General features: G+C 36.8%; 4 protein-coding genes and 2 long non-coding RNA genes across 8 annotated transcripts; 4 read left to right on the top strand and 2 right to left on the bottom strand.

Moving 5' to 3' along the window:
* The first annotated feature begins 5,474 nt into the window (after nucleotides 1–5,474).
* LOC308702409 (uncharacterized protein) lies at nucleotides 5,475–13,345 on the top strand. Its single transcript, XM_081385231.1, has 4 exons — nucleotides 5,475–5,598; nucleotides 7,608–7,940; nucleotides 8,292–8,413; nucleotides 12,982–13,345. The coding sequence occupies exons 1-4, from the start codon at nucleotides 5,547–5,549 to the stop codon at nucleotides 12,994–12,996; spliced, it is 522 nt and encodes a 173-aa protein (XP_081241357.1). The 5' UTR covers nucleotides 5,475–5,546; the 3' UTR covers nucleotides 12,997–13,345.
* Nucleotides 13,346–30,573: 17,228 nt separating this feature from the next.
* LOC308702402 (uncharacterized protein) lies at nucleotides 30,574–62,826 on the top strand. 3 transcript variants are annotated; one of them, XM_081385222.1, is made up of 5 exons: nucleotides 30,574–30,673; nucleotides 56,142–56,468; nucleotides 56,561–56,887; nucleotides 57,292–57,419; nucleotides 61,575–61,725. In XM_081385222.1, the coding sequence occupies exons 1-5, from the start codon at nucleotides 30,622–30,624 to the stop codon at nucleotides 61,590–61,592; spliced, it is 852 nt and encodes a 283-aa protein (XP_081241348.1). In that variant the 5' UTR covers nucleotides 30,574–30,621; the 3' UTR covers nucleotides 61,593–61,725. The 3 variants fall into 3 exon arrangements, with proteins under 3 accessions (XP_081241348.1, XP_081241346.1, XP_081241347.1); XM_081385220.1 differs by lacking the exon at nucleotides 30,574–30,673 and adding an exon at nucleotides 53,635–53,855 and having other exon boundaries at nucleotides 61,578–61,725; XM_081385221.1 differs by lacking the exon at nucleotides 30,574–30,673 and adding an exon at nucleotides 53,739–53,855 and having other exon boundaries at nucleotides 61,575–62,826.
* On the top strand, nucleotides 31,544–34,428 carry LOC308701566 (uncharacterized protein; the record flags this gene model as incomplete). The annotated part of the gene is made up of 4 exons (XM_081383922.1): nucleotides 31,544–31,597; nucleotides 31,744–32,062; nucleotides 32,466–32,590; nucleotides 33,960–34,428. The coding sequence occupies 4 exons, from the start codon at nucleotides 31,544–31,546 to the stop codon at nucleotides 33,975–33,977; spliced, it is 516 nt and encodes a 171-aa protein (XP_081240048.1). The 3' UTR covers nucleotides 33,978–34,428.
* Nucleotides 41,984–44,557, top strand: LOC308702415. Its single transcript, XR_014031596.1, has 3 exons — nucleotides 41,984–42,381; nucleotides 42,519–42,621; nucleotides 43,815–44,557. It is a non-coding gene; the product is annotated as an uncharacterized lncRNA (long non-coding RNA).
* LOC308702404 (SLAM family member 5-like) lies at nucleotides 42,787–47,763 on the bottom strand. The gene is made up of 5 exons (XM_081385224.1): nucleotides 45,984–47,763; nucleotides 45,496–45,777; nucleotides 45,245–45,394; nucleotides 44,556–44,623; nucleotides 42,787–44,021 (listed from the first exon to the last, which is right to left on the bottom strand). The coding sequence occupies exons 1-5, from the start codon at nucleotides 46,270–46,272 to the stop codon at nucleotides 43,968–43,970; spliced, it is 843 nt and encodes a 280-aa protein (XP_081241350.1). The 5' UTR covers nucleotides 46,273–47,763; the 3' UTR covers nucleotides 42,787–43,967.
* LOC308702414 lies at nucleotides 48,492–52,632 on the bottom strand. The gene is made up of 4 exons (XR_014031595.1): nucleotides 52,322–52,632; nucleotides 51,883–52,202; nucleotides 51,560–51,702; nucleotides 48,492–51,441 (listed from the first exon to the last, which is right to left on the bottom strand). It is a non-coding gene; the product is annotated as an uncharacterized lncRNA (long non-coding RNA).
* Nucleotides 62,827–64,206: the final 1,380 nt, after the last annotated feature.

Below are 64,206 nucleotides of genomic sequence, written 5' to 3'. Positions count from 1 at the left end.
AGCATTGGTACAGTGTGGGATACAATAGTGTTTTAAAAAAGCGTCGGAGAAGAATGACGAGTCTTTAAGGCGTAACTTTTTCATCTAGTCTTTCTGACCACGACAAACATGGAAGTCTACTGTAAGGCTCATTTTATACTTTTGCGTCGAGTGTACAGCATAGCCTACGCATGGTCGAGTACCAAAGGCCGTACCCTTCGCCGTACCTCCACAAAAATGGAACTACACTTCACAACAACGCAGACTGCAAGATCTGTGGTTGTTTTTTTTCTGGCTCTATTTAATCTGAGTTTACGGTTGCAGAGGATTCCCTCTTTGTGGAAAACATCATGCCTGGTTCCTGTTCCCAAAAGGAAACATCCGACAGAGCCCAAAGACTACAAACCCATCGCCCTCACCTCTCACATAATGAAGACACTTGAGAAACTGGTACTATCTAACATCATCAGACCTAAAGTGTGCACATTCATTGACCCTCTACAGTTCTCATACCAGCCCAACATCAGTGTAGATGACTGCCTCCTCTACATGCTCCAGAGGGTCTATGCACATCTTGATAACCCTGGTGCAACTGTTAGAATTATGTTTCTTGATTTCTCAAATGCATTCAATAGCATTCAGCCAGAACTGCTGGTCAGAAGATGAGGAGATGCAGGAGGAGCTGGAGCTTGTTTTCTGGGTGACTGACTATTGTAACTGCCAGACCACAGTATGTGCGTTTCCAAAATTGTGTTTTCGGAGACTGTTCTGTGAGGCACAGGTGTCCCACAGGGAAGCGTTCTATCACCTTTCCTGTTTAGTCTTAACACATCCGACTTCCAATGTAACTCTGACACCTGTTTTCTTCAGAAATACTCAGTCAGCTGTCGTGGGCTGCATTAGAGAAGGTTGTGAGGGGGAATAAAGGAGCACAATCACTTTGTGGGCTGGTGTAACAATAACCAACTTAACATCTTAAAAACGAAAGAAATGGTCATTAGACTTTAGAAGGTCGAGGCCCAAACCAGATCCAGTCTCCATTCAGGGAACAGATGTGGATCTTGTCTACAACTATTAGTACCTAGGAGTGCAGCCAACCTCTGTGGTGCACCTTCTATAAGACTGATGTGGCTAGTGCTTTCTTCTTTGGTGTGGTGTGGTGTGCTGGGGAGAGGGCGCACACACATCTGACAGGAAAAGTTTAATAAACAAACTGATTAAAAATGCAAGCTTCATCAATGGCATCTCACAAGATGTACCTGGTGTGTCGGTTAGAACGCGACAGAGAGGGAAGTAATCATTTTTTACTGATTTATTATCAGTTATGCAAATATCAACATCAGAGGGAGGAGTCAGCCTGTACAATTAACTAATAGTAGAAGTTGGAGGACTGCAGTGGACTCTGGAGGGCTTAGGTGTTAGAGTCAGTGAGGCTTCCTTTGCAGCATCCAGAGGGAATGGATCTCCTTGTCTTAGTTTGAGCCTGGAGCGAGCGCAGATCAGCATGCCAGGAGAATGATACGACACATTAACAGGTGAAGCTTATTAGCAAAGAAACCTGAGGTACAGTCAATGAGTCCTGTCTTAATCAGAGAGTGGTTCATAAGGGGTTTGGTTCAAATATTTTGACGCTTGCATCATTTTTTTTATCTCCTCAACATGCTTTTCTACATTTTCCTGCAGATGCAGAAGATCCTGACAGCAGTTACAATCAACAGAAAACCAGCAGCAGCTGCAGAGATCAACACTATCAGAGACACTGTTTTTTATGTCAGGTTCAGTCCATTTATCTCTAGTTGATAATCTCCAGTATGTTCAGTTGTGGTGTTTGTGATGGTCAGAGATCCAGTTTGATCGTCCAGCTTCAGTCTGTCTCTGTTTCTCCCATCAGGAACATCATCATATGTGGAGAAGATTTGCTTCTTTTTCTTTATTTGAGCTATTTGAGACTTTTCAACTCCATATTTCCACAGTATATCATTGCCATCACGTATTGCGGTATCATCGGTGTATTAAGTCACTGAATCTCCCTCCATCACTGACACTGAATCGGCAAACACACCTAAAGAACAAACAGATTTATACAGATTAAGGCTTCTGAGAGTTTTATCTTCGATCCAGAGCACAATGTAAGAAGCTACAAAGATGATTACATAATGAAAAGTTGTAATCACCGTGATAGTTAACATATGTGAAGAATGTAACTAAAATTAAGCAAAAAAAATATATTTACGACTTACCAGTCAGACCTCACCAGCACAGACATAACAAAGCACACACATGAAACATTTCCTGAAAAGTCTGATCTGATGAAACGATCTGCCGAAAGCACTTGAGCTGGTGTGTGAATCCTCCCACGACAGAGTTTTACCCATGTAGACTCTTTACAGGCTCTCTACAAATTATGTATAGTTAAATATAAATTCTTGTCTGGCTCTTATTAAGACTCTTATTTAGTCAAAAAAAAAAAAAAAATCATTCCATTATGTAACATTTTTTCAAAAGTATGGTAAACCTCAACAATAAGTTAATACTATCACCCTTCTCATTGTTTCTCTTGCAGCTCATCTTCTGCAACTGCGGCTTCTGGCTGAATCAACCTGCGGTTTTCTTCAGATGTGGTTTGAGCTGAACGAACATTTTGTGTTGTAGGTGAAGAATTTCTTCCTGTCTTTTTATGAACCTCAAAACAGCTTTACAGTCCAATAAAATACTGTATGCATTAAAAAAAGTCTAATCTGAGTCAAAAAGTTAAATAATACACCAACATTTTCCTGGCTGAAAGCTGTAACCAGTTTGACAGAGAGAGACAATGTTGGTCTTCTGTGTTGAAACATTGCATTAAAATCCATTTTAATGACATTTTCAACAACAGTACTAATAAATAGGTTGAAAATAAATGTATGCTTGAAATGACAATGACAGAATTAATAATAACACACATAAACATGCACAAATGCTTGGTCCAAACTCTTACACAACTATCCCTGGCTGTCATTTCTTCTTCTAAATCAGTTGTCTCTGTTCACTGAAGTACCTCTGTCTGTTTTAGGTCCAATATTTGTGGTCTTCATCTTTCCTGCTGCAGTTGGCATGTCAGATACCAGTGACAGTAAGTTATTTATAAGCTGTAACAGCTTTCATTGCAGAGTATCAGTTCTTGATGCATCATCAAGTGCTTCATCTCCTTACCGGCGTGATAAATCCGATCATCAAGCAGAAGGAACGGGATGAAATGTTCTGAAAGCTACCAATCCACAATCTGACCTGTGATACAGTCTGAATCATAATCATGCAGTGTTCGTTTGCTGGCCAGAAGAGAACTGGACACCTGACCGAAGTTGTCTTTTTCCACGATGGTTTGAGCTGAACAACACCGAAAATGCAGAACTTTCCTTCGAAACGTTGTATAAAGTGTTCTTCTAGACTACTTCTTGGTTGCATACGTTTGAGCATACCTGGTAAAGTGGTCGACTACAACCAGTATGTATTGAAAGACACCTTTACTCCATTCTAAATAAATATATTCTGTCTATAGAAACGAGTTAAAGGGCTAAAGCAGTTATTAAGTTGGCTTGGAAAAGCCAACATACTGATATTGTATTTAAGCTTATTATTATTATTCTTAGCCAAAATTTCTCCACGCTACTCCTCCTAAACTGTTCAAGCTACAACCACTAAACTCAGACTAAACCTTCAAACTGTTCTGACTCGAGTTGCTTGCTCTTTTCAGACTGATCAGACTTACGGTTATCCTAAAATTCCTGATCAAAAATTGGAAAAATCCCATAGGGTTTCATTGCGGAATGTTCAAATTGAGCCAAGACTATTTAAACTTCAACTGTATAAATTCAAATTTTGACAGTTGGAGAGGCTTATTAGACTCCATCAGCTGCCATTCTATGTACAATTTCTAATACATTGAGACTCATTTAAGCTTTCTTTCTTTCTTTCTTTCTTTCTTTCTTTCTTTCTTTCTTTCTTTCTAACCTATCTATCTATCTATCTATCTATCTATCTATCTATCTATCTATCTATCTATCTATCTATCTATCTATCTATCTATCTATCTATCTATCTATCTATCTATATATCTTTATATTTCTTTCTTTCTCTCTTTGTAACTCTAAACCAAATTCAAATTTTGACAGTTGGAGAGGCTCATCAGACTTCATAGCTGCCATCATTCTATGTATTATTTCTAATCCATTGAGACTCATTTTCCATTCTATCTAATATTTCTAATCTATCTATCTCATAACAGCTACCCAGAACACAATGGCAACCACCTAGCAACCACCCAGAACAATTATTTGATAATTTGATCGTTTTTCATGTGACGGCAACAAAATATTTTTAATTGTTAGAAAAGGATCGAGAAAGACAAAATCAAGTAATAATGTAATACTTCAAACTACTTTAAACTTCTTGTCCAAACTTTTCCAAGCCAACTTAAAGTTTGTCTCGACGAACTTTCGCATCTAGTTCTTATTTGATAGGCAGTATAACTAATTTAGTTGATCTGAAAAGTAACAGCACTCTGCCTTGCTCTCTGCCATGTTTGTGTCAGTGAAGGCATATAGTGGACCTTTTTCACATTTCCAGGGTTCTCAGACATCTTCATTTTAGGTAAACTTCTATAGCAGTGAATAGGAGCCAAAAAAAAAAAGAAGAATTTCTGCATTTGCTCCAATAGCAAAAGATTGATTACAGCCGCTAAAAGAGAGAAAGATTCACTGTCAAATTTGCCGTCACCCTTTCAGCCGTTGTATGTGAAACACTCTTGCAACAGCCTTTGCTTTTTGAAGTTAATATAGCAAAAAGTACAGCATTATAAATGTGTATAGCATTTTTTTAAAATGAAAATATTAAAAACTTTACTAGATTTGTGATGTTGATAACTGTGGGAACACAGTTATTAAATGTTTTACTTTATCCCCTGGTTTCACAGACAAGTCTTAAGCTAGTCCCAGACTAAACGGCATGTTAGAGCTGTCTTAACTGAAAATAATTTGTACTGACATATCTTAAAATATATCTGTGCCATTGTTTTGTCTCGAGGTGCACACCAGTAATTTTTTTAAAATTAAAACTGTTTAAATATCCTAGTTTAACTATAAGGCCTAATCCTGGCTTAATCTAAGACCTGTCTATGAAACTGGGCTTAAATGTGATGTATGATTTTTATTTCAACAAGACTGTTCTCACATTACTGTTACATGATATGTAGTCTGAAGTGCACATTTTTGTTGGCCTTGTTGCTATTATTAAAATAATAAACAATGATTTAAAACTTAACAGTAGTCTTTGAATTCGTTAAGGTAATAAACTCCAGACTGGGGTTAATAATAATGTAATATAGGCTAGTCTACTATCACCATACAATTATATTTATACTATAGGCCTATTTTACTCTTTTTTACTATTATACTAAGCCATATGCATATTACGGAATGACGTACATTACGTCATCGTTCCCAGGGGATCACAGTGTAGCCTATACTTTCACTTTCGACATCAAAAGCAGAACAACAACACTTTTTTTTCTGAGGAGAAAAGTGGTGAAAATGAAGCTTTTCTTTAACTTGGTCGCAGGGATTCTGTTTTTACTCCACCACAGTAAGACCCTTTTTTTTGTTAACGTCGATTTTGTGACCTATAGGCCGCATCTTTGGCATTAAGCCTATATGGTAATATTATCCACTTGAATGGAGCGAGTGCTGAATTCCACCCCGATGGTTGTACGGCTGTCATTGTTGACCGCGAAAACAGTTAGGCGGAAAAGAAATCGATGGTCTGCAAAACACTTTATCTATTAAAAAACGACGCTAACGCAGTTGAAACGAGATCGATGAGCTGCGCGATGTGTCGTTTTAAACAATAGTCTAAACATAGTCTTAACAGTAAAAGTTAAAATTTTGTAAGCCTATAGCATGGATGTAATGTGAGTCGCTTTTGTTAAAAGCATCTGCCAAATTCATAAGATTTAGGCATAAATGTCGCCTTACACCCGTTATTTACGTGGGTTGTTTATTAGGACTTAAATATATTTAGGCTTATCCACATTATTCCTACGCCCCATGACGCTTTGCGCGAATTATGGGTGTAGGCTAAATTAAGTTGTAAACAATCAGTAAAATACTGGCTCTGGACGCAATGATATATTTTTAAACTGTGTACAATGACATTACATTATTCTACTCACCCTTCAACCGTTGAACATTTAAAGGACATTAAAGCATCAACAGGGTATTTTTGAACAGACCACGAATAACCCCCAAAGCGTGAATCTTTCCACAACATAATCGGATGGTTTATAGCCTATCACTGGGGTAATCTGTATTATAAATACGCCGTAATAATACAATATATATAGCCTATACACACACACACACACACACACACACACATAGGCCTACTTCAGCATTACGTGATAGACCCTATTTCAAAGTGATTTCAGTCATTTTGACATAATTGTTACCTGTGAAAACAAACCTGGAAAGAGACGTGAGGATTTGGGGAGAAAAAAAAAGAGATTCTTAATTTCAGTGAATTAATTATTAATGGCATATATCGTAAATTAAATCGGGAGAACAGATCACAAATGTGCAGTATATGTTGACCTTTTTCATACTATTACAGCGAAATGCTAAAGGAAAAAAAAAAGAAAATAATCATGAGGAAAAGATGTAGTGACTGAAAAGAGCTCTTGCCATATTCTTGTTATAAAACGTCACGTTAAAATACCAAGTGTTATTCTCATATTCTTAAATAAAATATGAAAGAAAACTGAAGGCTCATTGAGTCAAACTGACGGATCAGCTTTATTTGTAGGGCAACCTGATTTGAAAATGATTCGTTTCAGTCTTTTTGAATGGAAGTTCCCCAAACCGGAAGTGCCACCCATAATTAAAAACGCAGTAAGCTCGTGAGGAATAACGTGGAAAAAATGTAATAAACACGGCACTGTTTTATCTGAGTGTTAATGCGGTGGCAAATAATTCTGGAAACACTTTACAATAAGGTTCATTAGTTAATGTATTACCCAACATGAACTAGCCTAACATCAATCCAGTTGTTACGTATTTGTTATCGTTAGCTAATAAAAATACAGCTGTTCATTATTAGTTCATGTTAGTTCACAGTGCATTAACTTATGTTAACAAGATTTTAATAAAGTCAAGTATTAGTTAAGTATTAGTCAATGTTGAAATTAACATTAAGAAAGATTAATAAATGCTGTAGGCCTGCAGTTCATTATTAGTTAATGATCACTAATGTAGTTAACTAATGTTGACTTACGACATAATTCTCTGAAGTATTTTTTGGGAACTGGTCACCTATGTAATATTTATATTGAGTCTATGAAAATGTTTGATTTAATTGCATTTTCAAATACACTGTATGTGTAGGGAAAGGGGGTGAAAATATGAATCAGGATGTGGATTGTGGGTTGTGTGATAAGATCATTCATGAGACTCGTGTGTGTTTGTCTGATGAGTGAATGTGTGAGTCTGAGTTTTTCTGATGTTTGTTTACATGTTTTAAATGATTAATCCAGACATATTTCTCTACTCACATTTATGATCTGTAGAACAAAAATCACTACACAATTGTGTTTTGCTCAGGTGTGTCTGGTGTTGGATCAGATGGAGTGACAGTGTCAGTGATGGAGGGAGATTCAGTCACTCTACACACTGGTGTTCAAACAAACTTACAAGAAGTTATTAAATGGTATTTTAATGACACTCGAATCGCACAAATCACTGGAGATCAGAGTTCTGTCTGTACAGATGTTCAGTGTAATGAAGGTACTGAGAGATTCAGAGACAGACTGAAGCTGGATCATCAGACTGGATCTCTGACCATCACAAACACCAGAAACACAGACTCTGGAGTTTATAAACTAAAGGTCTTCAGCAGCAGCGACAGTGAAAAGATCTTCAGTGTTATTGTCCAAGGTTAGTAATTTAATAAAGTTTAAATCAACCCAAGAAGTGTTGGGTTGTGAACTGTTTAAAAAAAGTAAGTTTTGAGTCAGTGACACTTTGGCTAATGTTATTAGCATGCCAAATGCATAATATCAGCCAGTTTTCCTGTGAATGCTGCTTTTAGTTTAGTATTTTTTGGGGGGGATATTTTTTTAGCTGCAGTTGCTAAAAACAAAAGTCACATTTATCAGTTAAAACAATATCATACACCTGATGACAAAAGTATAAAGGTGTAATGATCATTCAATGATATTGGTAAATACTGGATGCAGTATAATTCACTTTCTAGTAATAATGTCTTTTTCTCTGTATCTGTTCCAGATTCAGGTTTGTCTTCAGGAGCTGTAGCAGGAATAGTTGTTGGTGTTCTGCTGGTGTTTGCAGCTGTATCTGCTGTGGTTTACTATCGTCACCGCATGAGCCATGCACCAGTACCACAGACTGTAAGTATTACAGATATGAGATTTTCTGTGCACAAAAACATTTTAAAGAACAGTGGTATGAATACATATAACAAACATAGCAATACACAAATACATACACTGCTGTTCAAAAGTTTGTGATTGGTAAGTTTTTAATATTTTTGAAAGAAGTCTCTTATGTTCACCAAGACTGCATTTAAAAATACAACAACAAAAAGAAAAACAGTAAAGTTGTTACATATTATGACAATTTAAAATAACTCTTTGAATACATTTTAAAATGTAATTTAGTGATTTTTATTTTATTGAACATATACAGTGCTATGCATAAGTTTAGACACCCATACTAAAGGTGACTAAAAAGAGGAATAAAAAATCATCTTTTGGAAACTGAACTTAATGCCTTAATTAAAAAAATTAGGAAAAATCCAACCTTTAAGGACAACAATTTTCTTTGTGAATGAATAATGTATCGTAAATGAATAAATGTTCTTCCTTAAAATACAGGGTGCATAAGTCTGGACACCCCTATGTTAAATTCCCATAGAGGCAGGCAGATTTGAATTGTTTTTTTCATATTACTTCATGGATCCTGGATACTATGCATCCTGATAAAGTGCCCTTGGCCTTTGGAATTAAAATAGCCCCACATCATCACATAGCCTTCACCATACCTAGAGATTGGCATGGTTTTATTTCAGTTAGCCTAATAGCTGGTTTGATTTGCATTGAGAGATGATCTTATGGAAAGTACTCCATGCCAATCTCTAGGTATGGTGAAGGCTATGTGATGATGTGGGGCTATTTTAATTCCAAAGGCCAAGGGAACTTTATCAGGATGCATAGTATCCAGGATCCATGAAGTAATATGAAAAAAACAATTCAAATCTGCCTGCCTCTATGGGAATTTAACATAGGGGTGTCCAAACTTATGCACCCTGTATTTTAAGGAAGAACATTTATTTATTTACGATACATTATTCATTCACAAAGAAAATTGGTGTCCTCAAAGGTTGGATTTTTCAAAATTTTTTAAATTAAGGCATTAATTTCAATTTCCAAAAGATGATTTTTTATTCCTCTTTTTAGTCAACTTTAGCATGGGTGTCTAAACTTATGCATAGCACTGTATAACAGCAAATACATAGTTACAACTCAAAACAGAATTAAACAACAACAATAGAATTATAAACAGTAGACAAAAAGCCAGTACAATAAATGACAAAAAAAAAAAAAAAAATATATATATATATATATATATATATATATATACATACATATACATATATATATATATTAAGCCTGGGGGTAAAATATAATTGAAATTAAATTAGAGAGAGAGAGAGAGAGAGAGAGAGAGAGAGAGAGAGAGAGAGAGAGAGTGAGAGATGACAGACAAAAAATGTACACTTGTGTACAAAAAACCTGGCTAGAAAAATAAATAGATTTATAAGATTTAAATTTATAGATTTAAATGCTTGTCTTTTAGATTCTTGTCAGCGTTATACAATTCAAATAAGACATCCTTAAACAACAACAAAATTGACTAATAAAGAAGCGTGTACAAACAGACAAAATTTCTTCCAAAAAGTAGCTACATGAACACAGTCCCAAAAAAGTTGAGGGAGAGACTCGTCCATCTCAGGAAAATTTTTGATATAAAGATTGGCTGGGTAAAATCGATGCAACAACTTGAATGATACCTCTTTAACCTTATTAGTGATTAAATATTTGTTGGATAGAGACCACACTTTCTTCCAAGGAATATCATTAAAACAATTACTCCAATTAAGATATTACAGAAGGGACAGTAATAATATCATTCTGAAAAAGTTGTCTAATCTTTCTATTCCTGAGAGAGGGACTAGGTAAAAAGCAAATCTTCCCTATTGCGGTCCCTTAAGGATGTATCCAAGAGGCAGAAGAGAGTAAAGAATCAGCTGAGTTTTTTAAAAGTGCAACAACTTCACTGGGGATGGCATCCATCACTATGGCAAAGTCCCATGGGGTGACAAGAATACAATATTTATTTAAGAATTCAGAATAAGAAAACAAATGAGCAAGTTGAGAAACCAAAAGAATATTATTATTAAACCAATCTGAAAAGAAAAGTGTTTTATTTTTATATATAGGATATCATGGTTATTCCAAATAAAATACCTGTGGGGACTAAAATTATGTTTGTAAATCAAGTGTCAGGCCAAAAGCACCTGCTTATAGAAAAAAAATGTACAATTTGATGGGGAATTTAGAGATATTATAATTCATACTAACAGAAAGGGGAGACCACCAACTTTATAATATAATTGGGAATAGCTTTCCATATGGAATCAGAATTATTCAAGAACTGCCTCAACCAATTGATCTTAAACGTATTGTATAAAGAAGTAAAATAAAGTTCAAAGCCCCATGTTCAAAGCTATTTATGACAACAGATTTTTTTTATGTAATGTCTCTTGTGTCTCCATAAAAAATCAAAAAGCATTATATCAACCTCTACACAAATGGTCTTGTCCACATGCAAATAAAGAGCAGGGTTGGTCAATCTAGAAACACTCTCCGCTTAGGTGAGGAGAGCCCTTCCTCATAAAGACAAGTCCATTTAACTTTTACTGATTCAAACTTAAATTTTCCTCTCGCACTGACATCTTTACAAATAAATACCCAAATAATTCGCTTGAGACTTAACAGGAATATTGTGCAGGAATGGAGCAGAACGAGGCTTTAAGGGAAGGAGTTCACATTTATCTAAATTCAAAGATAGGCCAGAAGATTTTGAGAACTCTTTAATAAGATCAAGAGCGATAGGGATCTGCAAGTCGTTTTTTAAAAAGAGTGTGGTATCATCAGCTAATTGGGTTATAATAATGTGTTTATTTGCTATATTAAGCCCTTGTAATTGACTATTCAACAGGGAAGTAGTAAGGAGTTGAGCGTCCATCAAGAACAAATATGGTGATATCGGGCAACCCTGGCGAACCCCTCTAAACACATTAACTTGGAGAAGTGCAGATTTCAGATTAATTGAGCAGTTACCATTTTTGTATAACATTCGGACAGTTTTGCAAAAGAAATCACCAAAACCAAATTTATACAGGGATTGCAAAATAAATTCATGTTCAAGGGAATCAAACGCTTTATATATAAAAAAAGATTAAACATTTCATCTCTAATCAGTTCATCACAGTCCAACAATTCTAAAGCAAGGCGTATATTGTTAGCAATGTGCCTCTTTGGGATGAAACCTGGCTGAGTTTTGTCTATTATTGTACCCAGAACACGTTTAAGTCTTTTAACCAGTAACAAAGCTAATATCTTATAATCACAGTTTAACAAACATATTGGACGTTAGTTATCAATCAAAAGAATGTCTTTCTTTGGTTTAGGTATTAAATGCTAACTCTTTTGTACAATTCGGCTGTCAGCCCTTCTGTACCCGGAGACTTCTTGTTCTTTAGAGCTTCAATAGACTCAATTATTTCCTCAATGGATTTATCACTATCACAGTGCTCTTCATCTATCTCTCTTTATCTGTCTTCATTAGATAATGTCCTAACATCTTTCAAAGACTGGAAAAAAGACTAAGCTGAGTCCTTGCAATATTTAGAGTTGAAAAGATTTTGCACAAAATGTGCCGATTTCCTTTGGATCAGAAAAAGAAAAAATCATTATTTTGGAAATGACAGTGTCCTATTCACGTATTTTATGTTTAGCTAGAAGGCTGTCAAAATTAGTTCATTCCTGTGATCAAAGATGAATTTTCAGCATCATTACTCCAGTCTTCAGTGTCACATGATCATTCAGAAATCATTCTAATATGTGATCCTGGATCACAAAACCAGTCTTATGTTGCACGGGTATATTTGTGGCAATAGTCAACAAAACATTGTATGGGTCGAAATTATAGATTTTTCTTTTATGCCAAAAATCATTAGGGTATCAAGTAAAGTTCATGTTCCATGAAGATATTTTGTAAATTTCCCACCTTAAATATATAAAACATTTATTTTTGTGAATGGATGCACCACTGTCGCCAATAGAAATGGACAACTTTAAAGGCGATTTTCTCAATATTTTTCTGTACTCTCAGATTCCAGATTTTCAAATAGTTGTATCTCGGCCAAATATTGTCCTATCCTAACAAACCTTACATCAATGGAAATATTATGTATTCAGCTTTCAGATGATGTATACATCTCAATTAAAAAAAAATTACACATAAGACTGGTTTTGTGGTCCAGGGTCACATATGATCATTTGATGCTCACAAAACATTCATGATTTTTATCAATGTTTAAAATAGTTGTGGATTTTTTTTTTTTTTTTTTTTTCAGATTTCTTTGATGGACAGAAAGTTATGTTTCATTTATTTGCTTTGTTCACATATGATGTCCTCATGTCTCCTGCAGCAGATCTATGGCATCTTCACAGAGTTTTTATTTTTATTTTACAAAATTATCTTTAAAATACAGTGTCCTGAAAAGGGGACATTTATGTTTTACCGTGTTTAGTGTATGTGTGTGTGTAACTAAAACATCAATCCTCCTCATTACTTTTACCTTTTGTGAATTTGTATTTTCTTACAATAGAATGATGACATGTGAAAGCTCGCCGAAAGACATTCCTTTGAGGAAGAAGACATCCTTGAATCAGACCCAGGCCGAGGCTGCCAGTAAAACAATGTCAAATCATTTATAATTTTGGTACTATGATTAAAATGGACACTGAAGAGAATTAGGACATGATGAAGAAAAGCGGATCAGCTGGCACTCTCTTCTCTCTATTGTTGCTGTTACTGGAGAAGTCAATATGTTGCTAATGTTGATGGTTTAACCAGTAACTAAACCTTGAGGCCTGTAGCATGGAACTAACACTTGGGCCACAGTTGTTTAATAAGAGAAAAGTCTGAAAAAAATAAAAATAAATAAACCTCATGACTTGAGCAACAAGCTGAAGTAATCAATACATCCAGATCTGTTTTTACCTAGGAAGGAACAGTGGGGAATTTGGGGAGAAAATTAAAAATATAAATAATATAATATATATATATATATATATATATATATATATATATATATATATATATATATATATATATATATGCTATTGCTGTAAACTATGTAGGGAGCCTTTTCTGAACAAACTCTGGGTTTTCAAAATACTGAAAATTACTTGATGTATTGTTTGTCTGGAAGAATGTTACAGCATAATTTGTGACGTCAGAAACACCAGAGATTTCAAAGCTGTGTTTTGGAGACTGTCTTTGCTTCACTGCAGTTTTAAGCAGGAAATACTCAGCAATGGTGTTGACATGAATTTGCACATGGTTTTTCTTAAAGCACATTAAAAACACCATAGAGACATATAAACAACATTAAAAGCTGGATTTTAATTCAGACTTTAAGTCTTCATACATTTGGTAGATATTTATTTATCTTCCTCAAACAAAACATCTGTGACATTGTATGAGGTGTTGATTATTATTTTTATTTTTTTTGGTTTGCATGTGAAATGGAAGACAAATGACACAATAGGTCTTGATCTCTTTTTTTATTTTTATTTTTTTACAGTTCTGCTGTGTTTGTCAATTGATTTTATATATATATATATATATATATATATATATATATATATATATATATATATATATATATATATATATATATATATATATATAATTGTATTTTGTTGATGTATTTGTTTTGTTGAATATTATATTTAATGGAGACGATTGTCTTGTTTCTTTGTTCCTATTTTTGTATGTCTTTTTCATCTGGTGCTCATTTTTTGTTAACTTTACATCAATCATGGGAAAAATTGCCTTAAAAAGCCCACAACAATATCTTTTCTGAAATTCGAAAGGAATAAACACATGTTTATGTGATAAACATTATTAAAAACATGATCCACTGTTTTATATGCTTTTTCATTTATATCCACAGGATGATATGCTTTTGAAAACCAAATAACCCCAACACTTGGGCCACAGTTGTTTAATAAGAGAAAAGTCTGAAAAAAATAAAATAAAATAAACCTCATGACTTGAGCAACAAGCTGAAGTAATCAATACATCCAGATCTGTTTTTACCTAGGAAGGAACAGTGGGGAATTTGGGGAGAAAATTAAATATATAAATAATATTTATATATATATATATATATATATATATATATATATATATATATATATATTATATATATATATATATGCTATTGCTGTAAACTATGTAGGGAGCCTTTTCTCATTACTGTTATATTAAAGGTTGACAACAGAGCCCAAACTATTAGCCTAAATTCAGTTAGATATAATAATCAACACTCATAACAAACATGTAAGCTGCACATTAGGCAGTTTTTGCATTAACTTATAAATCATATTATAAAATAGTTTTTACTCTAATTCGTTGTTGAAATACAATCATTTACACACTGGCTGTCATTTTCATGGCAGATTTATTTAAACCTACATTAAATAATCAAGATAGTAGAAGATGAAGTTGTACTTCTGATGAAATGACACACTGACACTGTTTTTCATGTTTAATACGGTAAAGCTGATTTTAAGCAATCTATTGTATAAAGTGCAATATAAATAAACGTGACGAGACTTAAGTGGAGTGCTGTAGAGCTTGTGCAAACATATGTTGCTATAATCAGATACTTTTCTTATGTTTAATTACTTGTTTTCTCAATTCAAGAGTTGAGTTGTGTATATTTTGTTATTGAGAGGAAAGCGGGCAGCACATATTTACCTTCCTTTAGTAAGACCCCTTCTCCTTCTAGGGGCTAATCATACACATCTTATCATCCCAACACAACCTGTCAAATTAGGCCCTCCTGGAACCCCTGTAGACTGGGACCCCCTAGCTGGAAGACCCAGCTCAGCTGGACACTACAGGGTCCTTTAAGAGATCTCTAGCTTTCCCTCTACTTGTTCTCACTATATCTCCATTAAATGCCCACCTGATGACATCCACCATAATGTCCAAAAACTGTGGCAGATTGAGAAGCATGAAAGCTGTGGTTCGCTCCAAACAGGATCAAGAGGCAATGCTCCAGCTTGAGACCCAAACCATCAGAACACCTGTTGATGGCACCCTACGATATGCGGCACCTCTCCTCCGTGTAGACCCCTGGCCCCTCTGAGGGCCCCCAAGAAGGCAGTAATGTCCCATCTCTGCAGCTGTAAAAGCGACTCCTTCAAAACCAACAACAGGCAGAGACCATACCAGAGAGATCCAGAAATTAATGCTGGTTGTGTCAAGAAGTTGTCATCCTCTGAAATAGAAGATGCCCCTGAGTCCTGGTTCATACCCCACCACATTGTGTTTGATTGTTCCTTCTACTGAAATCAGTGTCTGAACTCAGTTACTTCCTGAACCAATCCTCGGGCCTTCCCTCCTTGGAGTTCTGCTCTGTTTTAGGCAGCACAAGACTGCAATCAGTGGAGACATTAAATCAGTGTTTCACCAGGTGCACCTATTAGCCCAGGATAAACCTCTCCTGCGATCCCTCTGGCGTGACCGTGAGCTGGACTGTGAAGCTCCTCCAACTGTGTATGAAGGGCAAGTTCTCCCCTTTGGCACAACCTCAAGCCCTTGCTGTGCCATTTACTTCCTCCAGAGGATCATCAAAGATGCTCAGGCAGAAGAGTGCATTCACCATTCCATACACAATAACTTCTACATGGAGAACTGTTTACAATAGTCTCCCCAGAGGACGCCAGAGATCTCCTCTACAGCCTGTGCTCTACCCTCTCCTCTGGTGGCTTCGAAAGCCTTCGACTTGTTCATGACTGTTTCAGGAAGCACGGAAGTGAGGGGGGTGGGGGGACGGGATGAGGAGGAGGGAGGGTCGAGCTAGCCTCCATTTTGTTTGACAATACTTCGAACGTCAACAAGAAGTGACGTCACCCAACATCGCTTAGAGCACTTTAAGATCAAAGCCTGAGGCCCCGTTTACAAGTAGGCTATATGTTGATGTTTCTTGTTTTATTATGTAAGATTGTCTGCCCTTCAGCTTCGACTTACTTTTATTGGGTAGACTGAGTAGAATATTAGAATAGATTTAAGTATATATACGTGGATCGTGATATCGTCTATTTTAGTCATGAAATGTTTTGTCACGTCAGAGTTCAAATTTGCCAAATATAAATCAATAAGAGCTGGGCATAGATGATTTTGTTTCATTACCACTACTTTCCCAGTGTTTTAATAAGCTGTTGATATATGATGTGCATATGATGAGGTTTTATTTTATGATAAAAAAAATGAAAAAAACTTCTGTGCCTTTCCATGAGCAGAATACTTTTAGACATGTATTTTTTTCTTTAACTTTGCATTAGCCCATATAAACTATTTTCTCTCTGGAACAAGCAACAATAACTTGTAAGATATTTATATGTTCATGTGATAAATGACATTAAAAAACACCTGATTCAGTATAACTGGATTCTTTGAATGTTGAATTCCAAGTTAGAACACTAGATGAAGAAAAAATCACAAATTACGATTTTAGAGTAGAATTTTTTGTATGGTTATAGGCATGCTTTATGGTTTAGCATATGATTTTCTTTTCTTTCTTTTTTTCATTACATTAATAATAACCCTATACAGTAATATGATCAATAGTGTGATCAATAAGTTAAGACAACATGTTACACATTACTTTAACTTATCAAAATAATTTAAGCAATTTTCTACTTTTTAAAAAAAGGTTATACAAGACTCAACTCATTATTTTAAGTCAAATAAAAGAAGTTCAAGTTGAAATTATTTAAAAAGCCAAGTTGATTGTACTTATTTACAGTAGCCTAAGACGAGGCCTACTGTATTTGTATTCATTTTTTGTTCCAATACCTTAGAGAAAGTAATTTAAGTATTTTTTTTTAAACAATGTAGGCCTACTAAGACATTCTGGTCCACAATGCATCTCGTTTGCCAACCGCCAATAAACCATAGAAGAAGAAGTGTAAATATGACTCTTGTCCTCTAGTGGTCAAACGTTGTATTAATTTCACTTCCGATGGTGTGTGTGTGTGTGTGTGTGTGTGTGTGTGTGTGTGTGTGTGTGTGTGTGTGTGTGTGTGTGTGTGTGTGTGTGTGTGTGTGTGTGTGTGTGTGTGTGTGTCTGCTTTCGTAGGATGTTTTTGGGTTTACAATCATGTTTACAATACAGAAACATTAGGTGGAGATACATTTGAAACGGGATGTTATTTTCATTGAAGGAAACAGCATTGCAGACCAACACAAAGAAATAATGTAACGTGAGAACCTCGACTCATTTGATACGTTTGATTTAATTGAAATAAGTTTTGTGTGACCGCCATAGACTAAACTAAACTAAACTTTTTTTAAAAAAACTTAAACTTCGCTCGAGTTGTTGAAGTCAACTTATCAGCGTGTAAACTTTAGCAAAAAAGTGACTTTAAGTCATGTGTTTTAGACATAAATGATTCCTCATTCTGTGTTGCCTGGAACTGGAGGAGGAGTGGAGAACTTGAGCCTCATAAATCCTCATATCATTGTGCCTGGACTTTATCACTATCAAGGGAACGTAAGGTGAGACTTTATATCTGATTATGATCTTGATTTCACAACCTTTGTTTCACCAATGGACAGGATCCCTGTTGTGCTATTGAATAAAAAAAAGTTTATTAGCAGCATTTAGTTTCTCCTCAAAGCTGATGAAAACATATTATTAACAACCATCAAACACAAATCAAAAATTGTTGGCTAAGTCATACAGTGCATTTATTCTTAAAATGAGCCAGACACCGTCAGAAAACGGGATATAACCTTTTATAAAAAAAAAAAAAAAAAAAAAAAAAAAAAAAACGGGGATCAAGTAGGCCTATAGTTTTGCATGGAAAGAATTGAAACTCTTGAAACTGCACTCTCAGAAAAAAAGGTATAAGCTGTTACTTGTGCTGTACCTGTTTGACCATTTATGTACTAATATGCAGCCTAAGGGGAAAATAAGCCATGAGGAGGTGTACCTTCTGAAAAGCTACAACACATGACAGCTGTTGTACCTTTATTTCTGAGAGTAACTGCAGGATCATCATTCACACAAAGTAATAATATTAACATTTTTCAAAATCAAATCACAGTTTGATTTTGGACTTTTTTTGTCAAACATCAGCACGAGTGAGTTCAGTATTTTGTAGTAAAGTGGCTTCCCTGTAGAGAAGTCATTAACTGTTTCATGCGTGCATAAATGGAACAATCCTTGCATCAACTTGATGTTAACTCAGACTGACACCTCAGACACACTCGCACCGACACCTGTTGACACCTCAGACACACTGAAGCTTTATTGACACCTCAGACACACAGACGCTTTATTGACACCTCAGACACACAGACGCTTTATTGACACCTCAGACACACAGACGCTTTATTGACACCTCAGACACACAGACACTTTATTGACACCTCAGACACACAGACGCTTTATTGACACCTCAGACACACAGACGCTTTATTGACACCTCAGACACACTGACACTTTATTGACACCTCAGACACACAGACGCTTTATTGACACCTCAGACACACAGACGCTTTATTGACACCTCAGACAAATGCTGACAAACTGACTGAAATGCAAACATCCAGCAGCAGAAGCATTCCCACGCACGAGCTGTTTGTCTACCCAACAGATCAAACCACACTGATATAAATGAATGAGACCACAGCAGAGCTCACTTTGCCACCTTTCCATCACTAGTTTGCATCTATGTTTTGCAAACATAAAAATGCTGCAATGGGCCACATGATTTACATAATTAGCTTAAAGTCCCTGTATTGCAGTTAAGGTACATTCTTTTGAAGTTTTAGGAGAACATTTAAAGGAGAAGTTCACTTTTAAAAAAACTTTTGCTGATAATTTACTCACCCCCATGTCATCCAAGATGTCCATGTCTTTCTTTCTGCAGTCGAAAAGAAATTAAGGTTTTTGATGAAAACATTCCAGGATTTTTCCACATATTATGGATTCCAATGGGACCCAAACGGTTCAAGGTCCAAATGACAGTTTCAGTGCAGCTGCAAAGGGCTTTAAACGATACCAGATGATGAATAAGGGTCTTATCTAGCGAAACGATCGGTCATTTCAAAAATAAATAAAAAAGTTAAAGTTTTATAAGCACAAATGTTCGCCTTGCTCTTTTCTGTAATGCGCATTCGTGACGTCACGTAATACGCAATTACTGTCATTTGGACCTTGAACCGTTTGGGTCCCATTGGAATCCATAATATGGGGAAAAATCCTGGAATGTTTTCATCAAAAACCTTAATTTCTTTTCGACTGAAGAAAGAAAAACATGGACATCTTGGATGACATGGGGGTGAGTAAATTATCCGCAAAAGTTTTTTTAAAAGTGAACTTCTCCTTTAATTAAACTGGTTTTGATTATCATACTTTAAACCCTTTAGGATGATCCTGTATGTCTGCTGTGATTTCCTGATGAAACATGATGATTCTCTCAATCCTAAAACTGGACATAGACTCAGAGTCTGACGTTCAGGAGATTCACAGTGAAATGATCACAATCTGGGTCTTGTACTCAGAACAACATTAAAGTTAGATCATCTTCTGAATGTGATTGGTGCATATTCCACATGAACCTCCTCTTCAACTTTCTGTAAAAAAGTGCATAACACAAGATATAACAATTATGTATTGTAATGTGATATAGTTTTTTAAAGTAACAAATCTTTTATAAACATCCGATGGTGCTGTTGTGTTTGAGATTTACTGCATGTGATAGATTAAATTAGATTATAGTTAAATCATAATTAGGACAAAAGAATAAAAAAAAAAATTGTATGTCATAATATCAACATTTTAAGTCATAATTTGAACTTTTTACCGTGTATATGTGATATTTTAGACTTTTTAATCTCACAATTTTAATTTAGTATGTCATAATATCGTATTTTTGTCATAATTATGAGAAACATATAATTATAAAATATAATCATTTACCAGAGCATGATTTTTTTATTTCTTATCTGGTAGAAACAGGCTTCAATATTATACAGACAAAATCAAAAGCGCACACTGATCTACATCTGAAATTATACAAATACTCAACAAATTAACAATAAATTGTCTCACCGATTTCTGTGTGTTTCTTTTGTCGAATGTCGTCTCGGTGTAAGTGATCTCGACTTCACAAGTCTCTTCTGTTTGAAGTTATAGACGCATTTTAATACAACAAAACTCAATCTTAACTAGATCTGATTCTTCACAATATTTATGTTATTATAATGAATTTCAAAGTTAATACCGAATTAACACTAAAAAGTGTATTAAAAAAACGGCATTAACAAATTTAATTTTCCATTCGGTCTATAACTTTTTCCACACACAACAATTCCTAAAAGAGTGTTTATCATTACATTTAGAGAGACACATTAATGGGATGTTTAACAAAGAAAAGTATTTTACATTCTTTGTGTTTAATCAGCATTTAGATTCAACAAGCACAACCAAAGTTATCATTCATATACACAGATTTTAGAGCACCAGCTCATCCTTACAGATTATATTCATACAAATTAACTTTTCTGTTTTTGCATTTCCAGTGTTGATTCATTTTGAGAAACCTTTTTTTTGTGTGTGTGCGAGATGAGTAAAGAGCGACGCACAGTGTCTTTATAAACAGTTGGCTAAAATATTTAGACCATATTTTCAAATAATTATTTCTTATTTAACTTGTTTAAAAGGAGAAGAGAATACTTGCCATCTTTATCAGTTTTTCTGTGTTTCTTGCAGATCCAGAAGATCCAAAATCCAGCAACAATCATCAGAGATCCAGCAGAGATCAACACTATCAGAGACACTGAGACTGGAGGAACTGAAGGAGAGAGTGTCCCCGGTGCTGTAATGATAAAGAAAGAAGTGAACGCATCAGTCTGATCTCCAACAGAAGACAGAGATCAGGTCAGTAAACACACACATATATGATCAGTGCTGTGGTACCTGCACATGTGTGACAGAGTGTGTTGATGTCCAGATGTGTGGTCTGGTTGCTGATGGGATTGTTCAGCACACAGCTGTAGGTGTTTTTATCCTGATATTCCACCTCCAGAGGTAGAGAGAGACTGATGCTGAGATCACACACACTGATGCTGGACAATACACGGATTCCTGCGTACCAGGAGAGAGTCGCATCACACACATTCAACACTGATGAACACACCAATGAACAATTTGATGATGACAATGACGAACAGTCTCTGGTAATGCTAGGAGTGGGCAGATGAGCTGGAAAACACGAGAGAATCAAGATAAATATGAACTATCAGTCTATTTTAGGTGTTGTGAATTGTGAATCAGTGTAATAAATTCCGTGTTGAGTGTGTGTTTAGTGTGTTGATGGTCACTTGTGTCTGTCATCTATAAAATTATGTAACATCTGAATATGTAAATAGAATATGTGAATGTTTGGACAAATGATCTCGACTCACCATAGACAGAAACACTGAATGATTTTGATGTCAGTTTCTCTCCATGTATCTCTAGTTGATAAACTCCAGTATGTTCAGTTCTGGTGTTTGTGATGGTCAGAGATCCAATTTGATCGTCCAGCTTCAGTCTGTCTCTGAATCTCCCATCAGTGTCGTAATATGTAGATAAAGTTTGATCGTTTTTTTTTATTTTAGCTATCAGAGAGTTTTCAGCTCCATATTTCCACCGTATGTAATCATCTTCATGTATTTCAGTAAGATCAGTGTTTAAAGTAACAGAATCTCCCTCCATCACTGACACTGAATCTCCAAACACACCTGGAGAACAAACAGATTTACACAGATTACGGCCACTGATGGTTTACAAAGCCTGAAATCAGCTGAAGTTTACATGTAAAGTTGAGAATATCCAAAATAAGCACAAACACAAAACAAAATGTAAAATATCATATATAAACCTTATTGATGCAGCACATCCTTACACTTTAATTTATTTTAAAGTTTAGAGAACAATCAGTGTTTAAAGTTTCAAAATGTATTGACAATAAATGTATAGGTACACTTAATTTTGCTGCATATTTTAATAAAATGTTTAAATAAATGAGAGATTTAGATCACTGGATAGTCTGCACTGTAAATTTGCTGCACATTTTGACTAGCGAATTTCCATGACATTTGTAAATTAATAGCCGCAGAAATATTTTTAAAAAGACAAAAAAATGGGCTGATATTTGAAAGCTCAATGGAAAGTTCACACTTTCTGAACATTTACATTCACTGTAGAGATTTCCATTATATCCATTACCATTTCAGACCTGAATATGTCACAGTAAACCTAATCCTAATCCCAAAAGAGACTGCATTCAAAGTTTGTAGATCTTGTATTATGTTCATACAATTTTCATAATTCCTTTGGTACATAAAAGCAGATGAAAATAATTCCAATTTACACTGAAACAGAAAAAAAACAAGCCGTAAAAATGCTTTTATGACTTACCAGTCAGACTCCAACAGCAAAAAAAGAGCAAAACTAACACGTGAAACATGTTCTTCAGTGGTTCAGTGTGTGATCTAACAGCAGAACTGTTCAAGTGTTGTGTGAATCCTCCTATGCAGCGTTTCGCCCTCCTAGTTCACACACTACATTTGCATAGGATATAAGGTTATAGTTCTTCGGGCCCTTAAGATTTTAACTGTTCTTGATGGATAAAAAATATTCTTTATTCTTATCAAAAGGTTTAGGGTTCATATTAGAAGTAGTACCGCCTCAGTGACTGCTTTTCTTCTGAGAGCGTAGTTACCTGGCTGTTTCAAATGGCTAAAAGAAGAAGAATATTAAGTGAATTGTGGATGACCTGCATGTCATGATGAAATGGAACATGACTCTTGACTCATGAAACTTTTTTTTTTAAATACTGAAAGGAAAAACCAGAGTACAAAAGTTAAAAGCGTGTATGATCTCACAGTACTGGCTTTACTGGGGTTTATCTTCTGAGTCAAACTGAAACCTGCTGCGGTTATTGTTCTAAATGTGGTTTGATCCGTTGGGTGGACAAACATGTGTCGGTGACACTGGGCATTCAGTGCATGAGTGTTTAGTTTGTAGGTGAAGAGTTTCTTCCTGTGCTTCTACTATAATCAGCTTTTTTGGCACTTTAATCTACTGGGGAAAAAAACATGAGAAACTGTTTGACACTGAGGGAGAAAAACAATAGTAAAAAATGTATTAGTCACACTTTAGGGTCCAATTTTCACTAACTGCATACCATCCTCAATAACACATGAAATATGCCTAAGATCATAGAGACAGTGGATGATTGGAAGCTTTGTCTGATACGTTGACATTATTTTTTTTAATCTGACTACATTATCCAGATTACATGTTATCAGTTTCTGCCTGCAGCTCGGCATATTATTATAAACATCAGAGACGTGACTGAGAACAGCAGTAACTATAGCGCACCCTATCGTGTGAAAGTAAGATATTCTTAGAGAGATGTGATTTTCTGCTTTGGACACTAGAGAGCGATGATGAGCTGAATTTGCCATTTTTCTCTTTACACAGAGTACAGAGAACATTGAAGGTGGGATCAATATTTAATAAAGTTAATACATTTCCATGCAGGTTAAGCTAAAATTAGAATATACATTTGAGGTTCTGTATGTTCTATATTTTGACTGGCCTACTATTTGTGAACCACTAAATTAAAGTAGAGCAAAGTGACAAAAAAAACAATGTGGCACAAAGAAAGAGAATAGACGAAAGTAAAAGATCCTGGCAGAGAATAAATATGAATTAAAGGTGTAAGTCAGGGCCCATATGAGCTCTCCAGTTAATTCTGTTTTGAACATCATTTTTTGCTTACATTTGCACACACAGGCTCCTCTGATTTCTGTAAAGAAAATCAGCAGGAACTTGCTGATGCAAGAGTTTAATAACCTAATATATATCAGGGTTCAACATTAACACTTGTCTGGGACAAGTGGATTTTTTGAAGGGGCAAATGAAAGTATTTTACATGCCCAATCGGACAAGTATCCTGATTAAAACGTCAATATCTAAAATATATATATTTTTTTAAAAAGAGTGATAGTGACATCTGGTGGTCAGACTTGTTTTCTCCACCATGTCTAACAAATCACCGCTGAGCAGAGAAAGCATGTGACCAAACAAAGCTTCAGAAGTCTGTGACACAGGAGTGGAATCAATCTGGGATCAATACATTTTCTTTCTTTCAGTGGCCGGACAAGCACAGAAAATTCACCCTCCTTCTGCCTCAACTGGTTCACGGGTCATGCGTACCATTTTAGCTTTATTAATTTCAGTAAAAGTAACTGTTTTTCAAAATCAATTGGCTCCAACTCCAACGTGATCCACTCAGTTTCAGCCGCCAAAACTCAAAGTAGCCTAAACTCAATACAGCGTCGAAGAAACTCCACATGTGGAACATAGAAACCCCAGTGACAACTAGTGTTTAGGTGGTGTAATTGCAGAGCAACGCAGACAGAAAGCAGAAGTATAAATGCGATGTATGATGTACATTATGGTGTACACTTGATTCAGAAGTATAAACTGGCCTTTATAACCCGCTATGATTAAGACTCAACTCTCTTTTTTCCTGCAAACACACTTTATAACCCTAACCCAAGCTGTCTGGGTGTAGTGAAGGCTACATTCAAGATGATAAGGGCTGGTTACAGGTGTGTATAGCAGTGTACCAGGTGTGTCGGTTCGAAGACGACAGAGAGGAAAGTAATACATTTTTCTGATTTATTATCAGTTATGCAAATATCATCATCAGAGGGAGGAGTCAGTCTGTACAATTAACAAGTAGAAGAAGTTTGAGAACTGCAGTGGACTCTGGAGGGCTTAGGTGTTAGAGTCAGTGAGGCTTCCTTTGCAGCATCCAGAGGGAATGATTCTCCTTAGCTTAGCTTGAGCCTGGAGCGAGCGCAGATCAGCATGTGAGGATTAATGGGACACATTAACAGGTGAAGCATTTTAGCAAAGAAACCTGAGGTACAGTCAATGAGTCCTGTCTTAATCAGAGAGTGGTTCATAAGGGGTTTGGTTCAAATATTTTGACGCTTGCATAATTTTTTTGATCTCCTCAACATGCTTTTCTACATTTCCTGCAGAAGATCCTGACAGCAGTAACAATCAACAGAAAACCACAATCACCAGCAGCAGCATCAGAGATTGAAGAAGAGTAAACAAGAGACAGTCATTAATATGAGTGAATGTGTCAGTCTGATCTACAACAGAAGACAGAGATCAGGTCAGTAAACACACACATATATCATCAGTGCTGTGGTACCTGCACATGTGTGACAGAGTGTGTTGATGTCCAGATGTGTGGTCTGGTTGCTGATGGGATTGTTCAGCACACAGCTGTAGGTGTTTTTATCCTGATATTCCACCTCCAGAGGTAGAGAGAGACTGATGCTGAGATCACACACACTGATAGAAATATACAGAAATTGAATAAAGTTGTCAAATAGTCTGCACTGCATAAATTATAAATAACTATCATCATTATGCCACAAATGCTGCTGATTGAGCTTTAGTTGTACTGAATATTCAAGAATATTTGAAGGAGAGGACAAATAATCTTTACTCACCATAGACAGAAACACTGAACATTTTTGATGTCAGTTTCAGTCCATTTATCTCTAGTTGATAAACTCCAGTATGTTCAGTTGTGGTGTTTGTGATGGTCAGAGATCCAGTTTGATCGTCCAGCTTCAGTCTGTCTCTGAATCTCCCATCAGGAACATCATCATATGTGGAGAAGATTTGCTTCTTTTTTTTTTTAGCTATTTGAGACTTTTCAGGTCCATATTTTCCACAGTATGTCATTGCCTTCAAATATTTCGGTATCATCAGTGTATAGAGTAACAGAATCTCCCTCCATCACTGACACTGAATCAGCAAACACACACCTGGAGAACAAACAGATTAAAGCTTCTGAGAGCTTTATCTTCGATCCAGAGCACAATGTAAGAAGCTACAAAGATGATTACATTATGAAAAGTTGTAATCACCTTGATTGTTAACATATGTGAAGAATGTAACTGAAATTAAGCCAAAATTTTTATTTACGACTTACCAGTCGGACACCACCAGCACAGACATAACAAAGCAAACACATGAAACATTTCCTGAAAAGTCTGATCTGATGAAACGATCTGCCGAAAGCACTTGAGCTGGTGTGTGAATCCTCCCACGACAGAGTTTTATCCACGTAGACTCTTCACAATGATTTATATTTAAATATAAATTCTTGTCTGGCTCTTATTAAGACTTAATAGTCTAAAAAATGTTTCATTCCATTATTTAACACAGAACGTTTTTCAAAAGTATGGTAAAAAAGGTTAATACTATCACTCATCTCACGTTGTTGCTCTTGCAGCTCATCTTCTGCAACTGCAGCTTCTGTCTGAATCAACCTGTGGTTCTCTTCAGATGTGGTTTGAGCTCAACGAACATCTTGTGTTGTAGGTGAAGAGTTTCTTTTCGTCTTTTTATGAACCTCAAAACAGCTTTACAGTCCAAAAAATATTGTATGCATTAAAAAAAGTCTAATCTGAGTCAAAAAGTTAAATTCACCAGACCTGAACATTTTCCTGACTGATAGCTGTAAGCCGTTACAGACGAGAGAGACAATGTTGGTCTTCTGTGCTGTCTTTTAATGAAACTGCATTCAAATCCAAAGTATTAATAAATATTTTGAAGAAATGCATGCTTATAATGACAATGAAAGAATTAATAACAACAAACATAAACCTACACAAATGTTTGGTCCAAACTCTTGCACAACTATCCCTGGCTGTCATTTCTTCTTCTAAATCAGTTGTCACTGTTCACTGAAGTACCTCTCTGTTCTAGGTCCAATATTTCTGGTCTTCATCTTTCCTATTATCACTGTAAAGTTGCTTCGAAACGTTGTATAAAGTGTTCTTCTAGACTACTTCTTGGTTGAATACGTTTTAGCATACCTGGTAAAGTGGTCGACTACAACCAGTATGTACTGAAAGACACCTTTACTCCATTCTAAGTAAATATAGTCTATCTATAGAAACGAGTTCAAGGGGTAAAGCAGTTGTTATTCTTCTCATTGGAGCCCTTTCATGCTTTTGTCTTTGACTAACAGGACCACAACAGACCAACAACAAACTCTTGACTCCTCTGTCATTTACCAGGGGCCCGTTCTTCGTACGTCGCTAACTCAGTTAGCTGGATTTGATTGTTGGGGATTTGGCATGATCTTGGATTGTTTGGTTCTTCGACGCTCATCCTGGACTTGCTGTCATAGCAACAGGTGCGCAATCTTAAACCTGCTCGGGAGCAGGCTTATTTCATGTTAACAGGATTAGACTGTGCATGGCTTCATAAGCGGAGCTGATACGGGAAGTCCAGCGCAGCGCGATAGTGCACTTTCTGAGATATATATTTTTTTCTCGTGACTCGTGAGATTGTCGTTTACATTATTAATTTGTTGGAAACGCACATTTATTTTCGACTTGTCGGAGTCGGGCTTTAACTACAGCACAAACTGTTTGCATTGCCCTAAGATTATTTGCGAGTGGCTCTTTCCTTTACACTACTGGAGATGCTGAGATGCTAAAATCTTCCATATCACAAATGTGAAAGCAAAATGGCCAGGATCTGTGCATGACTTAAGCATTTTCAGAGATTCGCATTATTTGAAAGTGGTAAGAAAAGTTCCACAATTAAATATCAAGCTCACTGTATTACATACACTTATGCTGATCCTAACAGAACTGCATTTTTTCATAGGTGATTATGACATGTTCCTGCAGACAGGTGTTTTATGACCCCATTCCCTGACCCAAACCAGTTACAATGCAGCTCTAGCCAGGACAAGGGCACACAATGAAATGAACTTTGGCTAACTAAAGGGAAGATGTCAGTGTCTGAAAACTCTTGAGGGTTGCACACCTGACAGGGCCTGTGACATTGTTGCATGTGCCATATCTCACAACATTGCCAAAAAAACACACTTTTCATTAAATGTTTAATAAAATACAAATATGCTTAGTTCCTTGAGTTTTATTTCAGTTGTTCTTTGTAAAGAAAAGCCAGTGGTCAAGTGCCTGCAACAAGAGATAGACACATGCCTCATGCAACAAATAAAAAGGAAAAGTTGGCTATCCACTGCCCACCTGTAGGCCTCTGTCTCCTCTGTCTCTGACTCTTCTGTAGGCCTTTCTGTAGATGTGGAATCCTGCAACTTATATTGCAGCCATAAAGCATACAAGTATAAATTAAGTAAAGTTATTTATGCACTTGCAGCTAGTTCCTCCATATGACAGTTATCTGAGAGGGTTTATTCACTGCCCAGTGCAATGGAAACAAATGGACATTACAAAGTCTTATACTTTATTTATTTTGGAAAGTTAGAAAATGTCCACTTACTGCACATGTTTCAGCCACCACTTTCTTGGGAACAGATACAAGTGTTAATATTTTTACATTAACATAAGTTTATCAGGTTTCACTTTCACAAGTCAAAGCAATTCATCATTACTCAAGATTTAACAGTTGAAATGACTATACAGCCTTAATTTAATGCAGCAAAAATTATTTTACAGTGTAGGCTATTAAGATCTTTTCTTTTCTTTTCTCAGCCTTTTTCTTGGTTGCTTTTATAAACAGACAACCATTTATTTAATAGTGCCTTTTATAAAAGAGACTATATAACAAAAAATTACCATTATGTAGAATATTTTTGTACTTCACTTTTATGTGTTCCCATGTTCTAGTATGGTGACTGACATTACAATGAACAAAGTAATTATGCAATTATTAAAATACAAAAATTTAGGCTAATAAGTGATAAAAACATCTAACATGGCCACTTCTAACGGATTTAAATTGTCTGCTACTTTTTGCCAGCCCTCTCTCCTGGCTTTTGCAGACTTTGAGGTGTTCCCTAGCGTTTAAATTAAACATTAAAATTCCGAATAAACTTCGACTATTAGTTCTTGCTCTGCTGAGGAGAAAAACTGAGCGCGCTCTTTGGCCACGCTGAGCAGCCAATAGCAGCGTTGCTGATCAATGTTTCTACCATCGATACATATCCCCTTTTAACCAGCGCATGAACGCGCAATTATCTCAGATAACTCAATCCAGCGATACTAATCATATCCGGCAAGTGTGTTCGAAGAACCGAGTTAGCCAGATCATGATTCGCACGATGATATCATCTTGGATGTGTCATTTGATCTCGGATGTAATAAGCAACGTACGAAGAACGGGCCCCTGGACCTGTAACATTTCTATTTATTTATTTAGAAGTGATGATATCATATTATCATAACCCTGGTGTAAAAAAATGAAAAATCTTTATTGCAGCCAGAATGTGAAGTTACAAACTTTACTGGTGTTAATAGGATTAGAAAAGATTGTAAATTATATTTTTTGCATTGCCTTTGCCTTCCTGAGCCACAGGGTCAAAGGTCATTAGGCTCAATCAACAGCCTTTGCTTTCTGGATTTACTGCCAAGTTAATATAGCAAAAAGTACAGCATTATAAATTTGTAAAACATAAAAAAAATAAAATAAATTTGATTAGATTTGTGATGTTGATAACATCATCACAGTCTGAGAGGCGTCCATAATGTTTAAATTCAACAATTATTATTGTTCTCCTCGGTTGGATATTAAATGTTTTACTTCATCACCTGGTTTCACAGTCAAGGCTTAAGCTAGTCCCAGACTAAACTGCATTGAAATATCTTAAAATATATCTGTGCCATTGTTTTGTCTCGAGGTGCAGTATTTTTTTAATTACTGAAAGCTGTTTAGATGTCCTAGTTTAACTATAAGGCCTAATCCTGGCTTATTCAAAGACCTGTCTGTGAAACTGGGCCTAAATGTGATGTATGAATAGTATTTCCACAAGAATGTGCTCACATTACAGTTACGTGATATGTAGTCTAAAGATCAAGTGTTTTTGTTTTTGGCCTTGTTGTGTTATTAAAATAATAAACTAATTTAAAACTCGACTAGTTTTAAAATTATTTAAGGTAATAAACTCCAGACGGGTTAGGAATAAGCAATGTAATATACGCTAGTCAATATTGCCATAGGCTACAATTATAAATCTCGTTTGTTGACGAGCTTTATCGAATGACGTCAGGGGATGAAGGGATTCTGTAGGCATCCGGACAGTTTCACTTCAACATTCGGCCATGCATTCGTTTTCTGAGGAGAAAATTGGTCAAAATGAAGCGCTTATTTAACATGCTCGCAGTTATTTTGCTTTTACATTACCACAGTAAGACCTTTTTTTGTTAACGTCGATATCTGTGACCTATAGGCCGCATCTTTGGCACTAGTGATTGCTAGACAAGTTAGGCCTATTGTTGACCGGAAATAGCTAGGCTAAAAAGAGAAACTAACTCGTAGAAATCAATGGTCGGTGAAACGTTAAATAAATGAGATCAGATCAGCTGCGCGATGTGTCGTTTCAAACAATAAACCTCAGTAAAATTTGACATTTTGTGTAAATCTGTACATTTTGTGTAGGCCTAACTTACATATGTAGTGCTAATGCGAGTCGCTTTGGTTAAAAGCTGCCATATTCATAAAATTTAGGCATCATTCATTGTTGCCTTACACACGTTATTTACGTGGGTTGTTTAGGACTTAAATATTTTATATGTTATGTTAATGTGGTGGAAAATAATTCTGTTAACACTTTACAATAAGGTTCATTAGTTAGCATTAGCTAATGTATTAGCCTAACATACGAACTAACCATGAGCAATCCATTTGTTACTGTATTTGTTAACGTTAGTAAATAAAAATACAGCTGTTCATTGTTAGTTCATGTTAATTCAAAGTGCATTAACTATTATTAACAAGATTTGAATGAAGTATTAGTAAATGTTGAAATTAACATTAACAAAGATTAATAAATGATGTAGGCCTATGTGTGCAGTTCATTATTAGTCCATGTTAACTAATGTAGAAGTAATCTTAACTAATAAACCTTATTGTAAAGTGTAGTAGTCTTAATTATCTTTACTATTTTTTGGGGTACTAGTCATCTATTTAATATTTATATTGAGTCTATGAAAATATTTGATTAATTGCATTTTAAATATACTGTAGGCTATGTGTAGGAGGGAAAGGGTGTGAGAATATGAATCAGGATGTGGATTGTGGGTTGTGTGAGAAGATCATTCATAAGACTCCTGTGTGTTTGTCTGATGAGTGAAAGTGTGAGTCAGTGTTTTTCTGATGTTTGTTTGCATGTTTAAAATGATGAATCCAGACATATTTTTCTACTCACATTCATGATCTGTTGGAAAAAATCACTACACTATTGTTTGTTTTGCTCAGGTGTGTCTAGTGTTGGAGGGAGATTCAGTCACTCTAAACACTGGTGTTCAAACAAACCAACAAGAAGATATAAAATGGTATTTTAATGACACTCACATCGCTCAAATTAATGAAGATCTCAATAAGACCTGTACAGATGTTCAGTGTAATAAAGGCACTGAGAGATTCAGAGACAGACTGAAGCTGGATCATCAGACTGGATCTCTGACCATCACAAACATCAGAAACACAGACTCTGGAGAATATAAACTACAGATCAACGTCAACAGCAGCAGCTTCAGCATCACTAGAGTGAAGAGATTCAGTGTTTCTGTCATTGGTGAGTATAATTGAGGTATTCAGTGTATTTTCCTTTGAGGAATCTGAAATTCATTTAAATATTTTAAAGCAACCCAATAAGTGTTAAGTTGTGGACTGTTTAAAAAAGGAAGTTTTGAGTCAGTGACACTTTGACTAATGTTATTAACGTGCAAAATGCATAATATCAGCCAGATTTCCTGTGTATGCTGCTTCCAGTTTAGCTCAAAGTGCTGATGCTTTTGAACTGACTGAATTAAACTGAGTGCTGATGAACAAAAGTCGCATTTATCAGTTAAAACAATGTCATACACCTGATGACAAAGGTAGATCGGTGTAATTATCAGTCAAAGATATTGGTAAATACTGGATGGATTATCATTCACTCTGTCGTAATAATGTCTGTTTCTCTTTATCTGTTCCAGGTTCAGGTTTGTCTTCAGGAGCTGTAGCAGGAATAGTTGTTGCTGTTCTTCTGGTGTTTGCAGCTGTATCTGCTGCTGTGATTTACTATCGTCACCGCATGAGCCATGCAGCAGTGCCACAGAGAGTAAGTATTACAGATATGAGATTTACTGTGCACAAAAACTTTTTAAAGAACAGTGGTATGAATACATATAACAAACATAGCGATACACAAATACATACACTGCTGTTCAAAAGTTTGGCGTTTCTAATGTTCTAACGTGTGCATTTCTCAGCGCGTACATGTGAAGCTCACATGCACTAAAAGCCTGTCTACGAGCGCCTGGATACTGGACTAAGTTATCTTTCGAGTCTTATTGTGCTAATACTGTCAAATACACACAAGGTTTATATAAACAAAGTCGGTTATGTCTAAAGTGAAAGCAAACTAGAGGAAATTGAGAGAAAATCTGCTTGTCAAATGTGTGTATTAGACGCGTCGCGCGCAGCTCTTAAAGAGACAATAGTAATAGTAAACATGCTGCCGCTTGTCCTTAAAGGGATAGTTCACTAATAATTTATAAATTATTACTAATAATAATATAAAAAATATAGTAAGTAATAATATAATAAAGGTATTAATATATAATTGTGTGAAATGTATTATGAAAATTTGCTAGCAATTTCGACAAGCAAATACCAAGAAATAGGTTGCAGCAGTTTGTCTTTCGACCACACTTGCAAAATCCGCGATGGGACTGAGCTCGAACAGCTTCAGCATCAGCGACTTTTTATAGTATGAAATCGCTGTCAATCAAAAGGAGATGCAGTCTTTCGACAGACCCTCCAATCATCACGCAGAAGCCCGGAGTCCAGGCCAGCCCACTCCCCGTTCACCCCCAGAGACGCTGAGCATCCGTGGGCGGGACATAATCACAGCATTTATCCAATGACCGTCTAGTTTCGAAGCGCTGAAAAAACTGTTCAAAGCAGGCCTATTGAAGTCAATGGACGCTGGGCTTCAACAGGGAAATGCACTGTGACGCTACGGGAATGTATGAGAAGGAGATCGAGTCAGCCGACCTGCTGTAACTGATTCTGAACGAACTCGTCTTTGAGATGAACGTTTTCGAATGCATTTTTAGTAGTATACAATAGTAAATTTTTGACCAATCATTTTTTGACAGTATGGGGGAAGCCGAGCTTCCTTTGCAGTCTTAAAGAAATCTCCACAGATATATATATAACAGATCTTACATCACAGACACTGTAGTTTATTGCTTTGTTCACATGCCTCCTGCAGCAGATCTATGGCATCTTCACACAGTTTTTATTTTACAAAATTATCTTTAAAATACAGTATCCTGAAAAAGGGACATTTCTTCTTCTTTTTTTTTACCATTTTTGTGTGTGTGTGTGTGTGTGTGTGTGTGTGTGTGTGTTTGTTTGTGTGTCCGTGAAACATCAATCCTTCTCATTACTTTTATCTTTTGTGAATTTGTATTTTCTTACAGGAGAAGGATGACTTGTGATAGCTTGCCGAAAGACATTCCTTTGATGAAGAAGACGTCCTTGAATCAGACTCAGGCCGAGGCTGCCAGTAAAACAATGTAAAATCATTTATAATGTTGATACTATGATTGAAATGGACACTGAAATAGGGATGGGCAAATGAAGGCTCATGAAGCACTGAGGCTTTCCAGTGAATGTTTCAGGAAAAGATTCGAAGCTTCAAGAGTGTCGAAAACAGCGCCATCTTGTGGCAATCTTTATAGCAGCCATGTTTATGAGCAGCTGAGTGCGCAGCGCCGTTGTTTTATCCATTAAGCACACATAAAAGCCTGACAATGCTAAATGTTTAGTTTTCTGATAATATAATTAACATATTAAAGTGTGCTAATAAAATAAATGTAACAATTATATTAATACTAATTATAAAAGTACCAACAGAGTTGCTTGATGCAAATAAATGTTGGTCTAATTATTTTATGGTTTCTGTGCTGTTTATGTGTCAGAATATGATCATGCAACATAGGCTGTAGGCTTATTTATACATTTAAAAAAAATTTGTAAATGGACTAAAACTTCCAAAAACCTGTTGAGAAGTGGTCTGGGTTCAAACATTGACACGCAAAAGCATTCACATGACTGGAAAGAAAGCGAGGCTTCGTTTTTCATTGATCACGTGTTTCTCTGAAAACGATATGCGCTCCGGCACGGAGCTTCATGAGAAATTGCGCTGCATACTCGATGCAGGCTTTGAAGCTTCAGTGTCAAATGCAACATCACTGAAGAGAATTAGGACATGATGAAGAGAAGCGGATCAGCTGAAACTCTCTTCTCTCTATTGTTGCTGTTACTGCAAAAGTCACTATATTGCTAATGTTGATGGTTTAACCAGTATCACTAACCCTTGAGGCCTGTTGCATGAAACTAGTTGAACAAACTCTGGGTTTTCAAAATATTGGAAATTACTTGATGTATTGTTTGTCTGGGAGAATGTTACAGCATAATTTCTGCATGTATATGTATAGGCTACTTACAATAATAACTAAAAATGTACTGTTTTAAAGTCCCCCTGTAGTCAATAATTGTATATCTTAAAACTCATCTTTCGTCACCAAAATTACATATTTAAAAGCCTCCACTCACTCACTGGTTGACAATCACAGATTGATCTGATTGGTTACAAGGTAGTTTGTGATGTCAGAAACACCAGCGATTTCAAGCTGTGTTTTTGAGACTGTCTTTGCTTCACTTTATGAATTTGCATGTTTTTTTCCTAAAGCACATTAAACACCACATAGACATATAAACAACATTAAAAGGTGGATTTTCACCACAGGGGGACTTTAAGTCTTCATACATTTGGTAGATATTTATTTATCTTCCTCAAAACGTGACCTGGACTGTGAAGCTCCTCCTCTCTCTCTAGGTCGTCCTCAGACGAGCCTTCCATCGTTGCCTCCAGTCATCCCGATTCTCCATGCATCTGGCCAGTTCGTTGGTGCTCTGGGCTCCTGCATCCCTCTTGAGTATGTCCACGTATGTTAGCGTGGGACGTCCTCTTGACCGATGGCCATGTGTTGGTTCCCATAGCACCAGCTTGCTGGCTGGCAGCTCTCGATGCCTTCGGCAATGTCCTGCAAGTCTCATTCTCCTCACAGCAATCTTGTTGCTCACTCTTGGTACTCCCTCATACAGGATTTTGTTGGTTACATGCGCACTCTTGCTGATGTTAAGCACTGCACGCAACATCCTGGTGTAGCACCCGTCCAGGTACTTCTCTAGGGTTGGATTCAGGGTCCAGCATTCACTGCCATAGAGGAGAACGGACTCAACCGTCGCGTAGAAGAAGCTGAGTTTGATTTGGCGGGAAAGGTTGGAGTTCCATACACTGTTCATGCCGTTCAGGGCCCTCCATTCAAGTGCCTTCCTCACTTTTAGATCTTGCTCAGTTGAGTTGACCCATGCGCATCAGCGCATGTATTTGTATTTGTCCCACCCTTCATGTATTTGAAGTCCTCAACTTCTTTCAGCACAGTGTCTCCTGCTGTTATCAGAGGTTGATGTTCTGGTGGAACGTTGTAGGTCATGACCTCAGTTTTCTTCGCATTTACCCTAAGGCCAACCTTGGTGCACTCTAGCTCTACCCTGTGTAGTAGTTCCTGTGCTTGTTCCATGCTGTCGGAGAGCAGACAGATGTCATCCGCATAGTCAAGGTCTGTCAAGACTACTGCCGGGTGTCGACTTGACTTCCTTGGTGTCAGCGTGAAGCCAAGTTCCTGCTCTCGCCCACTGATTGCCTTCTTGAGCGCATAATCAAGGACTATGATGAAGAGGAAGGGGGCTAGTGTATCCCCTTGCATAACTCCAGCCAGGATGTCAAACTCCTCGCTGTTGCCATCTGGGGTCACCACCCTGGCCCTTGTTCCTGAGTACATGGACTCTATTGCCCGGAGTAGGTTCGGAGGAATTCTGTATGCCTTCAGGATCTTCACCATCGTGCCTCGGTGAATCGAATCAAATGCCTTTTTGAAGTCTATGAAACATAGGACTGCAGTCAGGTTGTCCTTCCTCACCTCCTCTATCAATCTCCTGAGTGCCAAGATCTGAGCTGTAGCAGTTCGCTCTTCTCGAAAGCCGTTCTGATTTACTCTCAGGTGAGGGTCGATTGCTTGCCGGACCCTGTTTAGAATCATGCGGTTGTAGATTTTCGCAGTACTACAGGTCAGGCTGATGCCTCGGTAGTTGTCCGGCTTCGAGAGGTCTCCGGTTTTGGGCACTGGCACGATGTTTGATAGAGACCACATATCAGGCAGCCGATTGTGCAGCAGAGCAAGGTTGCAGAACTCTAGAATGATGTCATCAAAATCACAGTTCTTCAGCACCTCTGGGGGTATGCCATCCGGACCAGCGCTTTTTCCCACTCTTACTGTGGCTTTTGCCCTGACGAGCTCACCGAGTGTGAAGGGGCCATCGTTGACGTTCAGGTTTGGGAGGTCTGATGGTATTTCCTCTTCCTCAGCTGCGTCTGCTGTTTCTCCCAGCAGCCTTTTGAAGTGGCTTGACCAGGTCATCACCCTCTCCTCCGGGCTGTGTCCCTTCACCTGTCCCTCCTTGGTCCTCTTCCGCCCCGTCATTTCATTGATGACCCTCCAGGCCTCCCCATACTGCTGTTCCCCTTGCGCCGCCTGCACCCTCCGCACTCTTTCCATCAGTTCTTCCCCTTTGATGGCATCATAGGTTCTGAAAAGAAACTGTTTGGCTTCGTTCAGCTCGCTGCGCCTCTCCGCAGTTGGTTCCCGCTCAAAGTTGAGGCGGGCTTTCTCCACCATCCCACGTGCTGCTATGACCTCTGGGTGTTTTGATCGCAGGGAGGTTCTGACTTTCTCCATCTTAGGCACGCACAGTCTGGTCGCCTCCTTGTTCACATTGACGAATCTCCTGTATTCACCGCTTGCCTCCGCTCCCCTGTCCAGCTGCTGGAATCGTCTCCTCACCTCCTCTGTGTATCTGGTTAGAAGACCAGGGTCACTTGAGAAAGCTTTCCAGTTATACCGGATTTTGGGACTTGGTTTGGGGACCCTGAGGCTCAGGGGAACTCTCATTGAGACCACGCGGTGGTCTGAGCCCACAGAACTAAAAGTGCTGTATGGCTCAGCATTCATGATGGAGTTCCTCCACTTCTTCCTCACTAGGATGTAATCTAGCTGCCGTAGCGTTCCTGAGGCTCGGTCCCGGAAGGTCCACCTCTTTCCTGTTCTCTTCCGGAAGATGGTATTTGCCGCCAGTAACTCGTGCTCCGTGAGGAAGGCAGTGAGGTAGGTGCCGTTGCGGTTGGTAGAGTCGTGGTAGGGGAAGGGTACGTCCTCTGGTCCAAGCCTCGCATTGAAGTCCCCAAGAATTGGCAGGAAGTTGTGCATTGGGACGCCGCGGACCGCTCTTACAAGGTCCTCAAAGAACTTCTCCACCTCGTCAGATGGCGCCACGTTGGTGGGTGAGTACGCGACTATGACTGTTGTTACTGGGTTACCCGAGAACTCTGCGCACATAATCCTGTCGGTGTGGTGGTAAACCCGACGTAGAGCCTTACGTGCCCGTGGGCCCAACATTAACCCTACACCGCCTGTTGCGGCTTGGGCATTGTTCCTCCACGCTGATGCGGAAGTAAACGTGCATCTCTCCACTCCGCGGTACAGAGTGTGTATGAATGGCAAGTTCTCCCCTTTGGCACAACCTCAAGCCCTTGCTGTGCCATTTACATCCTCCAGAGGGTCATCAAAGATGCTCAGGCAGAAGAGTGCATTCACCATTCCATACACAATAACTTCTACGTGGAGAACTGTTTACAATAGTCTCCCCAGAGGACGCCAGAGATCTCCTCTACAGCCTGTGCATTACCCTCTCCTCTGGTGGCTTCGAAAGCCTTCGACTCGTTCATGACTGTTTCAGGAAGCACGGAAGTGAGGGGGGTGGGGGGATGGGATGAGGAGGAGACAATACTTCGAACGTCAACAAGAAGTGACGTCACCCAACATCGCTTAGGGCACCTTTAACCGTTTTGAATTTTATTTCTACAATAACTTTGTTGAAAAAATAAATAAAATCCTGCTGGTACCTGACTTTTCCTAAAAGTGTCTGTATTTTCATTTGTTATTTAAAATGTTTTTAATATAAATTACACATAAGGCAAAAAAAAAAAAAATTAACATATTTACCTATTTCGGCCATATTGACCGCACTGAATTTCGCGGTATTATTATACCAATATACACAACAGTAAAATGTGATGAAAAATACACAAAACATATTCCACAACAAATCATTTAAATGTAATGATATTCAGAACAGAACAAGAATGAAAAAATAACTAAACAAGCCAAAATGAAATACTTTATAAGCGAAAGTGAAAATAAGCGATCGAACAGTGGAAACATGAAAACATAGGCTACTCCGTCATTTTGTTCAGGATATCTACGGATATTATTTATTTATAAATGTATAATTAAACTTGTTTAAATGTACAGTTTGGTGTTGTTTTGTTTTTAAAAGATATCCTATTACAATAAATGCATTAATCTCTCAATTGGGTAATTATCATTAAAGATATAGAGTTTGGAATCTAGCGGTCAAAATGACCGCTTACGGCAGTTCTAGTAGTTATGGAATTCTGGCACTTCTAGTGTCAAGGATGGATCAAAGTCTGAGGCCCCGTTTACAAGTACACATGGTTATTATGACAATCTGAGACATTTCCCTTCATTTGTGCCCTTCGTTTACACGCAAACGGAGAATTCGCCTCTGTAAACGATTCTTTCTAATAACTCCGGAGTGGAGATTTTGGAAAACTTTGTTTGAACTTTTGCATGTAAACTGAGAAAAACAGAGTTTTAGGCAGTCGACGTGTGACAGAACTTGCACCTGCATCAAAAAAGTGACCTAAAATTTGTTGCTGTTGTTGATTTTCGGGGTTCTGATTGGCTAACGTGGGCTTGAGCTTCTCGTTACACTGCCACCTACAGGTTTGGCATGCTCTTGACGGCATATATACCAGGGGGGCAGGGATTTGTATTATTTTGAAGGTACCCCCGGGCGCCGCCATTGGCTAGCGGAACCCCACCTGCTGTTAGCATCCCATTGACTCCCATTCATTTTGGCGTCACTTTGACAGCGAATAACTTTACATCTGAGGCATTTAAAGACTCCATTTGTCCATTATTTATTTCTAAAGAAACACGAAAATGTATAAAAGGCTCCATTACCTTGTAGCTTACGTTATGGCCCTGTAGAAGCAGTTTTTGTAAAAGTAGGCTAACGATTGCGTTACAGCCACGCGACTCTCTGTCGCACAGTAGGAAATTACCGTATGGACAGGAGGAGAAGCTCGCAGGCAATCGGGAGGACGTCGAGGCAAAATGACAAAATAATTAATCAGAACACCTACAAAAAGTTTCTCCTGCTCCAAGATCATGGACAGCTCCTACTCACGCTCTCCGTCTCTGCGAGTTTCGGAAGGTAATGATTCAGATTTCTCTTGGCACAGCTACTAGAAGACAGACGGTTTGCTCACGTCACATCTACGTCGTCGAGCTCAGTTTGTGTCTGCGCAGTACGCTGGACCCCCAGGAAGTAAGAGTTTCGAATTGGCTTCACTTTGTCTCCGTTGAATCCAATGGGGTCGCTGTGTCCATTTCTTTTACTGTCTATGATATATACACGGGTTTGTGTAAACTAACACGAAAACTGACGTGTGCACGTTTGTCTACCTTCATGGTACAGGCCCCAGGCCCGTAGTTGATGTGATGTGATGTAACTTTGTAAAGAAAACACTATCGCCTAGACTGAAGACGTAATGAATTTGTTTTTGTTTTCAGAGATGATAACGGTGTCAAAACTTGTACTCTAAATCCCTTTTTTCAAAATCTTGCATTTTCAGTTCCCCAAAACCCCGCCCAAAATACATAAAAAGTTTTCTATTTTAGTTGAAAATGGTGATGTGTAAATTGCTCCTAAAGCAATAATTACGAAAAAACCCAAACCTTGGGGAGTAAAAGTGTGGTTGAGAAGAGGTACTGTCTTCTTTAATTGTGTACAGAAATGAAGTGTATTCTTGTTGTAAGAAAATACATTTTGAGCCAGTATAGGCAAAACGGGTCCACATTGGTTTCTCCAGATCCTGAACAATATAAAAATGTTCGAGTGTTAGTTTGTCTCTCATGCGGGGATGTTTCTCTTTTCTTAAACTGAACACCGGTTTCGTCTTGCACGTGAATGTGTCAATCTTTTGATCACAAAAGAAGATATTTTGATGAATGTCAGAAGTTTGGATAACCATATGTTGATGTTTCTTGTTTTATCATGTAAGATTGCTTCGACTTACTTTTATTGGGTAGATTGAGTAGAATATTAGAATAGATTTAGGTATAAATACGTGTATCGTGATGTCTATTTTAGTCATGAAATGTTTTGTCACGTCAGAGTTAATATTTGCCAAATATAAATCAATAAGAGCTGGGCATAGATGATTTTGTTTCATTACCACTACTTTTCCAGTGTTTCTCGTGTTTTAATAAGCTGTTAAAAAATATTTAAATGATCTGTGCATATGAAGAGGTTTTATTTTATGAAAAAAAAAAAGAAAATGAAAAAAAAATCCTTTGCCTTTCCATGAGCAGAACACTTTTAGACATGTATTTTTTCTTTAACTTTGCATCAGCCCATATAAACACTATTTTCTTTCTGAAACAAGCAACAATAACTAGTAAGACATTTATGTTCATGTGATAAATGACATTAAAAACACCTGATTCAATATAACTGGATTCTTTGAATGTTGAATTCCTAGTCGAACACTAGATGGCGCTCTAATACAGAATACATGTTTGTAGTTTAAACACTGTGTATTAATGAAATATCAGGAAAATTATAGCAAGGGCACACTGTGTGGGATGCTGTTCTTGAAATAAACAATCCCAATAATTAACAGTAATTTAACAGTATTTTTTACCACAGTAAAACAATGGTAATGTGATATCAGGCACTACTGTCTTAAACAAAGAAATTACATTTATTTCTCCCACATGCATTGAAAGAAAAAATCACAAATGATTTTTTTTTTTTTTTTTTTTTTTTATGGTTATAGGCATTCTTTATGGTTTAGCATATGATTTTCTTTCTTTTTTTTCCCTTTTTTTTCAGTGGTGAACATTATTAATAACCCTATTATATGAGCAATAGTATGATCAATAAGTTAAGATAACATGTTACACATTACTTTAACAGTGTGATTTAAAAGATTTTCCAAGAAAGGAGTCAAAAGATAGGTGTTATAATTTATTGTTTCAATACCTTAGAGAAAGCAATTTAAGGTTGGTGTTTTTTTAAACAATGTAGGCCTACTGTATATAGTCCACATTCTTCTGGTCCACACTCCACACCAGTTGGTGGCGGAAATGCACTGGTTGTTTGCCAACCGCCAATAAACCATAGAAGAAGAAGTGTAAATATGACTCTTGTCCTCTAGTGGTCAAACGTTGTATTAATTTCACTTTCGATGGTGTGTGTGTGTATGTATGTCTGCTTTCGTAGGATGTTTTGGGTTTACAATCATGTTTACAATACAGAAACATTAGGTGGAGATACATTTGAAACGGGATGTTATTTACATTAAAGGAAACAGCATTGCAGACCAACACAAAGAAATAATGTAACGTGAGAACCTCGACTCATTTGATACGTTTGATTTAATTGAAAGAAGTTTTGTGTGACCGCCATAGACTAAAAATGTTTTCTTTGTGTGACGTCATAAACTTCGCTCGAGTTGTTGAAGTCAACTTATCAGCGTGTAAACTTTACCAAAAAAGTTACTTTAAGTCCTGTGCTTCAGACATTAATGATTCCTCATTCTGTGTTGCCGAGGAGAGGTAGCATTAGGTACTAAAATCTTCCAGAACACGCACTAACCACATATTTGCTAATGCTTCTTTCTACTAAAGTTAAAATCATTTAGTCTTTATCATTTGTTAACACTCCTTCACCCCATCACTCGTGTTGTGTTCCCTGACCCTCAGGTGGAGGTTACAGTGCTGGAACTGGAGCAGGAGTGGAGAACTTGAGCCTCATATATCCTCATATAATTGTGCCTGGACTTTATCACTATCAAGGGAACGTAAGGTGAGATTTTATATCTGATTATGATCTTGATTTCACAACCTTTGTTTCACCAATGGACAGGATCCCTGTTGTGCTATACAAAAAAATCAAGTTTGTTAGCAGCATTTAGTTTCTCCTCAAAGCTGATGAAAACATATTATTAACAACCATCAAACACAAATCAAAAATTGTACATCATACAATGCATTTATTCTTAAAATGAGCCAGACACCGGCAGAAAACAGGATTTATAAGAAAAAACGGGGATCAGTATACTTCACGGGGATCAAGTATAGTTCTGTTGGAAAGAATTGAAACTCTTGAAACTGCACTCTCAGAAAAAAAAGGTATAAGTTGTCACTTGAGCTGTACCTGTTCAACCATTTAGGTACTAATATGCACCCTAAGGGGAAAATAAGGTACAAAGGTGTAGCTTTTGAAAAGCCATTACACATGACAGCTGTTGTACCTTTATTTCTGAGAGTAGCACTGCTTAACTTAGGCTACATCACATTTATGCATTTGGCAGACTCTGTTATCCAAAGCGACTTACATTGCATTTCAAGGTACACATTTACATTCTTATCAGTTCTTGCAGGATCATCATGCACACAAAGTATATAACATTTTGAATTTTTCAAAGTCAAATCACAGTTTGATTTTTGACCTTTTTTTGTCAAACATCAGCACGAGTGAGTTTAGTATTTTGTAGTAAAGTGGCTTCCCTGTAGAGAAGTCATTAACTGTTTCATGCGTGCATAAATGGAACAATCCTTGCAACGACTTGATGTTAACTCAGACTGACACCTCAAACACACTCGCACTGACACCTGTTGACACCTCAGACACACTGAAGCTTTATTGACACCTCAGACACACAGACGCTTTATTGACACCTCAGACATTGCAGACAAACTGACATGAAATGCAAACATCCAGCAGCAGAAACATGCTCATGCACAAGCTGTTTGTCTACCCAACAGATCAAACCACATTGATATAAATGATGGAGACCACAGCAGAGCTCACTTCGTCACCTTTCCATCACTAGTTTGCATCTATGTTTTGCAAACATAAAAATGCTGCAATGGGCCACATGATTTACATAATTAGCTTACATAAGTCCCTGTATTGCAGTTAAGGTCAATTCTTTTGAAGTTTTAGGAGAACATTTAATTAATCTGGTTTTAATTATCATACTTTAAACCCTTTAGGATGATCCTGTATGTCTGCTGTGATTTCCTGATGAAACATGATGATTCTCTCAATCCTAAAACTGAACATAGACTCAGAGTCTGACGTTCAGGAGATTCACAGTGAAATGATCACAATCTGGGTCTTGTACTCAGAACAACATTAAAGTTTGATCATCTTCTGAATATGATTTGTGCATATTCCACATGAACCTCCTCTTCAACTTTCTGTAAATATGCATAACACAAGATATAGTAATTATGTATTGTAATGTGATATAGTTTTTTAAAGTAACAAGTCTTTTATAAACATCTGATGGTGCTGTTGTGTTTGAGATTTACTGTATGTGATAGATCAGTATACTCTGAAACACCATTACCACCACATAAGAAAAAAATCATAAATTATAGTTAAATCATAATTAGGACAAAAGAATAAAAATGTTAAGGATTAAAAATGGCAAAAAATAATTTGTCATAATATCAACATTTTAAGTCATCATTTGAACTTTTTACTGTGTATATGTGATATTTTTTACTTTTTAATCTCACAATTTTTATTTAGTATGTCATAATATCGTCTTTTTGTCATAATTATGAGAAAGATATAATTATAAAATATAATAATTTACCAGAGCATGATTTTTATTTCTTATCTGGTAGAAATGGGCTTCAATATTATACAGACAAAATCAAAAGCACACACTGATCTACATCTGAAATTATACAAATACTCAACAAATTAACAATAAATTGTCTCACCGATTTCTGTGTGTTTCTTTTGTGGAATGTCGTCTCAGCGTAAGTGATCTCGACTTCACAAGTGTCATCTGTGTGAAATTATAGATGCATTAAAACAACAAAACTCAATCTTAACTAGATCTGGTTCTTCACAATATTTATGTTATTATTATGAATTTCAAAGTTAACACCAAAGTAACACTGAAAGTTTTTAAAAACGGCATTAACAAATTTAATTTGCCATTAGGCCTATAACTTTTTCCACACACAAAATTTCCTAAAATAGTGTTTATCAGTAAATTTAGAGACACATAAATCAAACCTTAATAGGATGTTTAACAAAGAAAAGTATTTTAATCAGCATTTAGATTCAACAAGCACAACCAAAGTTATCATTCATATACACAGATTTTAGAGCACCAGCCTCATCCTTACAGATTATATTCATACAAATTAACTTTTCTGTTTTTTTTGCATTTCCAGTGTTGATTCAGTTTGAGAAACCTTTGTGTGTGTGAGATGAGTAAAGAGCGACGCACAGTGTCATTTTATACAATTAGAAATAGACATTTATTATGACAATGAAAATTATGAGAATCATTTTTAATTAAATAATACAATAGGGCTATCAGTTGGCTAAAATATTTAGACCGTATTTTCAAAGAATTATTTCTTATTTAACTTGTTTAAAAGGACAAGAGAATACTTGCCATCTTTATCAGTTTTTCTGTGTTTCCTGCAGATCCAGAAGATCCAATATCCAGCAACAATCATCAGAGATCCAGCAGAGATCAACACTATCAGAGACACTGAGACTGGAGGAGGAGGAGGAGGAGGAGGAGAAGACGGTCCGACTGGTGCTGTAATGATAAAGAAAGAAGTGAATGCATCAGTCTGATCTCCAACAGAAGACAGAGATCAGGTCAGTAAACACACACATATATCATCAGTGCTGTGGTACCTGCACATGTGTGACAGAGTGTGTTGATGTCCAGATGTGTGGTCTGGTTGCTGATGGGATTGTTCAGCACACAGCTGTAGGTGTTTTTATCCTGATATTCCACCTCCAGAGGTAGAGAGAGACTGATGCTGAGATCACACACACTGATGCTGGACAATACACTGATTCCTTTGTACCAGGAGAGAGTCACATCACTCACATTCAACACTGAACACAACAGTGAACAATTTAATGAAGAACATTGTGAAGAGTTACTGATGATGACAGGAACAGGCAGACGAGCTGGAAAACATGAGAGCATAGAGAGAAATATGAACTATCAGTCTATTTTAGGTGTTGTGAATTGTAGTGAATCGGTGTAATAAAATCCACGTTGAGTGTGTGTTTAGTGTGTTGATGGTCACTTGTGTCTGTCATCTATACAATTATGTAACATCTGAATATGTAAATAGAATATGTGAACGTTTGGACAAATGCTCTCTACTCACCATAGACCAAAACATGAAATGATTTTGATGTCAGTTTCGCTCCATTTATCTCTAGTTGATAAACTCCAGCATGTTCAGTTGTGGTGTTTGTGATGATCAGAGATCCAGTTTGATCGTCCAGCTTCAGTCTGTCTCTGAATATTTTAGAAATATTATATTTAGAGAAAGTTAGCTCGTTTTTTTTAATTCTAGCCCTCAGAGAGTTTTCAGCTCCATATTTCCACTGTATGTCATCATCTTCATGTATTTCAGTAAGATCAGTGTTTAGAGTAACAGATTCTCCCTCCATCACTGACACTGAATCTCCAAACACACCTGGAGAACAAACAGATTTACACAGATTACGGCCACTGATGGTTTACAAAGCCTGAAATCAGCAAAAGTTTACATGTAAAGTTGAGAATATCCAAAACAAGCACAAACACAAAACAATAAACCTTATTGGTGCAGCACATCCATTTAATTTGTTTTAAAGTGTAGAGAACAATCAGTGTTTAAAGTTTCAAAATGTATTGACAATAAATGCATGATAATTATTGCAGATTATAAGTACAGTTTTAATTGTGCTGGATATTTTAATATGTATTTTAAATAAATGAGAGCTTTAGATCACTGGATAGTCTGCACTGTAAGTTTGCTGCACATTTTGACTAGTGAATTTCCATGACATTTGTAGATTAATAGCTGCAGAAATATTTTTAAAAAGGCAAAAAATGGCCTGATATTTGAAAGCTCAATGGAAAGTTCAGAGTTATTAGATCTTGTATTATGTTCATACAATATTCATAATTATTTTGGTAAATAAAAGCAGATGAAAATAATCATTCTAATTTAAACAAACAAAAAATGGGAAAAAAAAACAAGCCGTAAAAATGCTTTTATAACTTACCAGTCAGACTCCAACAGCACAAAAAGAACAAAACTAACACGTGAAACATTTTCTTCAGTGGTTCAGTGTGTGATCTAACAGCAGAACTGTTCAAGTGTTGTGTGAATCCTCCTATGCAGCGTTTGACCCTCCTATAGTTCACACATTGCATTTGCATATGATATAAGGTTATAGTTCTTCGGGCCCTTATGATTTTAACTGTTCTTGATGGATAAAAAAAATATTCTTTATTCTTATGAAAAGGTTTAGGGTTCATATTAGAAGTAGCACCGCCTCAGTGACCGCTTTTCTTCTGAGAGCGTAGTTACCTGACTGTTTCAGATGGCTAAAAGAAGAAGAATATTAAGTGAATTGTGGATGACCTGCATTTCATGGTGAAATGGAACATGACTCTAGTGATTTAAAAATTAATAATGAATAATAATTAAAAAAAAAAATACTGAAAGGAAAAACCAGAGTACAAAGTTAAAAGCGTGTATAATCACAGTACTGGCTTTACTGGGGTTTATCTTCTGAGTCAAACTGAAACCCGCAGCCGTTATTGTTCTAAATGTGGTTTGATCCGTTGGGTGGACAAACATGTGTCGGTGACACTGGGCATTCAGTGAATGAGTGTTTAGTTTGTAGGTGAAGAGTTTCTTCCTGTGCTTCTACTATAAACAGCTTTTTTGGCACTTTAATCTACTGGGGAAAAAACATGAGAAACTGAGGGAGAAAAACAATAGCATATTTATTAGTCACACTTTAGGGTCCAATGTTCACTAACTGCATACCATCGTCAATAAGACATGAGGCTCATATTATTATAAACATCAGAGACGTGACTGTGAGAACAGCAGTAACTATAGCGCACCCTATCGTGTGAAAGTAAGATATTCTTAGAGAGATGTGATTTTCTGCTTTGGACACTAGAGAGCGATGATGTGCTGAATTTGCCAATTCTCTCTTTACACAGAGTACAGAGACAGTGAAGGGTGGGATGGGATCAATATTTAATAAAGTTATTAAATTCCCATGCAGGTTAAGCTAAAAATAGAATATAATTTGAGTTTCTGAATGTTCTATATTTTGACTAGGCCTACTATTTGTGAACCACTAAATTAAACTAGAGCAAAGCAACAACATTTCAGATGTAGGACTATACAATTTATGAGAGTGCATGCAAAAACAACAACAAAAAACAAACAAAGAGATGAAATCAAACAATGTGGCACAAAGAACAAGAATAGACAAAAATAAAAGATCCTGGCAGAGAATTAAAATGTCAATATCCAAAAAAAAAAAAAAAAAAAGCGATAGTGGCATCTGGTGGTCAGACTTGTTTTCTCCACCATGTCTAACAAATCACCACGAAGCAGAAAAAGCATGTGACCAAACAAAGCTTCAGAAGTCTGTGACACAGGAGTGGAATCAATCTGGGATCAATACAGTTCTATCTCATCTCATCTAAATTAATTTGTGCCAATGAGACCACAACTCATGTCATGTGTAGCCTGGTCAATGGAGTCACATATTGATCAATAATTTAACATTTAAAAGAATGTGATCATAATTAGTAATTGAAAAAATAATTTGGTTGCTGTTTTTAAAAAAAAAAAAAAAAATTTTTTTTTTTTTATGCTATAGGTTTAAGTATAGGGTTAAGTCATTTAGAAATAATGCCTCCGTCCTCGATAATCGTTTCCTTTTCATGCATTAGGTGTGGTGGCGAAGCGCCAAATTTTTTTAAACCAGCTGTTCCAAAGCTTCAAACGTCATCAATCACGTGGTTTTGTCATTTCGATACATTGGTACAGTGTGTGATACAGTAGTGCTTTGAAAACTGTGTCAGAGAAGAATGACAAGTCTTTCTGATCACGACAAACATGGAAGTCTACCGTAAGGCTCAATTTATACTTCTGCGTCGAGTGTACGGTGTAGCCTACGCATAGTCGTGTACCATACGCCGTACCCTTCGCCGTACCTCCACAAAAGTGGACCTACACTACACAACAATGATGCAGACTGCAGTATCTGTGGTTGTTGTTTTTTTTGGCTCTATTTAATCTGAGCTTGAGGTTGCAGAGGATTTGTGGAAAACATCATGCCTGGTTCCTGTTCCCAAAAGGAAACATCAGGCAGAGCCCAAAGACTAAAAAACCCATCGCCCTCACCTCTCACATAATGAAGACACTTGAGGTCCTATCTTACATCAGGCCCAAAGTGTGCACATTCATTGACCCTCTACAGTTCTCATACCAGCCCAACATCAGTGTAGATGATTGCCTCATCTGCATGCTCCAGAGGGTCTATGCACATCTTGATAACCCTGGTGCAACTGTAAGAATTATGTTTCTTGATTTCTCAAATGCATTCAACAGCATTCAGCCAGAACTGCTGGTCAGAAGATGCGGAGGATGCAGGAGGAGCTGGAGCTTGTTTTGTGGGTGACTGACTATTTAACTGCCAGACCACAGTATGTGCGGTTCCACAAATGTGTTTCGGAGACTGTTCTGTGTAGCACAGGTGTCCCACAGGGAAGCGTTCTATCACCTTTCCTGTTTAGTCTTTACACATCCGACTTCCAATGTAACTCTGACACCTGTTTTCTTCAGAAATACTCAGTCAGCTGTCCTGGGCTGCATCAGTGAAGGTTGTGAGGGGGAATACAGGAGCACAATCACTTTGTGGGCTGGTGTACCAATAACCAACTTAACATCTTAAAAACTAGAGAAATGGTAATTGACTTTAGAAGGTTGAGGCCCATACCAGATCCATTCTCCATTCAGGGAACAGATGTGGATCTTGTCTCCAACTATAAGTACCTAGTAGTGCAGCTGGATATCACACTGGACTGGTTCAGCCACATGGAGGCAGTATATAAAAAAGGTCAAAGCAGGCTGCATTTTTAAGAAGGCTGCAATCTTTCAACATTCGCCAACCTCTGTGGTGCACCTTCTATAAGACTGATGTGGCTAGTGCTTTCTTCTTTGGTGTGGTGTGGTGTGGTGTGCTGGGGAGAGGGCGCACACACATCTGACAGGAAAAGACTAAATAAACTGGCTCCATCATTGGCATCTCACAGGACTGGGTTGAGCAGAGGAGGTGAGGATGTTGAGAAAATTAAACATTATCATGAACAATGATAGACACCCACTACATGCCCTGTCTGTGTTTCGGCAGAGCTCATTCAGTAGCAGAGTGATGCCACCAAAATGTAAAAGTGAACAGCATCATAAGTCGCTCCTGCTGGCTGCTATTAGACTCTTTAATGTGCAATAACTAATAACTGAGTCTGATTTATATTTATTTATTTAATCTTATATTTTTTTTACCTATGTTCTTAGTATTATCAAAATAGGGGTTGTACCTTTACTTAATTTGGTTTGTGTATCTGTTTTTAGTTTTATCATTATAGGGTATAGCATGTTTAGTTAATATATTGTAGAGTATAAAATGCTTCAGTGAAAGGTTTGTTTTATGAATGTAGTTAGGTAGATAGATTAATGTTGTCTGTTGCTGCTATTGTAACACATATAACTTCCTGAGAAGGATTAATAAAGTATCTATCATCATCATTATCATCATAAATGGCAGCACACAACGAACCAAATCGTCAAACCTACCTGCCGACATCCCATAATATCGGAAATGCATTTCCTCGTCTTTCAGTGGCCGGACAAGCATTGAAAATTCCCTCTCCTTCTGCCTCAACTGGTCCACGGGTCGTACGTAACATTTTAGCTTTAGTAATTCCACTATAAGTAACTGTTTTTCAACATTAATCGGCTCCAACTCCAACGTGATCAATTTCAGTCGTCAAAACTCAAAGTAGCCTAAACTCAAAAGAGCCGCGAAAAAACTCAACACGTGGAACATACAAACCCTACCGCCAACTAGTGTTTCGACGGTGTAATTGCAGAGCAACACAGACAAAATGCAGAAGTATAAATGTACACTACGGCGTATACTACAATGTACACTATGGCGTACACTTGATGCAGAAGTATAAATTGGCCTTTATAACCTGCGATGATAAAGACTTAACTCACTTTCTTCTGGCAAACACAAAAGGTGGTTGTAGCGAAGGCTTCATTCAAGATGATAAGGGCTGGTTACAGGTGTATATAGCAGTGTGTCGGTTCGAACACGGCAGAGAGGAAAGTAATCAATTTTAACTGATTTAATATCAGTTATGTAAATATCATCATCAGAGGGAGGAGTCAGCATGTACAATTAACAAGTAGAAGTTTGAGAACTGCAGTGGACTCTGGAGGGCTTAGGTGTTAGAGTCAGTGAGGCTTCCTTTGCAGCATCCAGAGGGAATGGTTCTCCTTAGCTTAGTTTGTAACTGGGATGAGTGCAGATCAGCATGTGAGGATTAATGAGAATGATATGACACGTTAACAGGTGAAGAACATTAGCAAAGAGGTTTGGTTCAAAATAAATATGTTGATGCTTGCATCATTTTTTTGATCTCCTCAACCTGCTTTTCTACATTTCCTGCAGGTGCAGAAGATCCTGACAGCAGTAACAATCAACAGAAAACCACCAGCAGCAGCAGCTCAGACACTTTCAGAGACACTGAGACTGAAGGAGAGTAAACAAGAGACAGTCATTAATGTAAGTGAATGCATCAGTGTGATCTACAACAGAAGACAGAGATCAGGTCAGTAAACACACACATATATCATCAGTGTTGTGGTACCTGCACATGTGTGACAGAGTGTGTTGATGTCCAGATGTGTGGTCTGGTTGCTGATGGGATTGTTCAGCACACAGCTGTAGGTGTTTTTATCCTGATATTCCACCTCCAGAGGTAGAGAGAGACTGATGCTGAGATCACACACACTGATAGAAATATACAGAAATTGAATAAAGTTGTCAAATGTTCTGCACTGCATAAATTATAAATTAAGTCCATACTGATAAACAATAACTATCATCATTATGCCACAAATGCTGCTGATTGAGTTTTTGTACTGAATATTCAAGAATATTTGAAGGACAGGACAAATGATCTTTACTCACCATAGACAGAAACACTGAATATTTTTGATGTCAGGTTCATCTCTTTATCACTAGTTGATAATCTCCAGCATGTTCAGTTGTGGTGTTTGTGATGGTCAGAGATCCAGTTTGATCGTCCAGCTTCAGTCTGTCTCTGAATCTCCCATCAGGAACATCATCATATGTGGAGAAGATTTGCTTATTTTACTTTATTTGAGCTATTTGAGACTTTTCACCTACTTATTTCCACAGTATATCATTGCCATCACGTATTTCGGTATCATCAGTGTATAGAGTAACAGAATCTCCCTCCATCACTGACACTGAATGTCCAAACACACCTGATGAACAAACAGATTTACACAGATTAAGGCTTCTGGGAGTTTTGTAATGACCTTGATAATTAACATAAGTGAAGAATGTAACTGAAATTAAGCCAAACAATATATTTACGACTTACCAGTCAGACGCCACTAGCACAAACATAACAAACCAAACACATGAAACATTTCCTGAAAGTCTGATCTGATGAAACGATCTGCTGAAAGCACTTGAGCTGGTGTGTGAGTCCTTCCACGACAGAGTTTTTTACCCACGCAGACTCTTTACAAGCTCTTTACAAATGATTTCTTATAAATACTTAATAGTCAAAAACATTTTTCATTCCATTATTTAACACAGAACTTTTTTCAAAAGTATGGTAAAAACTCATCAAAAAGTTAATAATATCTTCTGTCACACATGGTTGCTCTTGCAGCTCATCATCTGAGTGAAAACAAAACCTGCTGCGGTTCACATGTGGTTTGAGCTGAACGAACATCTTGTGTTGTAGGTGAAAGGTTGACCAAGGTTGTCTTTTTCCACGACCGTTTGAGCTGAACAACACCCAAAATGCAGAACCTCCTGTTATCACTGTAAAGTTGCTTTGAAACGTTGTATAAAGTGTTCTTCTAGACTTCTTGGTTGCATACTGTACGTTTGAGCATACCTGGTAAAGTGGTCGACTACAACCGGTATGTACTGAAAGACACCTTTACTCCATTCCAAGTAAATATAGTCTATCTAAGGAGTTCAAGGGATAAAGCAGTTGTTATTCTTCTCATTGGAGCCCTTTTGTGGGTTTTCACGCTTTTTAAAAAATATATATATTTATTAACTTTTTAACAACATATATTACACACACACCAGGAACAAAAATACAAAATGCAGTATAGACACATATTGATGTCTTCGCATCATTACAACTTAGCATATCTCAATTTGTACAGGACTCACATCCTCAAGACTAATGAATTAAAACACACACAAAAAAAACACATACAAACTATTAAGGCCTCCTAATACAAATACATCCTATAATCTCACATATCTTCAATTGTCTCCTTAAACATGTCACTATCCTCCTTCTCTATGAAGGATCTAAAGGGATTCCAAACATCTTCAAGGGTTTTCACGCTTTTGACTTTGACTAACAGGACCACAACAGGCCAACAACAAACTCTTGACTCCTCTGTCATTTACCAGGACCTGTAACATTTGTATTTATTTATTTAGAAGTGATGATATCATATTATCATAGCCCTGGTGTAAAAAAAAAAAAAAGCAGCCAGAATGTGTAGTTACATTTGCCTTCCTCAGCCACAGGGTCAAAGGTGAATGCATAACTTTGTTTGACAGGTTTGACAGCCTTTGCTTTTCTAATTTACTGCCAAGGTAATATAGCAAAAAGTACAGCATTATAAATGTGTAAAGCATTTTTTAGACTAGTCACTATATTGCCATACACTACAATTATATTTATACCAGGCATTTTTTTACAAACGGAACACGGTTGAAGCGTTGTCGAATGACGTCAGAGGGATTACGGGAATCTGTGTGGATGCAGATAGTTTCACTTTAGCATTCGGCCATGCATTCGTTTCTGAGGAGAAAATTGGTGAAAATGAAGCCTTTATTTAACGTGCTCGCAATTATTTTGTTTTTACGCCACCACAGTAAGACCTTTTTGTGTTAACGTCGATATCTGTGACCTATAAGCCGCATCTTTGGCACTTTAGTAATTGCTGGATAAGGCTTAGGTCTATTGTTGACCGGAAATAGCTAGGCTAAAAAGAGAACCTAACTGTCGCAGAAATCAATGGTCGGTGAAACACTTTAACGATAAAAAATGAGATCAGATCAGCTGCGCGATGTGTCGTTTTAAACAATAAACATCAGTAAAAGTTGACATTTTGTGTAAATGTGTAGCCTACGTTTTGTGTAGGGCTACGTAATGTGAGTCGCTTTGGCTAAAAGCTTCAAATTCATAACATTTAGGCATCAATGTTGACTTACACACGTTATTTACCTGGGTTGTTTAGGACTTAAATATATTTATAAAATGTAGAAAACCCGGCTCTGTTTTATCTGAGTGTTAATGCGGTGGAAAAAAAATTCTGGTAACACTTCACAATATGTTCATTAGCATTAGCTAATGTAACGTTATTAGCCTAACAAACGAACTAAACATGAGCAATCCATTTGTTACTGTATTTGTTACCGTTAGTAGGCCTAAATAAAAATACAGCTATTCATTGTTAGTTCATATAGCTCATAGTGCATTAAATGTTAACCATTTTAATAAAGTATTAGTAAATGTTGAAATTAACATGAACAAAGATTAATAAATGATGTAGGCCTACATATATGTGTGGTTCATTATTAGTCCATGTTAACTAATGTTAACTAACAAACCTTATTGTAAAGTGTTATCTTAATTAAGTTGGCTTGGAAAAGCCAACTTACTGATATTGTACTTAAGATAATTATTATTATTCTTCTTAGACTAATTTCTCCACGTAACTCCTCCTAAACTGTTCAAGCGTACAACCACTAAACTCAGACTAGACCTTCAAACTGTTCTGACTCAAATTGCTTTATCTATTTAGATCAAACTTGCTGTTTTCCTAAAATTGCTGATAAAAACTTGGAAAAATCCCATAGACTTTAATTGCGGAATGTTCAAATTGAGCCAAGACTATTTAAACTTCAACTGCCTAAATTAAAATTTTGACAGTTGGAGAGGCTCATTAGACTCCATTAGCTGCCATTCTATGTACTATTTCTAATCAATTGAGACTTATTTAAGCTTCCCTTCTAACTATATTACTAAACTAAAACTTAAACTAAATAAAACTGAAAACATTCAAACATTTAAAACTAGGCTACTAAACTAAAACTTAAACTAATTAAAACTAAAAACTTCAAACTTCAAGCTTTTAAAAATTCTTCAAACTTTCTGGCAAGGCTTTTTCATGCCAACTTAAAGTTTGTCTACAAACTTTTTCATCTAGTTCTCTTAAGTATTTTTGGGGGTACTAGTCATCTATGTAATATTTATATTGTGAAAATATGAATCAGGACGTGGATTGTGGGTTGTGTGAGAAGATCATTCATGAGACTCGTGTGTGTTTGTTTGATGAGTGAAAGTGTGAGTCAGTAGCCGCATTTCCATTACCCTTCAAATTGCGTAAATTGAAATTGCGAATTGAAAATACGCCCAATGGAGACACGTCAATTTCGCAAAAACTCCCATTTATCGCAAGAAAGTTTTTACGCTCGCATGAGGTAGTTTTTCAGGCAATTCGAAAAAGGAATATTTCGCAAAACTGCAATGGAAACAGTTTTTGCGCATTTACAGTCACCTGACTTAGAAGGCGCGGTGTGTTTGGACAGAATACGAGACGGAGTTCTTTATTAAATTCATAAAAGACAAAAGAATAACAGAAATACTGGATTCTAAACCTCAAAGAAATGCCACAATCAAGACCTCGGAGCAGAAATGAGTGAGAAACACCCAGAAACACTTCATATGTGCCGCTCACAGTATAAGGGTCTTTCCTTGCCATTAATGCTTGGCTAACACGCCTACGTTTCCTTCCATTAATAATAATAATGTCTAGTGTGGTACGTGGCTATGATATATATATAAAATATATATATATATATATATATATATGTATAAAACTACCAACATCCGTTGCCATGATTTTTGGAATGACTTATCACGAGAGGAAAAAAATGACGTTTTAGTCGCATAACATCGGATAATGGAAACGCTGTCATTTCGCAATAGTTTCTATTGATATTTAGAAAAAATTGCATAAGTTTTGCGCAAATCTGTAATGGAAACAGTGTTTTTCTGATGTTTGTTTGCATGTGTAAAATGATGAATATTTTTCTACTCACATTTATGATCTGTAGAAGAAAAAAATCACTACACTATTGTATGTTTTGCTCAGGTGTGTCTGGTGTTGGATCAGATGGAGTGTCAGTGTCAGTGATTGATGGAGATTCAGTCACTCTAAACACTGGTGTTCAAACAGACCAACAAGAAGATATTAAATGGTATTTTAGCAGCACACGCATTGCACAAATAAGTGGAGATCAGAGTAAGATCTGTACAGATGTTCAGTGTAAAGAGAGATTCAGAGACAGACTGAAGCTGGATCATCAGACTGGATCTCTAACCATCACAAACATCAGAACTACAGACTCTGGAGAATATACACTGAAGATCTTTGTCAGTAGCAGTGACAGTGAAAAGATCTTCAGTGTTTCTGTCACTGGTGAGTCATTTAATGAGTGTTTAAATGCAGTTTATATATGTTTAAAACACGTTAATACAAGATCCTCCAGCATCTGTTGGTTTGTGTTTCAGATGTTTCTGCTGCTGAACTATATGAAGTGAAGGATGGAGAATCTGTCACTTTAGATTCTGCTTTTATAAAACACCCAAATGATTTAATGACATGGTATTTTAATGACTTTCACATCACTGAAATCACTGGAGATCAGAGTAAGATCTGTACAGATGTTCAGTGTAAAGAGAGATTCAGAGACAGACTGAAGCTGGATCATCAGACTGGATCTCTGATCATCACAAACACCAGAAACACAGACTCTGGAGAATTTACACTAGAGATCATCATCAACAACAGCAGCTTCAGCATCACTAGAGTGAAGCGATTCAGTGTTTCTGTCATTGGTGAGTATAATTAAATCATTTAGTATATTTTCCTTTGAGGAATCTGAAATTCGTTTCAATATTTAAAATCAACCCAATAAGTGTTAAGATGTGAACTGTTTAAAAAAGGAAGTTTTGAGTCAGTGACACTTTGGCTAATGTTATTAACATGCAAAATGCGTAATATCAGCCATATCAGTTTTCCTGTGAATGCTGCTTTTAGTTTAGCTCAAAGTGCTGATGCTTTTGAACTGATTGAACTAAACTGAGTGCTGATGAACAAAAGTCACATTTATTAAAACAATGTCATACACCTGATGACAAAAGTAGAAAGGTGTAATTATCAGTCAAAGGTATTGGTAAGTATTGGATGGATTATCAGTCATTCTCTCATAATAATGACTGTTTCTCTTTATCTGTTCCAGATTCAGGTTTGTCTTCAGGAGCTGTAGCAGGAATAGCTGTTGTTGTTCTGCTGGTGTTTGCTGCAGCTGTAACTGCTGCTGTGATTTACTATCATCAACGCATGAGCCATGCAGCAGTGCCACAGACTGTAAGTGTTACAGATATGAGATTTACTGTGCACAAAACCCTTTTATAGAACAGTGGTATGAATACATATAACAAACATAGCGATACACTGCTGTTCAAAAGTTTGGGATTGGTAAGTATTTGAAAGAAGTCTCTTATGTTCACCAAGGCTGCATTTTAAAACAAGCAAACAAACAAACAAAAAACAGTAATGTTGTTAAATATTATGACAATTTGACAATGACTGCAACCGGCCCATGCGAAAACAAGGATAAATATCGGAAGGGCATTAAATGTAGTCATGCAATGCTGATGTTGTTAACATTAACAATTTGAGAACAATGTATAATTTGCACGGTTTGACGTGATATGATAAGCGATCGTTAGATTTAATCAGCGCGATTTACTGCAATGCTTTTTTCCCCTTAGTTGGTCAGAACAAAAGTGGATGTTAGTTACTTTTCAGATGACATTTTCCAGTGAAAATTCTTATGTTTGTCATGCTTCCAAAAAGTAGAATCTCTGATTGCGAATGACAGTATCCACACCGGCGCAACGACTGACAGCCGCACAATCTCCTCAAAACATTGGATTCATCCGCGCTGTGCCGTGCCGAGGCACAACCCACGTAAAGTTGATAATTCTGCGAATAACTGCAATTGCAGATATCGAACAGAGATGGCGACAAAGAGGAAAAACTACGGACTGTAGCTTTAAGAATTCAGAATAAGAAAACAAATGACCAAGTTGAGAAACCAAAATAATATTATTATTAAACCAGTCTGAAAAGAAAAATGTTTTATGTTTATATAAATAAACATTTAATATAAATATTAAATATAAATTATGTAAATCAAGTGCCAGGCCAAAAGCACCTGCTTATAGAAAAACTTGACAATTTGATGGGTAATTTAGAGAGATTATAATTGCATACTAACAGAAAAGGGAGATGTGGTAGATTTTTCCCTAAACCTAACTATCTGGGGCATCTCCAAATCGACACCCAACTGATCTTTATATCTGGGGCGTCTACAAATCGACACCCAATTCCTTAAGCTGAGGCGTCTACTAATCGACACCCAATTCCTTTATACTCTAGCTCTTGCGTCTTCAGTCGACAACTGGTCGAGTCTTTCTCTAACTAACTTGCTTCCCTAGACTAGCTTCCTTCCTAAACTAGCTTCCTGCGCAGGAATAATCGACAAACAGACCTGCAAATGTCCTTTAAATGCTTTAATCACGGCCAGGAGATCTTCCCGAGCAGTTCTCAGGGAATCTCTCCCAAGAAGCAAGGCGGGAGGATCTCAGACAAATTCCATTGAGAATCCCACCGGAAAATATGGATACAACAGTTTTTATAGAATCGGGAAAACAAAGAAGACTAACATGTCACCTTCAATATGATTGGTTCAATTGGTTCATAAGCCCCAACCTTTTTTCCTCTGTTACTGGCACAAGCAATCTCTGATTTTGTGATTATTTATCACAAGGTTTTGAGAACTAGTCATCTGTCTAGTTTCACTTCCCCTTTCTGTTATTTATATACATACACACACACACACACACACACACACACACACACACACACACACACACACACACACACACACACACACACACACACACACACACACACACACACATACTCAAAGTCACAAGTTTTCCTCAAAGAGTTTGGAAACATTAAAAGCATATGAATGTTGTTCCTGCAAGAAAAACAAATGTTAGTTGATTAATTAAAGTTGATTAATTAAAATCCATCACAGGAGACCACCAACTTTATAATATAATTGGGAATAGCTTTCCATAATCAGAATCATTCAAGAACTGCCTCAACCAATTGATCTTAAACGTATTGTTTAAAGAAGCAAAATCAAGAAAGTTAAAACCCCCATGTTCAAAGCTATTTATGACAACAGATTTTTCTATGTAATGTCTCTTGTGTTTCCATAAAAAAAATCAAAAAGCATTATATCAAACTCTACACAAATTGTCTTTTCAACATGCAAAGAAAGAGCAGGGTTGGTCAATCTAGAAACACTTCCTCGTAAAGGGACTGTTTACACCTGGCCACTTCATGCGTTTTCTCAGATCGGATCGTGAAAAGACCAGGTGTAAATGCCCTCCGAAACGCATTCAAGACAGATTTGAATCCGATCGCTCAAACCACTTCAGGAGGAGGTCTGGGCCGCATTCCAGACGAAACTGGACAAGTGTAAATGCATCTGGTTGTTGAAACCACATATGTAAATTGTACTCCTCCCAAAAATGCTAAAAAAAAATAAACGTGTGAGAGCGTGTTATAGGCTATATGTAATGTTATAGCCAGATATGACGACGCTACTGGAACACGCATCACCGCAGATGAGAAGCTGAGCATATATTCATCAAGCCAACGTGCAAACTATCACAAATCAAAGCGAAAGTAAGTTGCAGACGCTTAACACACAATCATCATCATTAAAAGTAAATTCTTAAGAAACAAAATGATCTTACCAGGGCTGTTGCCGCTCTCTCTTATTGCGGTCTTTGATTTAGAAATTTTAGCTGATGATCAATAAAATGCAGCTCATATCTGTTGCTTTCGGTGACGTGCACTCCATTAAATCTGCATATAGCGCGAGACTTGAAGATCGGATTTAAATCCGTTTCGCAAAAACACATTTATGTGACCGGGTGTAAATGGAATCGTTTTGATAAATTAGATAGCTATCCGATCTGAGAAAACGCATGAAGTGGCCAGGTGTAAACAGCCCCAAAGACAAGTCTCTTTGGAGTCAGGAATGTACCTTTTTAACTTCAGTAGTAATTATTACTGAATCAAAGTTTAATTTTCCTCTCGCATTGACATCTTTACAAAATGTAACACCCAAATAAATAACTTGCGACTTAACAGGAATATTGTGCTGGAATTTTGAGAACACTTTAAAAAGATCAAGAGCGATCTGCAAGTTGTTTTTTAAAAAGAGTGTGGTATCATCAGCTAATTGGGTTATAATAATGTGTTTATCTGCTATATTAACCCCTTGTAATTGACTATGCAACAGGGAAGTAGTAAGGAGTTGAGCGTCCATCAAGAACAAATACGGTGATATCGAGCAACCCTGGCGAACCCCTCTAAACACATTAACTTGGAGAAGTGCAGATTAATTGAGCTGTTACCATTTTTGTATAACGTTCGGATAGTTTTGCAAAATAAATCACCAAAACCAAATTTATACAGGGATTGCAAAATAAATTCATGTTCATTTGAATTAAAGGCGTTATAAAAATAAAACAAAGAATAAAACTTTCATCTCTAATCAGTTCATCATAGTCCAACAATTCTAAAGCAAGGCGTATATTGTTAGCATTATGGCTATTTGGGATGGAAACCTGACTGAGTTTTGTCTATTATTGTACCCAGAACACGTTTAAGTCTTTTAGCCGTAACAAAGCTAATATCTTATAATCGCAGTTTAACAAACAGATTGGACGGCAGTTATCAATCAAAAGAATGTCTTTCTTAGGTTAAGGTATTAAAGTAAGTAATCCCTGTGATAAAGCAGGTGGAAGTGTTTCAGATGCAATACTCTCCAAATAAGTTGCAAGCAAAAACGTTGCTAACTCTAAAGCAAAACTTCTGTACAATTCGGCTGTCAGCCCATCTGTGACCGGAGACGACTTGTTATTAAGAGCTTCAATAGACTCAATTAGTTCATCAATGGATATATCACTATCACAGGTGCTCCTCATCTACTTCTCTTTATCTATCTTCATTAGATAATGTCCTAACATCTTTCAAAGACTAAAAAAAAACCTAATCTGAGCCCTTGCAATATTTAGAGTTGAAAATATTTTTCACAAAATGTGCCGATTTCCTTTGGATCAGAAATAACCATACCGTTTAAATTTGAAGAGTTAATAGTTACATTTCTAGAATTATTCTTTTCTGTTCTGCAGAAAAATGCTGTACTTTGTTCTCCTTGCTCAAGCCATCTTCTTCTAGAGCAAATAAAAGCGCCCTCTTCCTTATTCTTATACACGGAGTCTAACTGAGTTTGCAGATGAATAAATTCCATACCAGAGAGTCATTATTAAGGAAATCATTTTTTTGTGTGTGTGAATGTGTTTGTGTAACTGAAACATCAATCCTCCTCATTACTTTTACCTTTTGTGAATTTGTATTCTCTTACAGGAGAATGATGACATGTGATATCTCGCCACCTGATCCGAAAGACATTCCTTTGAGGAAGAAGACGTCCTTGAATCCGACTCAGGCCGAGGCTGCCAGTAAAACAATGTAAAATCATTTATAATGTTGATACTATGATTGAAATGGACACTGAAGAGAATTATGATGAAGAGAAGCGGATCAGCTGACACTCTCTTCTCTCTATTTTTGATGGTACTGGTAAAGTCACTATGTTGCTAATGTTTATGGTTTAATCAGTATCACTAACCCTTGAGGCCTGTTGCATGAAACTAGTTGAACAAACTCTGGGTTTTCACAATACTGAAAAATACTTGATGTATTGTTTGTCTGCACTCCACACAGTATGTTAGCTGGAGCTGTTTACCTCCAGTCGTTGTGCTAAGCTAGGCTAGCTGTGGGTGCGTCATACAGAGTTACGGTGTGGTGAACAAATGAGTCCTACTGAAGAGATGAGTCCGAGCTTAGGACCCAAGCAATCCGATTGGTTCAAAGCACGGGGTAATCGGGGTTTTATGGGTAATCGCTTTAGTGCCTGGTTACAAATCATACAAAATCACTTTATTATAGAAGACGTTTGTACTACGTTATAACGAGTCATTAATGTATTTTAACCGAAGCTATAGATTATGAAATTAAACATTTCTCGTTGTTAGTGTGTTTTTATATTATAAATAAACAACATATTTGAGCTTCAAACAACTACATTCTCGACTGAAAAACTCTTAAAACTACATTTCGTGACACAATAACAGTAGTTTTTTTAAATTTCGCGGTCTTTCTCTTCTGCTATTGATGCAGCTTAAGATTTTAAATATTAGCTATAGAATATATACAATTTACATATACAATTTAATTTAATCTAACCTTGCATATAGCAGCGGGATTTAGCATTCTACATAAAGCTACCACATAATAACACTAAAACAATTCACTTTAGCTACAAGTTGTTGTGAGAACAGATTTAGATCAGGCATACTACTGGCATACTAATGGGGTCCTAAGCTCGGACTCATCTCTTCAGTAGGACTCATTTGTTCACCACAACGGCACGCACGGAGATGAAAAAGGTATGCATGGACTTATCTAACTCTGGGGGATACGGTGAATAAGCTAAAGTCCCAAAAAGTCGGCTTGTTCCTTTAACTAAAGCACATTAAAAACACCACATAGATAAACAACATTAAAGGGGTGGTAAAACACCTTTAGCACTGTAACATGTCTTCATGCTTCGTTTAAAAAAAAAAGCATTATTTTTTACATATTTTACCTTTATTCTACACTGCTCTGTCCATCCTTGTAAAAACGGTCTGATGATTTCCTGGTTCTATGAAACCCCTCCTTCAATTATACGCAATGGACTCAGATTGGTTAGCTTGCCATTTGTGTTGTGATTCGCTAAACACAGAGTGCACGTTGTTCGGAAACGTCACGCCCCTTACCTTTACCGGTAGTTTGTGCTTCGGTGTATTATAAACAATGGCGTCAATATTGCCATACCAATTTGAGCTTGAATCAGACCCAGAGAATGTTAGTGAAGAGTATCGAGCAGAACCTGTTCAAGAACGGCTGTTAAAGGACGTTTCAGAATGATATGTTTTTATATTTTTTATATTTGTTGTTGTCGCATAGAACCATGTTTACCATGCCTATAGATAAACACGCATGTAGATAGACATTACATAAAATCTCTAATCAAAGAATAATTAACACTAGGCCATGTTTCCATGTTTCCAATAATCCATGTTTCTCCCTCATTTCGAGGTCTTGATTGTGCCATTTATTTTAGGTTTAAAATCCATTATTCCAGTAATTCTTTTGTCTTATATGAATTTAATAAAGAGCTCTGTCTCGTATTCTGTCCAAACACACCGCGTCATCTACGTCAGGTGACCTGTAAATGCGCAAAAACTGTTTCCATTGCAGTTTTGCGAAATATTTCTTTTACGAATTGCCTGAAAAACCACCTCATGCGCGCGTAAACACTTTTTTGAGATAAATGGGAGTTTTCGCGAAATTGACGTGTTTCCATTGGGTGTATTTTCAATTCGCAATTTCAATTTGCGCAATTTTGAAGGGTAATGGAAACGTGGTTACTGATCACATAAACGACAACAAACACAAATATTCCAAGTTCGCTGGTGAGATTAAACAGAAGTGTGTGTTTGTCGGATAAGTATGAATTAGCATTTAACAAACTGGAGCTGAGCCAAACAGCATTGTCCTTTGTTTATTTCCTTGCTACAACGTACAATTAACAATACGAACTATTACAGGAAAACACACATCAACCAAAAATAAATCATACTTACAGGTTGTGGCCCTTAAACAACAGCTTCTGTTTTTAAAGGGTTAGTTCACCCAAAAATGAAAATTCTGTCAGTAATTATACCCTCATGTTGTTCCAACCGCGTAAGACCTTCGTTCATCTTCGGAACACAAATTAAGATATTTTTGATGAAATCTGAGAGCTGGATCACTCCTCCATAGACTTCTAGGTGACCGAAACTTGCTGGCCCAGAAAATGTATTAAAGAGATCGTTAATATAGTCCAAGTGACTCCAGTGGCTCAATCTTAAGTATATCAAGTGACGAGAATACTTTTTGTGCGCAAAAA

The sequence above is a fragment of the Scardinius erythrophthalmus genome (genome assembly GCF_964197995.2).
Source record: "Scardinius erythrophthalmus genome assembly, chromosome: 14".
Lineage (NCBI taxonomy): Eukaryota > Metazoa > Chordata > Actinopteri > Cypriniformes > Leuciscidae > Scardinius > Scardinius erythrophthalmus.
The sequence above is the reverse complement of the archived record's forward strand: the minus strand, read 5'-3'. Positions and strand labels throughout refer to the sequence as shown.

Excerpts from the sequence above, each read along its gene's own strand:
- LOC308702409 (XM_081385231.1), top strand. The coding sequence starts at position 5,547 with ATGAAGCTTTTCTTTAACTTGGTCGCAGGGATTCTGTTTTTACTCCAC. Across the intron at positions 5,599-7,607 it reads TCTGTTTTTACTCCACCACA|GTGTGTCTGGTGTTGGATCA; the intron begins GTAAGACCCTTT and ends TGTTTTGCTCAG. Across the intron at positions 7,941-8,291 it reads CTTCAGTGTTATTGTCCAAG|ATTCAGGTTTGTCTTCAGGA; the intron begins GTTAGTAATTTA and ends TATCTGTTCCAG.
- LOC308702404 (XM_081385224.1), bottom strand. The coding sequence starts at position 46,272 with ATGGAGGGAGAATCTGTTACTCTAAACACTGATCTTACTGAAATACAT. Across the intron at positions 45,395-45,495 it reads ACTCTGTCACACATGTGCAG|CACCAGTCGGACCGTCTTCT; the intron begins GTACCACAGCAC and ends TTATCATTACAG. Across the intron at positions 44,624-45,244 it reads CAGAAAAACTGATAAAGATG|ATGACACTTGTGAAGTCGAG; the intron begins GCAAGTATTCTC and ends AATTTCACACAG.
- LOC308702402 (XM_081385221.1), top strand. The coding sequence starts at position 53,771 with ATGCATTCGTTTCTGAGGAGAAAATTGGTGAAAATGAAGCCTTTATTT. Across the intron at positions 56,469-56,560 it reads CTTCAGTGTTTCTGTCACTG|ATGTTTCTGCTGCTGAACTA; the intron begins GTGAGTCATTTA and ends TTTGTGTTTCAG. Across the intron at positions 56,888-57,291 it reads ATTCAGTGTTTCTGTCATTG|ATTCAGGTTTGTCTTCAGGA; the intron begins GTGAGTATAATT and ends TATCTGTTCCAG.